We start from the raw sequence: 72089 nt of genomic DNA on the forward strand, positions 1-72089 counted from the left end.
AAATTGCATGTGTGGCTTCCTATTTTTATTGAACAGCACTAATCTAGAAGGTAATAGAGACATATACCTTCAGGACATCAAATTAGGAAGAGGTCTGTTAAATTGTATTTCAAAAGTTTGAATCAGGCAGGGCGAGGTGGCTCATGCCTGTAATTCCAGCACTTTGGGAGGCTAAGGCAGGCAGATCACCTGAGGTCAGGAGTTCAAGATCAGCCTGACCAACACAGAGAAACCCCGTCTCTACCAAAAATACAAAATTAGCCAGATGTGGTGGTGCATGCCTGTAATCCCAGCTACTTGGGAGGCTAAGGCAGGAGAATCGCTTGGACCCAGGAGGCAGAGGTTGCAGTGAGCCAAGATCGTGCCATCGCACTCCAGCCTGGGCAACTAGAGCAAAACTCCATCTCAAAAAAAAAAAAAGGCATGAATCAAAACGGAAAAGACTAATAGATTAATATTTGACCACACTGATATTTTGCTGTCAAAAAGACATAATTAAAAGACTAAAAAGCCACAGAGAAGAAAATACATTTGCAGCACCTACAACTCTCAAAGGACTTATGTCAATAATATATAAACTCCAGCAAATTGATAAAGAAAAGACAACCCAGTAGAAACAAAGGAAAACATTTGGAATGGATGCTTCACAAAAGAGAATTGTTAAATGACCAGTAAACATAAAAAAGTGTTCAGCTTCATTAATAAGTCAGAAAATGTATATTAAAACCATAATGAAATACCCCTCCAAGCCACCAGAATTACTATAATTAAAACAGTCAACAAGATTGTGGAGCAACAAGAATATATATTTATTCTTGTTTTTAGATGTCTCTCTCTATATATAAATGTGCACCCAGAGACATCTAAAAACAATGGTCATGAGAGCATTATTTGGAATAGCCCAGGTTGAAACCACCCAATGTCCATTAGCAGTTGAAGGGCTAAATAAATGGTGGTATATCACAGAAGGGCACAGTACATAGTAATGAAAAAAAAAAACCACAGCTATATATGACAGCATAAATGAATTTCACAAGCAAAGTGTTGAGCAAAAGAAGCTGAATAAAAAAGCATGCAAACTACATAATTCCATTTATATAGGGTAAAAACAAAAACAAACACAAACTCAGCTAAGGGGATCTACAGTGTTAGGAGTCAGGATGGGGGTTCCCTTTGAGGAGGAAAGGGAAGACAGTGTTTTGGAAGGGCCATGGGTGGATTCTGGGGTGCTGTCAATGTTCTGTTTCTTGACTTGTGTGTTACAAATGTATATTTTGGGCTGGGTGCAGTGGCTGACGCCTGTGATCTCAGCACTTTGGGAGGCCGAGGCAGGTGGATCACCTCAGGTTAGGAGTTTGAAACCAGCCTGGCCAGCATGATGAAACCCAGTCTCTACTAAAAATACAAAAAAATTAGCCAGGCATGGTCGCAGGCACCTGTAATCCCAGCTACTCGGGAGGCTGAGGCAGGAGAATCGCTTGAACCCCGGGGGGCAGAGGTTACAGTGAGCCAAGATCACACCACTGCACTCCAGCCTGGGCAACAAGAGCAAAACTCTAGCTCAAAAAAAAAAGTGTATTTTGTGATGAATTCGTGTGATATGTATATTTTTGAGGAGAGCGTCCTTCTGTGATGAACAATAAAAAGGTTTTGTTTTGTTTTTATTTTGTATTATTTCAAAATATTTTTTAAAATTTAATATCTAAATATGCTATTTAAATATTCAAAATTTCTGATGATGGTTTCACTTTTCCATCATGACATTTTTGCGGTTAAATCAATTAATTTCTTTGGGAGGCCAAGGCCGGCAGATCATCTGAGGTCAGGAGTTCGAGACCAGCCTGACCAATATGGTGAAACCCTGACTCTACTAAAAAGACTAAATAGGCCAGGTGCGGTGGCTCACGCCTGTAATCCCAGCACTCTGGGAGGCCGAGGCGGGCGAATCACGAGGTCAGGAGTTCCAGACCATCCTGGTTGACATGGTGAAACCCCATCTCTACTAAAAATACAAAAAAGTTAGCCAGGCATGGTGGTGGGCACCTGTAGTCCCAGCTACTCCGGAGGCTGAGGAAGGAGAATGGTGTGAACCCAGACGCAGTGCTTGCAGTGAGCCGAGATCGCGCCACTGCACTCAAGCCTGGGAGACAGAGCGAGACTCAGTCTCAAAAAATAAAAATAAAAATAAAGACAAAATATTAGCCAGGCATAGTGGCGCATGCCTGTAATCCCAGCTACTTGGGAGGCTGAGACAGGAGAATCACTTGAACTCAGGAAGCGGAGGTTGCAGTAAGCCGACATAGAGCCATTGCACTCCAGCCTGGGCAACAAGAGTGAAACTCCATCTCAAAAAAAAATTCAATTAATGTGATTAAATCAATCAATTTTTGTGGTTGGGTCGGTTCTGTGATTGAGTCATTTTGTGCTTAGATCAAAGGCTGCCAGCCCTGACAGCCTTTAAGAGTGCCAGTAAGTATATACACATGTAATTTTTGTTTTTTTGAGACAGAGTCTTGCTCCATCACCCAGGCTGGAGTGCAGTTGCACAGTCTCGGCTCACTGCAAGCTCCATCTCCTGGGTTCACGCCATTCTCCTGCCTCAGCCTCCTGAGTAGCTGGGACTACAGGTGCCCACCACCACACCCAGCTATTTTTTTTTTTTTGTATTTTTCAGTAGAGACAGGGTTTCACCGTGTTAACCAGGAAGATCTCGATCTCCTGACTTCGTGATCTGCCCACCTCAGCCTCCCAAAGTGCTGGGATTACAGGTGGGACCCACCATGCCCAGCCATATACGTGTAATTTCTTTTATATAATTTCAACTTTTATTTTAGATTCAGACAGTACATGTGCAGGTTTCTTACATATCGTGTGATGCTGAGGTTTGGGGTACAAATGATCCCATCACCCAGATCATGAGCATAGTACCCAATCGTTAGTTTTTCTGCCCTTGCCTTCCCTCTCTCTTCCCTCTGCCCCATCTAGTAGCATCTTGTGTCTGCTATTCCCATCTTTATGTCCATATGTACCCAATGTATGTCCATATATCCCACTTGTAAGTAAGAACATGCAACATCTGGTTTTCTGTTTCTATGTTAATTCTATTAGGATGATGGCCTCTAGCTGCATCCATGTTGCTGCAAAAGACATGTTCTTTTTTATGGCTGTGTAGTATTTTACGGTATATATGTACCACATTTTCTTTATCCAGTCTACCATTGATGGGTATCTAACTTGACTCCATGTCTTTACTATTGTGAATAGTGCTGTGATAAACATATAAGTGCATGTGCCTTTTTGGCAAAATGATTTATTTTCTTTTGGGTCTATACCAAGTAATGGGATTGCTGGGTAAATGGTAGTCCTGGGCAGACTGCTTGAGGCCAGGAGTTTGTGACCAGCCTGGGCAACATGGCAAAACCCCATCTGTACTAAAAATACAAAGAAATTAGCTGGGCATGGTGGCACATGCCTGTAGCTCCAGCTACTTGGGAGGCTGAGATAGGAGAATCACTTGAACCCAAGAGATGGAGGTTTCAGTGAGCTGAGATCACACCACTGCACTCCAGCCTGGGTGACAGAGCAGGACTCTGTCTCAAACAACAACAATAAAAAAGACAATGTGAGAATATTGAAAGCTCAGAGAAAAGAGCAACTCTCACAGACAATGGATCCGGATAACATTAGCAGCTGATTTCTTGGCAGAAAGCTTGAAGGCCAGTAGGCAGTGGATTATATATTTAAAATAATGAAGAAACCTGTCAATTGAGAAATCTATAGCTGGAAAACTTGTCCTCCAAAAATGAGGGAGAAATGAAGACATTTCCAGATTTTTTTCCCCTTGTTCATATTTCCAGAAATCTTTTTTATTTCTTTAGATATATAAAACACTGTTACTTTATATTCTCTCTGACAATTCCAGTATCTGGGTCTACAGAGTCTATCTGTTGCTTCTGCTGGGTCTCACAGTGTATTGTTTCCTTGTGGTATTGGTGAATTTTTAAAACTGGAGATCTCATTCTCTTTTCTTTTCTTTTTTTTTGTAGAGATGGGGTCTCTCACTATGTTGCCCAGGCTGGTCTCAAACTCCTGGCTTCAAGTGCCGGGATTCCAGGCATGAGCCATAACGTCCGACCAAGATGTTCCTTTTCCTTGGAACTTGATCAACATAAAATCCTGAGGCCTGGTGTGGTTGTGTTCCTCTGGGGCAGATTCTCAACCAGGGACATTTCTGCCCCCAAGGACATATTTTGACATCCTAAGACATTTCTGGGTGTCATAACTGTGTGTGCACGCACGTGTATGTACCTGCACATGCAACTGGCACCTCGTGGATAGAGGACAGGGATGCTGCTCACATCCTGCAAGGAGACTGACCCGCCCAGCATCACTAGGGTGGGCTCCAGGCAGGGTCCGCATGTGCCTCTGCCAGCCACCTAGACCCTGCCAGCTGGGGCCTCTTTAAATTCTCTTTAAATTAGCTGGGTGTGGTGGCACATGCCTGTAGCCCCAGCTACTAGGGAGGCTGAGATGAGAGAATCACTTGAACCCAAGAGACGGAGGTTTCAGTAAGCTGAGATCACACCACTGCACTCCAGCCTGGGTGACAGAGCAGGACTCTGTCTCAAAGAAACAACAACAACAAAAAAAGACAATGTGAGAATATTGAAAGCTCAGAGAAAAGAACAACTCTCACAGACAAGGGATCTGGATAACATTTGCAGCTGATTTCTCGGCAGAAAGTGGTCTCCAGGGCCACACACTAGCCTGATTACAAGCGGTAAACTTGGAGGACCTATTTTTTTTTCACCTTGCATGGAATACCAAGGCTGAGATGCAGTTTTTCCGGAGGTGACAGCCTGTCTCACATTTCTACTTCAGCTGTGGGGTCAAGCTCTACGTGGGCGGTCTCCTGAGGAAGTCACCCTGGGACAGACACTGTTCTGTCTTCTGCTTGCAGTCCTATAAAGATGCCAGGATCCCCCAGGGCATGGTAGGCACCCTCAAAGGCAGATGTGGGGAGGCCCTGGTGGGCAGACCCCAGCATGCTGATGAAGTGCTTCTCTCCAGCTGCCACTGGCCCACCCACTGCACTGCACTCCACCTGGTGCTGGGGCTGTGGGGCACCGGCCTTCAGGACCCGCTCCCTTTCCTGCCCAGGAGGTCCAGGCCTGGCATCCTTATGTCCCCTGGAAAGCCCACTCCCATCCTCAGGGTAAGGAGGGCAGCTGCACGCTGGGCTGGCTTGGGCCAGTCCTGGGACACCCCTGCAGGCCGGGTGCAGCAGGGGATGTGGCTCTGTGGGGTTGCTGTAGGCAGGTTAGCATGGAGCTGGGTTCTGGAAGGGTGTTGCCACGCTGCCTACTAGGACCCCTCCTCTGAGACACGGGTGCCTTGTGGGACAGTGCACAAAAGTTCCCTGGACACAAGAGGTCCCTGCGCCCCACACACAATGACCCTGGATCGGGGACCCTGGGCTGCAGAACCCATCCATGATGTTGCTGTGCCCCTGGCTCTGGTGGCACTGGGACCCTCCAGGCTGGGCTGAGCAGGGCCCCCCCACCAGTGTGTTCCAGCGGGAGTGGGCCTGGATTGGAGGGCAGGGATTGACACCCAAGGGGACCTGCCCCAGCCTCCTCCTGTACTGTAGGGGTTCTCGTTTTCCTTGGCTGAGGGAAGTGGCCTCTCCCTGCTGAAACTTGGGGTCGGGCTGGGTGTGAGAGGAAATGGGGGTGAGCAGGACCCCAAACCTTGGGAATCCTGAGTGTGTGTTTGGGGGGGTTGGGGGGGCAGGCCTATGATGTGCCTGGGAGCTGTCTGGGGGCCCTCCTGGGGAGCCAGGCTCACACACTGTTGTGTGGGACTCAACGTGGGGCAGTGTCCTGGCCAGGATGAGGAAAGCCATCACCCCGGGGTCTGCGGGAGATACATGCAGGCTAAGATCTCGCCCACCCGGCTCCCCGATCCACTGCAGCCAGAGTCCCTCAGCCTTGGCCAGGACCTGAAGTCCGAGCGCCATCCCTGGTCTACCCGGCCAGGCGGGCACCCCCCGCTTACAGGTCATCCCCACCCCCTCCATCTGCTTCCGTTAGAGTGACAGCTACCTTGTCCTGGTGCCCTGGTTGAGGGGGGAACCTGCCCTTGGACCCGCATCGGAGCCGCGCAGCGCCTTCTGTTGGCAGTTGTCAGAAGTGCAGCCTGGCGTGAGCAGTGCCTTTCCCTGTAGATGGGACCCAGGGCAGCACAGCTGGAAATGGGGGATGGTAACTTGTGGCGGGGATCCCCACTGTCCACTGACAGCGGCAGTAGTAGCTGCGGACTATGCAGACTCAAGACAGCCCCAGCCCATGTCAGCACCAGGAGCTAAAACGGAGTCAAGGGTTTGGTGTGGGGACCAGCCGGGGGCAGGCCTGGGGAGCCCATTTGGCAAGGGGGGCAGGAAGGCGCCCACTCTGGGACTGTGTCTGGGCCTGCCGGGGGTCTCCAGCCAGAGAGCGTGGGTGTGATGGGGCGCCCAACCTCGAAGGGCTGAGTGCCAGGCCGGCCCTGGGGGCCCGCGCTGCCCACACGGACTAGATGAAGTCCAGAGGCGCCCATGTCCCGCTGGCTCAGGGCGCGGGCCTCAAACAGCTGCTTAATGAGTGCTGACTTCTCCTGCTCCAGCTGCGTGATGCGCTCACTCTTCTCTGTCACCTCCTAGGTGAGGAGTCGGTTCTGCTCATTCAGCATGAGGATGGTCTGCTGCTGCCGGCCCAGGGACGAAGTGGACGTGCGGGCAGGACGGGGTGGGGGGCGGAGGAGGACGTGGACAGGGCCTGGCTGGCACAGGCCGCAGCCAGCAGCTCCCTCAGGCACCGGGCCACCTCCTGTACCTTGGGCAGTAGCCGCCCCAGCGGGCGGGGGCTCCCGCAGCCCCATAGTCGGTGCTGGCGCTCCTGCACTCATTGCAGCTGCTGCTGGTACCAGCCGCGGCCCGGCGCCGTCATCTCCAAAGCCTGCAACAGCACAGCCTTCTCCTGCTCCAGCTTCTTTATCTGCTTCAGCAGGCCGCAGTCCACGCCGCTGGTGATGGTGTGCCTCCGACGTTCCCCTGGGGCACTGGGGGCCCGCCAGGCATCCCCTGAGTCCGCCTCCCTGGCCCTGGGCCCTGCAGGCCACTGCACCTGCGTCCACACTCCGGCTCGGTTCCAGCGCGGTGCTCTGGGACAGCTCCGGCTCCACGGGGCAGGGCGCCGCCTCGGCCCGGGAGCACAGCTGCTCCGGGCTGCGGGCCGCGCCGCTGGGACGGCCAGATGGCCGCGCACGCCCAGGGGCTGGGGCTTCCTCTCCAGGACCGTCCGCGGCTCTTCAGCGGGCGCTAACACCAGGCGCTGCCGCGGCGGCGGCGGCGGCGGCGGCTGGTCCCTGGTCCCGGCCGGGGCGCGTGTGGGGTCCCAGGGGCCGCCATCGGGCTCAGCAGCGTGGTGCGCAAGCCGGCCACGAAGCGCTCGAAGGTCAGGTAGCCGCTGGCCTGGGCCACCTGGCACAAGCCCTCCAGCACCCCGCGTGGCTGCTCCCACGTGTTGGCGCCCTGCCAGCGAGACTGGATCTCGTGCAGGTGCCTGCAGCCGCACCGCCTGTTGTCCAGGATGTGGAACAGGGTGTGCAGGCTCTGCAGCAAGGCGCGCGGCAGCCCCTCAGTGCTGGGCGCGGGCGCAGGCACGGGGGTAGGCACGCGGCCCCGCTCGGCCACGGCGGCCATGGCCACAGGTGCCCGGGCTCGGTCCCCTCCTCCACCCGCGTGTGTTCCCGGGCGGCCCCATGGAGGGGCCGGCCCAGAGCGCTCCCAGATTTTTTAAAGCTGAAAAAAATTCATTTATCTCTAAATTTGCCATACAAGTAGTGTTAAAGTCCTTCAGGTTGAAATAAATGAACTTTAGGCAGTAACTATATAAGTAAATAAGCAAGCTATATGAATATATAAAGCTCTTTGGTAAAGGTGAATACTTAAACAAACATAAAAACAGTATTATTATAATTTTGGTTTGTAACTCCGCTTTTTATTTTCTACAGAATTTAAAAGACAAATGCATAAAATATAATTATAAATCTGGTAGGTGGTATACAATGAATAAAGATAATTTGTTAGGTGGTATACAATGAATAAAGATATAATTTGTTACATCAATAACGTAAAAAGAGTAGAGCTATATAGCAGTAGAATTTTGGTATGTGATAAGTTGATATAAATTCAAATTAGAATGTTATAACTCTAGGATGTTGTATGTAATTCTCATAGTAACCAAAAACGAAATATACATCGAATATAAACAAAAGAAAATGAGAATAGAAACAAAACGTGTCACTACAAAAAAAAAACCTAAAGATAAAAGAAATAAATAATTGAGAAAATAACTGGCAAAAATCAGTAACTTTGACTTATTAAAACTTCCCATGCTACATAAATCTGAAAACTCTATTTCACATAAAACTGGAGCTGAAAGAGACAAATATTTACTTATAAAGTTAAAAGTTACATAGGAAACAAACACTAATTTTTTTTAGAAAAAAATGTGAAAAGAGTAAAAATATGCCTTATACTATCATATAATTTCATGTTTTATAGCTCTGGGAAAATAGAAAATAAAATGTTCTCTTAGCATGAATCCTTCTGTGCCCCAAAAAAGCCCTATGGATTATACCATCATTACCTAAGAAGTCTATTCTCAAATGCAGCAGAGTGATAATTTTTACAAGGTAGATATTATTTTTAGATATGGAATAATATTGGTGATTTCAATTTTAATGACACTAGATTAAGATGAAATAATGAGAAGATAAAGGTCCCTCAGCAACATGACTCACAAACATTTTCAAAAGCAGTAAGAATTTACATTAATTATCTTTTTAAAGTCAATAATCTACATTTTTAATGTATGCATATAGCATAGCTAATGTACTATTGCTGGGTCCATTTATTCAATGAATAATTGCCGCTATGTATCAGACATTGTTCTAGGCCTAGGAATGGATACATAAGTGAACAAAGCAAAGATTCTGGTTCTTGTAGAGTTTCCGTTAAAAGACCATTTAGTAAAATTTTCTTTCCCCCAAGTTTTAAAATCTGTAAGATCATTTAACAACACGTATAAAAGTCATTGTGGGCCGGGCACGGTGGCTCACTCATACCAGGTGTGGTGACTCATAGTGCTCTGTCACCCAGGCTGGAGTGCAGTGGCACAATCTCTGCTCACTGCAACCTCTGCCTTCTGGGTACAAGTGATTCTCCTGCGTCAGCTTTCCAAGTAGCAGCGACTACAGGTGCACACCACCACACCAGACTAATTTTTGTATTATGAGTACAGATGGGGTTTTGCCATGTTGTCCAGGCTGGTCTGGAACTCCTGACCTCAAGTGATCCCCCCACCTCAGCCTCCCAAAGTGCTGGGATTACAGATGTGAGCCACCACACCCAGCCTTATTTTCTACAACTTTGATAACTTTAGCATATACCCCAAATCTGTAAGATATAATATTATCATTCAAATGCAACTCATGGCTTCTCATTGTACTCTGACTTTCTCTAGCTTTTGAATTCTTGATTCTAATACCAGTTTTAAATCTGACACAAAAGCATGGGAGTTCTAATCAAAATCCAACCTTTTATCATAATAAAAACTATCAAGAAATTATTAGTAGAATTTAAGAAGGAAAATAAGCCTATTAACGTAATATTTTATGCCTATGGGTCCCCAACAAAGCCTCCAGCTTCTATTTAAATACGAAATGTAAAAGTCACTACTGGATCCACAAACAGGTCTATGGTAAAGAAATTTCTCCACCTAAACAGCTCCTTTTACATGATGTTACATGTTTCTATTGTTTTTTTCATTTTGGCAAATATTGATTGAATGTCATCTTTGTGTTTGTCTATGTCCTAAGTGCTGGGATACAGAATCTGAAAAGATGGACACAGGACCTGCGTTCAGGGAGTTCACACTTTTTTTTTTTTTGAGACAGAGTCTTGCTCTGTCAACCAGGCTGGAGTGCAGTGGCGCGATCTCTGCTCACTGCAAGCTCCACCTCCTGGGTTCACGTCATTCTCCTGCCTCAGCCTCTCAAGTAGCTGGGATTACAGGTGCCAGCCACCGTGCCTGGCTAATTTTTGTATTTTTAGTAGAGACAGGGTTTCACCATGTTGGTCAGGCTGATCTTGAACTCCTGACCTCAGATGGTCCACCCGCCTCAGCCTCCTAAAGTGCTGGGATTACAGGCATGAGCCATCACACCCCACTAGGTGTTCATGCTTTAATTGGGGAAAATATACAATAAGCAAGTGAATTTTTAAAATGAGAACTACAATCAGAGTTAAATGCTACAAAGACAATCTCACAGGAAGATGGGATGTAGAATATAAGGCTCTCAAACAGAATAATAAGAGAAACTAATATTTCTTACAATCTTTGTCTTTGTATTAGTGCTCAACTGAGTCTGCCGTGCTTCAGAAGCAGCCTTCATTTTATAAAACCTATTATTTCTCCTTCCAGTTTTTTCTCTACCTCAAGCTTCCTTATCTCCTCCTGTTGAATCATTTTGAGATGCTCGAACTTGTCCTGCAGCTGTGAAACCAATGTGCAGTTGTGACACCAAAGCACGATGTGGCTGAACACCCAAAAGAATATGCTTTTTTCTGATTATCGAACACACCCAAATCATCACAGTAGAGCATGATCTTAATAACAATCTGAAAAACTCAGGAGTTAAACACTCAGATATGGAATTCTTCTTTTCTTTCATTTTTCCTTTTTTAAGATGAAGTCTCACTCTGTTGCCCAGGCTGGAGTGCAATGGCATGATCTCAGCTCACTGCAACCTCTATCTCCTGGTTCAAGTGATTCTCCTGCCTCAGCCTCCTGAGTAGCTGGGACTACAGGCATGCACCACCACGCCCAGCTAATTTTTGTATTTTTAGTAGAGACAGGGTTTCACCATGTTGGCCAGTCTGATCTCGAACTCCTGATCTCAGGTGATCCTTCCACTGTGGCCTCCCAAAAACTTTTTTTTTTTAATATAGAGACAAGGTCTCACTATGTTGCCCAGGCTGGTCTCAAACTCCCAAGGTCAAGTGATCCTCCCACCTCAGCTTTCCGAAGTGCTGGGACTAACTGGATGCAGTGGCTCATGCTTGTAATCTCAGCACTTTGGGAGACCAAGGTGGGAGGATACAAATACAAAATTAGCCAGGCGTGGTGATGCATGCCTGTAATCCCAGCTACTTGGGAGGCTGAGGCAGGAGAATCACTTGAACCCAGGAGGCGGAGGTTCTGGTGAGCCAAGATTGCACCACTGCACTACAGCCTGGGCAACAACAGCGAAACTCTATCTTAAAAAAAAAAATTGCGTATCTTGACACAAATGAAGATAAAAAACAACATATCAATAGTTACGAGATACAGCAAAAGCAGTTTAAGTTCACTCTCAATAAATGCCTATATTAAGAAAAAATAAAAAGATCAAATAATGTAATTTCACACCTCAAGGAAAGAGAAAAAGAAAAACCAAGTGCAAAGTCAGTAAAAGCAAGAAAATAGTAAAAATTGGGCTAGCCACGGTGGCTCACACCTGTAATCCCAGCACTTTGGGAGGCCAAGGCGGGCGGATCACCTAAGGTCAGGAGTTCGAGACCAGACTGACCAACATGGAGAAACCCCGTCTCTACTAAAAACACAAAATAAGCCGGGCGTGGTGGTGCATGCCTGTAATCTCAGCTACTTGAGAGGCTGAGGCACGAGAATTGCTTGAACCCGTGAGGCAGAGTTTGCGGTGAGCAGAAATCGTGCCACTGCATTCCAGCCTGGGCAACAAGAGTGAAACGCTGTCTCAAAAAAAAAAAAAAGTAAAAATCATAGCAGAAATAAGTAAGATATACAACAAAAATAAGAGAAACAATAGAAAAAAAAATTAGTGAACTAAATCTGTTTTTAAAAGATAAACAACCCTTAGAAAAACTAAGAAAAAAAGAGAAAACTCAAACAAATAAAATCAGAAATGAAAGGTGATACATTACTGCTGATACCAAAGAAATACAAATGATGAGACTACTATGAAAAATTATAAGCCAATAAAATTTGATAACCTAACAAAGAAATTGGATAAACTTTGTTAATAAATTCCTATAACCACATAATCTACAAAGATTGCATCATGAAGAAACTGAAAATCTGAAAAGACTACTAATAGGTAAGGAGATTTAATCAGTAACAAAAAATGCTACCAAAGAAAAGGTAGTACTAGGTGACTTTTCTGGGGAAGGCTACAAAACATTTAAAATTGAAATAATAGGCCAGGTGCAGTGGCTCATGCTTGTAATCCCAGCAGTTTAGGAGGCTGAAGCAGGCAGATCACTTGAGCTCAGGAGTTCAAGACCAGCCTGGACAACATAGTGAGACCACATCTCTACTAAAAGTACAAAAAAAATCCAGGCAGGGTGGTGCATGCCTGTGGTCCCAGCTACTCAAGAAGCTGAAGTGGGAGGATCACTTGGGCCTGAGAAATGGAGGTTGCAACAAGCTGAGATAGCACCACTTCACTCTAGCCTGGGTGACAGAGTGAAATCTTGTCTTAAATAAATAAATAATATCGAAATAGTACAAAAATACATCCCAAACTCTTCCAAAGAATTGGAGAGTACGCTTCTTCTTTTTCTTCTTATTTTTTTTTTTTTTGAGATGAAATCTCGCTCTGTTTCTAAGGCTGGAGTGCAGTGCAGTGGTGTGATCTCGGCTCACTGCAACTTTCACCTCCTGGGTTCAAGTGATTCTCCTGTCTCAGCCTCCTGAGTAGCTAGGATGACAAGTGTGCACCACCACGCCTGGCTAACTTTTGTATTTTTAGTAGAGATGGGGTTTCATCATGTTGGCCAGGCTGGTCTTGAACTCCTGACCTGATCTGCCTGCCTTGGCCTCCCAAAGTGCTGGGATTACAGGCATGAGCCACCATGTCCGGCCAGGATAATACACTTCTAAATGCATTTGAAGAAGACATTATTACTCTGATACTACAGCCAGAAGAGGACACTATGAGAAAAAAAAATTATAGGCCAACATTTGTGATAAGCAAACTAGCAAATCCTCAACAAAATACTAGCAAACTGAATTAGATCGCACATTAAATACCAGATAGTCCAAGTGGAATTTATTCTTGGAATGCAAGGATGATTCAACTACACAAATCAATAAATGTGACCACATGCAGAAAAACAAAATTAGATCTTTATCTCAAACCATATGCAAATCTCAACTCAAAATGGATGAAAGACTTAACTGCTGTAAGATCGAAAGCTGTACAACTACTTTAAAAAATTAGGGATAAGTTCCTTAACTTGGTCTGAGCAATGATTTTTTGGATACAAACTCCAAAGCATAGACAACATAAGCAAAAACGGACAAATAAAATTATATCAAACTAAAAAGCTCCTGCACAGCCAAAAAAAAAATCAACAGAGTAAAGAAAAGAACCATGAAATGTGAGAAAATATTTGCGAACCATACCTCTGATAAGGGGTTAATGCCCAAAATATACAAGAACTCAAACAATTCGATAGTATGAAAACAACCTCATTCCAAAAATGGGCAATGACCCTGTAATTTTTTTTTCTTTTTTTTTCTTTTTTTTGAGATGGAGTCTCACTCTGTCACCCAAGCTGGAGTGCAGTGGTGTGATCTGGGCTCACCGTAACTTCCACCTCCCCGGTTCAAGCGATTCTCCTGCCTCAGCCTCCTGAATAGCTAGGACTACAGGTTTGTGCCACCATATCTGGCTAATTTTTGTATGTTTAATAGAGACAGGGTTTCACCATGTTGGTCAGGCTGGTCTTGAACTCCTGACCTCAGATGATCTGCCCACCTCCTGACCTCAAATGATCCGCCCACCTCAGCCTCCCAAAGTGTTGGAATTACAGGCATGAGCCACTGCGCCTGGCTGAATCTGAACATTTTTTAAAAGAAGACATAAAGTCCTTGCCCATGCCTATGTCCTGAATGGTAATGCCTAGGTTTTCTTCAAGGGTTTTTATGGTTTTTGGTCTAACGTTTAAGTCTTTAAACCATCTTGAATTGATTTTTGTATAAGGTGTAAGGAAGGGATCCAGTTTCAGCTTTCTACATATGGCTAGCCAGTTTTCCCAGCGCCATTTATTAAGTAGGGAATCCTTTCCCCATTGCTTGTTTTTCTCAGGTTTGTCAAAGATCAGATAGTTGTAGATATGCAGTGTTATTTCTGAGGGCTCTGTTCTGTTCCATTGATCTATATCTCTGTTTTGGTACCAGTACCATGCTGTTTTGGTTACTGTAGCCTTGTAGTATAGTTTGAAGTCAGGTAGTGTGATGCCTCCAGCTTTGTTCTTTTGGCTTAGGATTGACTTGGCAATGCGGGCTCTTTTTTGGTTCCATGTGAATTTTAAAGTACTATTTTCCAATTCTGTGAAGAAAGTCATTGGTAGCTTGGTGGGGATGGCATTGAATCTGTAAATTACCTTGGGCAGTATGGCCATCTTCACGATATTGATTCTTCCTACCCATGAGCATGGAATGTTCTTCCATTTGTTTGTATCCTCTTTTATTTCATTGAGCAGCGGTTTGTAGTTCTCCTTGAAGAGGTCCTTCACATCCCTTGTAAGTTGGATTCCTAGGTATTTTATTCTCTTTGAAGCAATTGTGAATGGGAGTTCACTCATGATTTGGCTCTCTTTTTGTCTGTTGTTGGTGTATAAGAATGCTTGTGATTTTTGTACATTGATTTTGTATCCTGAGACTTTGCTGAAGTTGCTTATCAGCTTAAGGAGATTTTGGGCTGAGACAATGGGGTTTTCTAGATATACGATCATGTCATCTGCAAACACCAAAAGCAATGGCAACAAAAGCCAAATTGACAAATGGGATCTAATTAAACTAAAGAGCTTCTGCACAGCAAAAGAAACTACCATCAGAGTGAACAGGCAACCTACAAAATGGGAGAAAATTTTTGCAACCTACTCATCTGACAAAGGGCTAATATCCAGAATCTACAATGAACTCAAACAAATTTACAAGAAAAAGACAAACAAACCCATCAAAAAGTGGGCAAAGGACATGAACAGACACTTCTCAAAAGAAGACATTTATGCAGCCAAAAAACACATGAGAAAATGCTCACCATCACTGGCCATCAGAGAAATGCAAATCAAAACCACTATGAGATACCATCTCACACCAGTTAGAATGGTGATCATTAAAAACTCAGGAAACAACAGGTGCTGGAGAGGATGTGGAGAAATAGGAACACTTTTACACTGTTGGTGGGACTGTAAACTAGTTCAACCATTGTGGAAGTCAGTGTGGCGATTCCTCAGGGATCTAGAACTAGAAATACCATTTGACCCAGCCATCCCATTAGTGGGTATATACCCAAAGGACTATAAATCATGCTGCTATAAAGACGCATGCACACGTATGTTTATTGTGGCACTATTCACAATAGCAAAGACTTGGAACCAACCCAAATGTCCAACAATGATAGGCTGGATTAAGAAAATGTGGCACATATACACCATGGAATACTATGCAGCCATAAAAAAGATGAGTTCATGTCCTTTGTAGGGACATGGATGAAATTGGAAATCATGATTCTCAGTAGACTATCGCAAGAACAAAAAACCAAACACCGCATATTCTCACACATAGGTGGGAATTGAACAATGAGAACACATGGACACAGGAAGGGGAACATCACACTCTGGGGACTGTTGTGGGGTAGAGGGGGGAGGGATGGCGATGGGAGATATACCTAATGCTAGATGATGAGTTGGTGGGTGCAGCGCACCAGCATGGCACATGTATACATATGTAACTAACCAGCACATTGTGCACATGTACCCTAAAAAAGTATCATAATAATAAATAAATTAATTAATTAATAAGACATAAAAGGCAAATAGGGATATGAAAAAATACTCAACCTCATTAATCATCAGAGAGATGCTAATTTAAACCACAATTAGATGGCACTTCATATCTGTTAGAATGGCTATTACCAAAAAAAGAAAGATAAGTGTTTACAATAATGATTTTATAAAATGTTGATGAAAATGTAAATCAGTACAGCTATTATGAAAAACAATATGGGAATTCATTAAACAATTGAAAATAGAATAACTATATGGTTCAGCAACCCCACTAATAGTTACATATTCAAAGGAAATAAAATCAGTATGTCAAAGAGATATCCACACTTTCATGTTTATTGCAGCATTAATTAACAGTAATCAAGATATGTAATCAATCCTAAGGGACCATATAGTTGAGATATCAAAAAGAAACTAATCCCCAGAAAGAAAGAAAAAAAAGAAGCAGACGTACAGGAATAAGGTTCATAACTAAGGGAAGTGAGGTGGGAGAGAAAGAGAAAATTTAAACGGTTGTTTTGGTTTCTGGTCACTTCCTAGTTTCAGTTTAAGTCTTCATGAGATTCAGCTATGCCTCTTGTTCTTGGATGCCATGACATACCCCTGTATACATCCAGACTTTTCCTTTGTACCTAAGCTAATGGATTTTTTTTTTTTTGAGAAGGAGTCTCACTCTTGCCCAGGCTGGAGTGCAGTGGCGCGATCTTGGCTCACTGCAACCTCCACCTCCCAGTTTCAAGCAATTCTCCCGCCTCAGCCTCCCAAGTAGCTGGAATTAAAAGCATGCATCATGAGGCCTGGCTAATTTATGTATTTTTAGTTGAGGCGAGGTTTCATCATGTTGGCCAGGCTGGTCTCAAACTCCTGACCTTAGGTGATCTGCCTGCCTCCGTCTCCCAAAGTGCTGGAATTATAGGTTTGAGCCAGCACACCCGGCCAAAATTTTTATTACTTATAATTCAACTGTCTTTGAGTGAGACATCTGGCCTATAGTGCCTAACTACCAATTTATTTTTATGAAAAAGGAAGTTCATGTTCCAATTTACCTAACAACACTAAATGTTCTTAAACTAAAGCCACCTACTCTTGAGAGAAAGAAATTATGGTTTCAAAAATGTCTTCACCAAAAATGTATTTGTGGCAATTAAAACTATATTAATAGCCTTCTTTTCTATTTTATTAGAAATGGCATGGAATAAAATAATTTACCAACTTAAAATTTTCTCATTAATCAAGGCCAGCATTAGTCAACATTTGCTTATTTATAAAAGTGAAGACAATTTTCTAGTGCATTAATAGCATTAGACAGTACAAGACTCTTCTCAAAAGTAAATAGCTTGGGTTTGTCACAAATTAAACTTTGTGCATGAAAATTTAAATTATAAATAAAATAAATAAATTTTTATAAAATGATCTTATGGGTTATTTAAATGGAAAATTATCTAAGTTCTCTTGAAAACACACTACAGACTATACTTTTGTAAAGGCTATATTCCAATCTACATGGTAAAAAGTTACTTTTTGAAAGACAGCAAGTATCCTCCAAAAACTAAACTCTTGAGATTAAACCCCCAAATTAATTGGGCACCTAAAAATTAGTGCAAATTATATCCAACTTCAGTACTGACTTCTTTTTTGGCTTCTTTAAATGTTGCTTCTTTCTCCTTGACTCGCTGCATAAATCTCTGTTTCAACTCTTCTCCTTGTCTCTGACATTGATCATAGAACTCTTGTCTTTTGGCTTCAGAGATTTCTTGAAAACTAAAGAGAAATGTTTTCTTAGTCTTATATTAAAATGAGGTAGGAGAATCGCTTGAACCTGGGATGAGGAGGTTGCAGTGAGCCAAAATTGTGCCACTGCACTCCAGCCTGGGAGACTGAGCAAGACTCCATCTCAAAAAAAAATAATGCTAGTATAAACATGTAAAAAATATATATTGTATGTAACGTCCTATATAAGGAAATTTGCCAACATTCTCTCATGTTTAGCAGCACAAAATGGAAATTTCCATATCATAAGATGTAAAAGCCAAGGCATAATACTTAAGATCAGAGTATATAGAGAGTATATGTAAAGAATACTAGAATTTTCCAACACTTGTATGAGTGAATTCTTATCCCCACCACTTTCCAGCATATCATACTTCTTCACATCTTTTGACAATAAAATTCAGGGAAACCTCTAATGTATGAGACAATTTTCAAAAATAGTCTAAAATAAAGCAAAGAGTCTTTCAAAATATTATTCATTTAAGATAGTCAAATTTTTAGTGTCTGCAGAGAACAACAAATGATATAACTGGATTATATACACTACAGAGCCATATTTTTGCAGCACGAGTCCTACTTGTGTTTTTTTTTTTTTTTTTTGAGGCAGAGTCTTGCTTTGTTGCCCAGGCTGGAGTGCAGTGGCATGATCTTGGCTCACTGCAACCTCCGCTGACCAGGTTCAAGTGATTCTCCTGCCTCAGCCTCCAGAGTAACTGGGATTACAGGCGCCCGCCACCATGCCCGGATAATTTTTTTTTGTATTTTTAGTAGGGACAGGGTTTTACCATGTTGGCCAGGCTGATCTTAAACTCCTGACCTCAGGTGATCTGCCTGCCTCGGCCTCCCAAAGTGCTGGGATTACAGGCAGGAGCCACCGCACCCAGCTGTATTCTTCTTCAAGTTAGAGAAGTACACCTGCTCTCAAACTTTTCTCATTTAACTTCCAGGACACTGCACTACAGCTTTTCAGCTGGTTCCTCCATCAAACTCTTCTTAATATCTTTTGTCAAACTTTACTAATATTTTTCTACCTTTTTCTTTATCTTTTTTTTTATTTTGAGATGAAGTCTAGCTCTGTCGCCCAAGCTGGAGTGCAGTGATGCAATCTCGGCTCACTGCAAACTCCACCTCCTGGGTTCAAGTGATTCTCCAGCCTCAGACTCCCGAGTAGCTGGGATTACAGGCACGCACCACCATGCCCAGCTAATTTTTGTATTTTTAGTAGAGACGGGTTTTCACCATGTTAGCTAAGCTGGTCTTGAACTCCTGACCTCAGATGATCCGCACGCCTCGGCCTCCCAAATTGTTGGGGTGACAGGCATGAGCCACTGTGCCCAGCCTATCCTGTCTTTCATATAATAAATATACCTTTCACATAAATACAAAAAATAGAATACTAGGTTTTTTCTTCGATACACATTTCAGCTTATATACATGTTGTATACACATATTTCATCATAAAAATGAGATCTCACATTGTGTTGTTCCTACTAACTATCTCTATCTTCATCAAAAGATGATAAAAACACCTAACATTCAAGATGTTTTCTTTAGGATGGTTCAAGATGGGAGAAGTATAATTATTCTCATGCCCAAATTATTGTACCTTGTGTTTGTAGGGGACTCCTAAATTATCCATTTGGTTGTGCTAGCAATATTTTTACTCACCTAACTGGCTGGTTCCAACATCTGCAAAGCCCATTTTCTGCAGTTTTTGGTACCTATAACATTCATAGTGCTGAGTGTGGGTCTTTTCTTTTAGATTTTCCATATTGGTACAAAGAAGCGTATCTCAGAGCTTAATGAAGTCACAGTGATTTTCATTTTCCACTAGTAAAAAAATAATAATGAATCAACCACACCCATTATCAATCCCTGACAATCATGAATGAATGAAATCATGAAATAATGAATGAATACATGAGTAAAAAACACATTTAAAACAACACACAACTGAACAATTTGATTAATAGCTATAATTCTTTAAACCATGTAAGTGTGGTTGTACTACACATACCAACTATAGGCAGAGATTATTTATAGGTTAGCAAATTTGCTTTAAAGTTATTACCTGAAGAATAAGCAGGAAAGAGTGAAATATTTTATATGCATATATGCTATAGGTTTTTATTAACAATTGTGTTGTATGTTATAAACTACCTCTGGGTATTTTGGAGTGCTAACAGAATATGTAATATAACATCACTAGTGTAAATAATTTTATCAAAGTAAATTCTGCTAGCAAAAAGGCCTTACAATTATACATACTTTAGTTGGAAAGATATTCCATGCAATTAGAAACTAAAAGAGGGAGCACAGAGAACTATACTCCCATCACAGAAGACAGACTTTAAGTCAAAAACTGTAAAATGATATGAAGAAGGTCATATAATGATGAAGAGGTCAGTTCATTAAAAAAAATTGTAAATATATATGGACCCAATATCAGAGCTTCTAAATATATAAGGCAAATATTAACAGACCTGAGGGGGAGATAGACTATATTACAATAATAGTAAGAAACTTACATACCCTACTTTCAGAAATGGATAGATTATCCAGCCAGAAAATCAGTAAAAAAAAAAAATGTCAGATTTAAACTACACTTTAGACCAAACAGACCTAATGGACATATGTGGAATATTTCATCTGACAGCAATGTAATACACATACTTCTCAAACAAACACAAGACATTCTTCAGGACAGATTATATGTTAGGCCACAAAATAAGTCTTAATATATTTTAAAAGACTGAAATAAAAATGTGAGTGCAGATGTCTTTTGACAGATCAATTTCATTCCACTAGGGTACATACCCAGAAGTGGTACTGCTGGATCATACAGTAATACTATTTTTAGTTTTTGAGGAACGTTTATATTATTTCCCAAAATGGCCGTACCAACTTAAATTCCCACCAATGATGTTTGAGAATTCCCTTTTCTCTTGGGAATGTATATAAACTGCTGGTGGGAATATAAATTAGTTCAGCCATTGTGAAAAGTAGTTTGATAATTTCTTTCTTTCTTTTTTTTTTTTTTTTTGAGACAGAGTTTCACTCTTGTCACCCAGGCTGGACTGCAGTGGTACAATCTCAGCTCACTGCAACCTCTGTCCTCCTCTTGCGTTCAAGCAATTCTCCTGCCTCAGCTTCTCGAGTAGCTGGGATTACAGATATCCACCACCATGCCCAGCTAATTTTTGTATTTTTAGTAGAGACGGAGTTTCACCATGTTGACTAGGCTGGTTTCAAACTCCTGATCTCAGGTGACCCGCCCTTTTCAGCCTCCCAAAGTGCTGGGATTACAGGCATGAGCCACCGTGCCCAGCCTGACAATTTCTTAATGAAGTTAAAACAGAACTACCATTTGACCCAGCAATCCCGTTGCTGGGTTTATACCCAAAGGAATATATATTGTTCTACCATAAAGACATAGGCATGTGTATCACAGCACTATTCACAATAACAAAGACATAGAATCAACCTAAATGCCCATCAGTGGTAGACTGGATAGAGAAAACATACATATACACCATGGAATACTGCACAGCCATAAAAAAAAGAACAAGATCGTGTCCTTTGCAGCAACATGAATGAAGCTGAAGCCATTATCCTAAGTGATGTAATGCAGGAACAGAAAACCAAATATCACATACTCTCTTTTATAAGTGGGAGATAAATATTGAGAACACATGAACACAAACAGAGGAACAACAGACACTGAGGCCTCCTTGAGGGTGGGAGGAGAGTGAGGATATAAAAACTCTACTATGTTTTTCCTTTTTTTTTTTTTTTTTTTTTTTAGTATACGTGCTGCCAAAGCGAGCATTTTTTTTTTTGTTTTTGAGATGGAGTCTCGCTCTGTTGCCGAGGCTGGAGTGCAATGGCACAATCTCGGCTCACTGTAACCTTGTAACCTCCGCCTCCCAGGTTCAAGAAATTCTCCTTCCTCAGTCTCTTAAGTAGCTGGGATTACAGGCGCACGCCACCATGCCCGGCTAATTTTTGTATTTTTTAGTAGAGAGGGGGTTTTTCCATGTTGGTTAGCCTCAGGTGATCCACACGCCTCGGCCTGCCAAAGTACTGGGATTACAGACTCGAGCCACTGCGTCCAGCCAGTACTGTGCTTATTATCTGTGTGATGAAGTAATCTGTACACCAAACTCCCATGACATGGAATTTGCCTACATAACAAACTTGCACATGTACCCCTGAACATAAATACAAATTTTTTTAAAAAAGAATTCTCTTTTCTCCATATGCTTGCCAGCACTTGTTATCGTTTGTCTTTTTGATAATAGTCATTCTAACAGACATGAGATGATACTTCATCATGTGTTTAATTCACATTTTCCTGATGATTAGAGATGCTATTTTTTTCATATTTCTTTTGGCCATTTGTGTTTCTTCTTTTGAGAAATGCCTATTCAGATCCTTTGCCCATTTTTCCTTGTGTTGTTTTCTTGCTATTGAGTTGTTAGAGTCACAGCAAAAGTATTGTATATTTTGGACATTAACCCCTTATCAGATGTATAATTTGAAAATATTTTTTTCCAATCTCTGGGTTATATCTTCATGCTATTAATTGTTTCTTTTTGTTTTGTTGCTGGTGCTTTTGAAGTTCTTTTTTCAATTTTATTTTATTTGAGGCAGAGCCTCGCTCTGTCACCCAGGCTGGATGGAGTTCAGCGGCATGATCTCAGCTCACTGCAACCTCTGCCTCTCAGATTCAAGTGATTCTCCTGCCTCAGCCTCCAGAGTAGCTGGGATTACCGGCACCTGCCACCACACCCAGCTAATTTTTGTATTTTTAGTAGACGGGGTTTCACCATGTTGGTCAGGCTGGTCTGAAACTCCTGACCTTAGGTGATCCACCCGCCTCAGCCTCCCAAAGTGCTGAGATTACAGGCGTGAGTCACTGCACCCTGCCAGCTTTTGGAGTTCTATTCAAGAAATAATTGTCATGACCAATGTCATGGAGGTTTTCCCCTATGTTTTGTTCTAATAGCTTTACAACTTTAAGTATTGAGTTTAAGACTTTTATGCATTTTGAGTTGATTTTTGTGCATGCTGTGAGATAAGAGTCCAATTTTATTCTTCTGTGTGTGAATATCCAGTTTTATCAATACTATTTATTGAAGAGACCATACTGTGCCCAGTATATGTTCTTGGCACCTTGGTCAAAAATCAATTGACTATACTTAAGTTTATTTATGGGCATTCTATCCTGTTATGTTGATTAATGTTTCTGTTTTTATGCCAGTGCCATGCTGTTTGGATTACAATTGCTTTACAATATATCTTGAAGTCAAGGAGTACAATACTTTCAGCTGTGCTGTTTTCTGCCAAAATTGTTTTGACTATGCAGGGTTTCTTCTAGTTTTGTATAATTTTAGGATTTTTTTCTACTTCTGTGAAAAATGACTTAGGAATTTTGATAGGAATGGTATTAAATCTGTAGAGCACTTTGTGTAGTATGGACATTTTAACAATATTATTTCTTCTAATCATGAACATGGGGTAACTTTCTATTTATTTGTGTCTTCTCCAATTTTTTTTAAACACAAAACCAGCATGTATTGAAAGCAGGTATCAGCTCTGATTACAACAAATCAGCTTAGAGATACCATTACTCAGAAGAAAAATATATACAAAATATATATGTGTGTGTGTGTGTGTGTGTGTATAATATATACAATATACACAAAAATCTCAGAGAAAGGAGAACAAAAGAAATTAAAAGAATTAAACTTGAAAGGTACTGTATTACTAAAATGGTCTTGTTGTAAAGTAATAACAAATACCACAATGAGCCCTACTTGAGAAAACCATGTGCCCTCAAGCCTGGGGGTGAGGACTCTAGTTCTCAAATTCTTAGAACACAGCACAGGATTCTCTGGGGCAGAGAGGCTGGCTGCAGCATGAGGGCCTCACTGTTGACTCCATTTAACAAAGTCCATGCCCCAGACACAGGCTAAACACAGGGAATGAGGCCACCAGGCAAATCACACCCACCCCTGCCCCCATGAGCCCCATAAAAGAGAAGTGGTTTCTGAAATCTACAGACTTGGCAGGGACCACTGGGCCATAGATAGCTTAGAGAGAATTATTTTGTGATCAGTAGCATAAAAACCCTAGAATCTAAGCCCTACAATTCCCTTATCCAAATTCCCACTGACTAGGGAGGTAGAAGAGTAAGACGTGAAAGCTGTCACCAAACCAGTATTTGGTCTTCTGTAAACAGGGATAAACATAAAACACTGTTTCAGCCAGGCACAGAGGCTCATGCCTGTAATCCTGGCACTACAGAAGGCCGAGACGGGTGGATCACTTAAGGTCAGAAGTTCAAGAACAGCCTGGCCAACATGGTGAAACCTCGTCTCTAGTAAAAATACAAAAATTCACCAGGCATAGTGGCACGTGCCTGTAATCCCAGCTACTCGGGAGGCTGAAGCAGGAGAATTTCTTGAATCTGGGAGACGGAAGTTGCAGTGAGCCAAGATCATGCCATTGCACTCCAGCCTGGGTGACAGAGCAAGACTCTATTTCAAAAAAAACCCAAAGAACAAAAAAACAAACACTGTTTCACAAGTGGGCTTCAAAGAACTACTGGACACAGCAGGTGAAAGATCCCAAAGTCCCATTGAGCACCTCCCACAGGAGGAGGAGGAGGGAAAGGAGGGGGAGAGGGAGGAGAGATGAATGCCAGAGGGAAGATGTGCTTGTTCCCTGCTGAGGTTACTGCTGCCAACTGTCCCGCTCTGCTGATTTGTACAGTTCCCCCTACTTTCTGGAACAGCCCTCTCATGGCCCAAATCTCACTTCTCTGAGCCTAAAACCCCCAGTCTCAAGCATAGAGAGCAGAAATGCCAGATGCAAAGGCTTTCTGGGTAGGGGCGGTGGAGGCAGTCTTCTAGAGAATACGGAGTTCTTGTGCACCACTTCGGTTGCAGGCAGGGCAGGGCAAAGAGGATGCTGAGGTACAGGGGGCAGAAGGCAGCCGCTCAGTGGAGAGGGAAGATTCAGCTGGAGACTGACAGGATGTTTCCATGGCATGGTCCCTGTAAGCAATGGCTGGGGTCAGCTGGGAGGGAGGGCTGAACAGCATAGCTCTACCTAACTGGTGTGGGAAGACCATGTCTCTCCCCTTCCTGAATTCCGCCAGAGGAACATGGCTCCTAGCTTTGGAACTTTACACTCAAACAATAAGCCTGAAGGGAAGAAGTCTTGGCTGGGTGCAGTGGCTCAAGCCTGTAATCCCAGCACTTTGCGAGGCCAAGACAGGGGGATTACCTGAGGTCAGGAGTTCGAGACCAGCCTGGTCAACGTGGTGGAACCCTGTCTCTATTTAAAATACAGAAAATTAGCCAGGCATGGTGGCAGGCACCTGTAATCCCAGCTACTCAGGAGGCTGAGGCAAGAGAATCACTTGAACCAGGGAGGCAGAGGTTGCAGTGAATCAAGATCATGCCATTGCACTCCAGTCTGGGTGATAAGAGCAAAACTCTGTCCCAAGGGAAAAAAAAAAGTCCATCCTATCAACTTTGGCTTCTCATTTATGGGTGTGTGTGCTGCTGCAGATTTGGGCAAGATGGTTGGAGAGCTTCTTAATGTTTCCCAAGGCCTACGGATCTAGCTGGGCAATACTGAGCCTCTGCAAGTCACTGGAAAAAATCACATGCACTCTTTGCCACCCGCTGGCACAGTGAGGAAGATCTCTTTGCTATGGGCAAGAGGGCTGCCATTTCCTGAGATGTTGTAAATCCGCTCTCCTGTGGCAGGAGTGCACAGGCCAGGGATCATGAAGACCCTCAAGTCAAACCTGGGTATCAGGCCTGGAGTTGGTTTCACTATGGACACGTCCAATCAGCCCACAGTTTGGGTAACAGTGTTAGCACAGCTTGACCTTTCTCTTCTGCCTTTTCCTTGTACAGACTGAGTTCTCTTCTTGGATGGAGTTCACCTTTTGACTCTTGCAGTTTGAAGATCCCTGCGTTTATTTTCCTCTTCTTCATTCTCTTCCACTATCATTTCATCTACTTGTATCACCTTTCATGCTTTAGTAGATTTCAGGGGTGTTTGAATAGCTTCTGCGGTTAGTTTGCTTATTTCGGTGATATCCAGGTCAGCTGTTGCTGCCTCTTCTAAGCCTTGTTTGTTGCCTCCAAAGGAGAAGTAGTTAAGACATTCATCTTTGCGCAGTGCCTTTGGGAGCCACAGGATCTGGATGTTGTAGAGGTTATCCACCTCCTTGAAGAGGTTCTGCCTGACTGACTCAATTGGCTTGATTCATATTTCCATTTCATGGTCGAAGTATTTAAGAAAGGAGGCGAGCTTCCACCTCCCTAAGGAGTTGGTCTTGGCTACCCAACTGCTGCCCTTCCTAGGAGCCATGATGCTCGGTGGAGGCTGCGGGGAGCAACAGATAAGGAGCAGGAAGGCAAACTCTTCTTCAATTTTAAATCGAGTTTTACAGCTTTTTTTTTTTTTGAGGTGGAGTCTTGCTCTGTTGCCCAGGCTGGAGTGCAGTGGTGCGATCTCAGCTCACTGCAATATCCACCTCCCAGGTTCAAGTGATTCTCCTGCCTCAGCCTCCCAAGTAGCTGAGATTACAGGCATGCACCACCACATCTGGCTAATTTTTATTTTTTTCTTTTTTAGATGGAGTTTTGCTCTTGTTGCCCAAGCTGGAGAGCAATGGTGCAATCTCGGCTTACCACAAACTCTGCCTCCAGGGTTCAAGCACTTCTCCTGCCTCGGCCTCCCGAGTAGCTAGGATTAAAAGCATGCACCATCACGCCCAGCTAATTTTGTATTTTTAGTAGAGACGGGGTTTCTCCATGTTGATCAGGCTCGTTTCAAACTCCTGACCTCAGGTGATCTGCATGCCTCAGCCTCCCAAAGCGCTGGGATTAGAGGCGTGAGCCACTGCACCCAGCCTAATTTTTCTATTTTTTTAGTGGAGATGGGGTTTCGCCATGTTGGCCAGGCTGGTCTTGAACTCCTGACTTCAGGTGATCTGCCAGCCTCTGCCTCCTAAAGTGCCGGGATTACAGGTGTGAGCCACTGTACCCAGTGTTTTTTTTTTTTTTTTTTTGAGACAGAGTCTTGCTCTGTCACCCAGGCTGGAGTGCAGTGGTGCAATCTCGGCTCACTGCAATGTCCACCTCCCGAGTTCAAGTGATTCTCCTGCCTCAGCCTCATGAATACCTGGGATTACAGGTGCCCACCACCACACGTGGCTAAGTTTTTGTATTTTTAGTAGAGATGGGGTTTTGCCATGTGGGCCAGGCTGGTCTCAAGCTCCTGGCCTCAAGTGATTCACCCGCCTCAGCCTCCCAAAGTGCTGAGATTACAGGTGTGAGCCACCACACCGGGCCAAGATTTACAGTTCTTAGTGCGCAGATATTTTACTTCCTTGGTCAGATTTATTCCTAAGCGTTATATTTTTCATCATTATTCACAATAGCCAAGATATGGAAGCAATCTAAGTGCCCATCAACAAGGTGCAGAATAAAATACTGTAGAGCTTTTAAAAAGAATGAAATCGTGTCATGTGTAAAACATGAATGAAACTGTAGGACACTATGCTAAAAAAAAGTAAACCAGGCACAGAAGGACAAATACTGCATAATCTCACTTATATGTGGTAACTAAAAACGTCACTCTCACAGAAATAGAGAGTAGACAGGTGGTGACTGGAGGAAAGTGGGGAGGCAGAGGGATGGGGAAATGGAAAATACTGATCAAACGGTACAAAATTTTAGTTAGACTAGAGGAGTAAGCTTCAGTGATCTATTGCACTGCATGGTGCCCAAAATTAATAATAAGCTACTGTATATTTCAAAATTGCTAAAATGGGGACTGGAGTGAAGGAAGGTGGCTGAATAGAACCCCTCATCAGTCATCCCCCTACATAAACACCAAATTGAACAATTATCCATGCAAGAAAGCACCTTCATAAGAATGAAAAATCAGGTGAGCAATCACAGTACCTGCTTTTAACATTATATCAAGAAAGGAGGCACTGAAGATTGTAGTAAAGAGTCTTGTGTAGCTTATGCCTGCTGACATTCATCCCCCAGCAGCACCATACTGAACAGAGAGAGAATCTGTGTGCTCTGGGGAGGGAGAGTGAAGTGATCGTGGGACTTTGCATTGGAACTCAGTGATTTCCCTGTCACAGTGGAACACAACACAGGGCAGAATTCTGCTAGGGCCCACAAAGGGAACATTTTTTTTTTTCACCCAGGCTGGAGTGCAGTGGCATGATCTTGGCTCACTGCAACCTCCACTTCCCAGGTTCAAGTGATTCTCCTGCCTCAGCCTCCTGAGTAGCTGGGACTACAGCTACACACCACCATGCCTGGCTAACTTTTGTATTTTTAGTGGAGACAGGGTTTCACCATATTGGTCAGGCTGGTCTTGAACTCCTGACCTCAGGTGATCCGTCTGCCTCAGCCTCCCAAAGTGCTGGGACTACAAGTGTGAGCCACCACTCCTGGCCAAAGGGAGCATTTAACCTAGAACCCACTAAAGAGGAATCCCCCATGCCAGAGATAGATAGGAACTTAAGTTCCAGCTACCTCCACCACATGTTAATTAAAGTGCCCTGGGGTCCTGGATAAATTTGAAAGGCGGTCAGGCCACAGGGTCTGCAGTCCTTGGGCAAGTCCAGGTACTGAGCTTGCTCAGAGCCAGTGGAATGGGAATGCATGTGACCCAGTAAGACACCAGTTTTGGTGGCCAAGAAATGCTTGTATCACACCTCCCCCAATTCCAGGTAGTGCAGCTCAAAGAGAGATGCCTTCCACTTTTGGGAAAGAGAAGGAAGATTAGAAGAGAACTTTGTCTTACAACTTGAGTAGCAGCTCAGCCACAGTAAAACACACACTAAACCGATTCCGGGGCCTACTTCCTGGACATTTCTAGACTCACTCTGGGACAGAAGGGAACTTGCTGCACTGAAGAGATGGACCCAGCCGGGCAGGACTCACCACCTGCTGACTAAAGATCCTTTGGGCCTCAAACAAACATAAGTAGTAGCAAGGCAGTAGTTGCCATGGGCCTTGGGCAGGACCCAGTAATTTGCAGGCTTCATATGTGACCCAGCACAGTCCCAGCCGTGGTGGCCACAGGAGCCACTATGTCACCCCTTCCTCAACTCCAAGCAACCTAGCACAGACAGAGAGACTCCTTCTGTTTGGGAGAAAGTGAGAAAGAGTTTGAGAGATTCTGCCTAATAATCCAGGGAATTCTCCCAGATATTATCCAAGACCACTGAGGCAGTATGAGTCGGCTAGAGTCACAGTGTTACTGGGCTTGGGGTATCCCTAGTAAATTCCCTTTGAATACTTAGAAAACCTTCTCAAGAAGAACAGGCACAATTGAGCCCAGACTGCAAAGATTACAATAAATATATAACTATTCAATGCCCAGATATAGATAAACATTGACAAGCATCAAGACCATCCCAGAAAACATGACCTCACCAAATGAAACAAATAAGGCACTAGTGACCAATCCCAATCACATGTCTCAGGACAGAGATAAGTAACCTTTCAGAGAATTCAAAATAGCTGTTTTGAAAGAGCTCAATGAAATTCAAAATAACACAGAGAAGAAATTCAGAATTATATTAGATAAATTTACCAAAAAGATTAAAATAGTTTTTAAAAATCAAACAGAAATATTGAAACTAAAAAAATTAATTGACATACTGAAGAATGCATCAGGGTCCCTTAACAGCAGAACTGGTCAAGCAGAAGAAAAAATTACTGAGCTTGAAGAAAACTATGTGAAAATACAGTTAGAGGAGACAAAAGAAAAATGAATTTAAAAATAAAGTGTACCTACAGGATCTAAAAATAGTCTCAAAAGGGCAAATTTAAGAGTTATTGGCCTTAAAAAGGAGGCAGAGAGAGAGAGAGATAGGAGTAGAAAGATTATTCGAAGGGATAATATCAGGGAATGTCTCAAACCTAGAGAAAGATATCAATGTTCAAGTACAAGAAAGTTATAGAACACCAAGCAGATCTAACCCATAGAAGATTACCTCAAGGGATGTGATAATCAAACTCCCAAAGGTCAAGGATAAAGAAAGGATCCTAAAAGCAGCAAGAGAAAACAAACAAGTAACATACAATGGAGCCTCAATGTGTCTGGCAGCACACTTTTCAGTGGAAAACTTACAGACCAGGAGAGAATGGCATGACATAAGTAAAATGCTGAAGAAGAAAACCTTTTAGCCAAGAATGGTATATCCAGTAAAAATATCCTATGAACATGAAGGAGAAATGAAGACTTTCCCAGACAAATACAAGTTGAAGGATTTCATTAGCACCAAACCTGTCCTAAAATAAATACTAAAGGGAATTCATATACATATATATATAACACTGATGGGCAATAAAAAACCATTTGAAGGTACAAGACTCACTGGTAATATTAGGTTGGCTCAAGAGGAACTGTGGGTTGGGCATGGTGGCTCATGCTTGTAATCCCAGCACTTTGAGAGGCTGAGGCAGAAGGATCACAAGGTCAGGAGTTCAAGACCAGCCTGGCCAACACAGTGAAACCCCATCTCTACTAGAAATACAAAAATTAGCTGGACGTGGTGGCAGGTACCTGTAATCCTAGCTACTCAGCAGTCTGAGGCAGGAGAATTGCTTGAACCCTAGAGGTGGAGGTTGCAGTGAGCCGAGATTGTGCCATTGACTCTGTCTCAAAAAAAAACCAAAACCCAAAAAACAACAACAACAAAAACAAGACCCAATGATCCGTTGCCTACAAGAACACACTTAAAAAGACACAAATAGACTGAAAATAAAGGGATGGGAAAAGATAATTCCATGCAGATGGAAACAAAAACAGAACACGAAAATGTATACTTATATAAGATAAAATACATTTCAAGACAAAAACTGTAAAAACAGACAAGGAAGGTTCATTACATATGAATAAAGGGATCAATTCAGCAAGAGGCCATAACAACTATAAATATGTACATACCCAACATTGGAGCACTTAGATATATAAAGGAAATATTATTAGAGCTAAAGAAAAAGAAAGATTCCAATACAATAATAGCTGGAGACTTCAACACTCCACTTTCGGCATTGGACAGATCATCCAGACAGAAAATCAGCAAAAAAATCCTGACTTAATCTGCAGTATGGACCAAATGAACCTAAAAGATAGTTACAGGACATTTCATCCAATGGCTACAGAATGCACATTCTTCTCCTCTGCATGTAGCATATTCTCAAGGATAGAGCATATGTTAGGCCACAAAACAAGTCTTAAACAATGCAAAATATGAAATCATCAAGTATTATCCCTGACTACAATGGAATAAAAGTGTAGATCAATAACAAGAGGAACTTTGGAAACTACACAAACACATGGAAATTAAGCAATATGTTCCTGAATGACCAGTGGGTCAATGAGGAAATAAAGAAGGTAATTTTAAAATTTATTGAAACAAATGAAAATGGAAATATAACATACCAAAACCTATGGGACACAGCAAAAGCAGTACCAAGAACAAAGTTTATAGCAATAAGTGCCTACATCAAAAAAGTAGAAAAACATCAAATAAACAATCTAACAATGCATCTTAAAGAACTAGAAAAGCAAGAGCAAACCAAACCCAAAATTAGTATAAGAAATAATAAAAATCAGAGCAGAAAGAAATGAAATTAAAATGAAAAAAATACCAAAGATCAATGAAATGAAAAGTTTATTTTTTGAAAATATAAACAAAATCTGCAAACCTTTAGCCAGACTGAGAAAGAAAAAGAGTAGATCCAAATAAATAAAATCAGAGATGAAAAAGGAGACATAATGGCCAGGTGCAGTGGCTCATGCCTGTAATCCCAGCACTTTGGGAGGCTGAGGCAGGAGGATTGCTTGAGCCAGGAGTTTGAGACCATCCTGGGCAACATAGTGAGTCCCCATCTCTAAAAATAAAAAAAGAGAAAGAAAGAAAAAGGAGACATTACAACTGAGGCTGCAGAAATCCAAAGGCTCATTAGAGGCCACTGTGAGCCACTATATGCCAATAAATTTAAAAACATAGAAGAAATTGATGAATTCCTAGACATATACATACTATCAAGATTGAACCATGAAGAAACTGTAAACCTGAAGGACAAGTAACAAGTAATGAGACCAAAATCATAATAAGAAGTCTCCCAGCAAAGACAAGTCCAGGATCTGATGGCTTCACTGCTGAATTTCAGCAAACATTGAAAGAACCAATACTAATTCTACTCAAACTATTCTAAAACATATAGGAGAAAGAATAAATCAGATCTCATTCAACAAGGCCAGTATTACCCTGATACCAAAACCATAGAAAGACACATCAAAACAAGAAAACTCCAGGCCAATATCTCTGAGGAACATTGATGAAAAACCCCCCAAAAAATACTAGCAAACTGAATTCAACAACACATTAAAAATCCTTCACCACGACCAAGTGGGATTTATCCCAGGGATGCAAGGATGCTTCAGCACACACAAATCAATCAATATGGTACATCATATCAGTATGGTACATTCCTATCAGAATGAAGGACAAAAACCATATGATCATTTCAATTGATGCTGAAAGGGCATTTGATAAAATTCAATATCCCTTCATCATAAAAAAATTCAAAAAACTGTGGATAGAAGCAACATACCTCAACATAATAAAAGCCATGTATGGCAGACTCTCAGCTAGTATCATACTGAATGGGAAAAAACTTAAAGCTTTTCCTCTAAGATCTGGAAAATGACAAGGATGCCCACTTTCACCACTGTTATTCAACTGGAAGTCCTAGCTAGAGCAATAAGACCAGAGAAAGATATAAAGGGGTTCCAAATTGGAAAGGAAGAAGTCAAATTATCCTTGTTTGCAGATGATATGATCTCCTATGCAGAAAAACCTAAAGACTCCACCAAAATAAAACTATTAGAACTGATAAACAAAATTAATAAAGTTACAACGTACAAAATCAACCTACAAAAATCAGTAGCATTATTATATGCCAACAGTGAAAAATCTGAAAAAAAACTAATCCAATTTACAATAGCTATAAATAAAATGAAATACCTAGAAATAAACATGACCAAAGAAATGAAAAATCCCTACAATGAAAACTATAAATACTGATGTAAGAAATTGAAAAGGATGCAAAATAATGAGAACATAGTTCATGTTCATGGATTGGAAGAATCAATAATATTGTTAAAATGTCCATACTACCCAAAGCAATCTATAATAGATTCAATGCAATACCTATCAAAATATCAGTGACATTCTTCAAAGAAAAAGAAAAAACAATCCTAAGATGTATATGGAACCAAAAAAATACTTAAAGCAATTCTGGGCAAAAATAACAACACTGGAGGAATCGCCTTACCTGACTTCAAATTATACTACAAAGCCATAAGTGAAACAGCATGGTACCAGCATAAAAACAGACACACAGACCAATGGAACAGAATAGAGAACCCAGGAATAAATCCATACTGCCACAGAGAACTCATTTTCAACAAAGGTGCCAAGCACATACACTGGGGAAAGGATAAGCTCTTCAATAAATGGTGTTGGGAAAACTGGATATCCATATGCAGAAGAAAGAAACTATTATCTTTCACCACATACAAAAATCAAATCAAAACGGATTAAAGACTTAAATGTAAGACCTCAAACTATGAAACTACTATAAAAAACATTGGGGAAACTCTTCAGGACGTTTATTGAGTAATATCCCACAAGCACAGGCAATCAAAGCAAAAATAGACAAATGGGATCATCTCAAATTAAAAAGCTTCTGCAAAACAAAGGAAACAATCAACAAAGTGAAGAGACAACCTACACAATGAGAAAATACTTACAAACTATTTATCTGACAAGAGATTAATAACCAGAATATATTTAAGTAACTCAAACAACTCAATAGGAAAATATCTAATAATCCAATTTAAAATGGGCAAAAGATCTGAATAGACATTTCTCCAAAGAAGACATAGAAATGTCTTCTTTTGTCTTATTGATAATAGCCATTTTAACATGTGTGAAGTAACTGCTTATTGTGGGTGTTTTAAAATGCCGAACAAGCAAATGAAAAGGTACTCAACATCACTGATTACCAGAGAAAGGCAAATAAAAACTACAATGAGGTATCATCTCACCCCAGTTAAAAAAGCTTTTATCCAAAAGACAGGCAATAACAAATGCTGGTGAAGGTGTGGAGAAAAAGGAATCCTTGTACACTGTTGGCAGGAATGTCAATCAGTACAGTCTTTACGGAAAAAAGTATGGAGTTTCCTCAAAAAAACTAAAAACAGAACTACCACATGATCCAGCAATCCCACTAGTGGGTATATACCCAGAAAAAAGGAAAGTAGTATATTAAACAGATAGCTCCACTCACATGTTTGTTACAGCAGTATTCACAATAGCCAAAATTTGAAAGCAACCTAAGTATCCATCATCAGATGAATGAATAAAGTAAATGTGGTACATATACATGATAGAGTACTGTTCAGCCATAAAAAATAATGAGATCCCGTCATTTGCAACAACATGAATGGAACCGAGGATATTATGTTAAGTGAAATAAGACACGGGAAGGCAAATTTCACATGTTCTCACTCATTTGTGGAGCTAAAAATTAAAACAATTGAACCCATGGGGATAAAGAGAGGAATGTTTATTACCAGAAACTAGGAAAGGACTGGGGAGGGAGAGAAGTGGGGATGGTTGATGGTACAAGTAAATAGTTACATAGAATGAATAAGATCTAGTATTTGATAGCACAGAAGGTGACTACAGTCAACAATAATTTATTGTACATTTTAGAATAACTAAAAGAGTATACTTGGATTGTTTGTGACACAAAGAAAGGATAAATGCTTGAGTTGATGGGTACTCTATTTACCCTGATGTGACTACTACACACTGAATGCCAGTATCAAATATCTCATGTGCCCTATAAATACTTACACCTACTATGTATCCATAAAAATTAAAAATTAAAAAACAAAGGCCTGGTGTGGTGGCTTATGCCTGTAATCCTAGCAGTCTGGGAGGCTGAGGCAGGCAGATCACCTGCAGTCAGGAGTTTGAGACTAGTCTGCCTAACATGCCAAAACCCCATCTCTACTAAAAATACAAAAAAAAAATTACCTGGGTATGGTGGCATGTGCCTGTAATCCCAGCTACTAGGGAGGCTGAGGAAGGAGAATTGCTTGAACCCAGGAGGCAGAGGTTGCAGTGAGCCGAGATCACACCATTGCACTCCAGCCTGGGCAACAAGAGCTAAACTCCATCTCAAAAAAAGAAAAAATTTAGAACACAATAAGCTGTTACTTCACCCATGCTAAAATGACTATTATCAATAAGACAAACAAGTGCTGGTAAGGATGTGGAAAAAAGGGAACCCTTGTACACTGTTGGTGGCAATGTAAATTAGGACAGCCATTATGAAAAACAGTATGGAGCTTCTTCAAAAAATTAAAAATAAAACAACTACCATATGATCCAGCAATCACACTACTGGATATATATACCTCCCCAAACTGAAGTCAGTATGTCAGAGAGATACCTACACTACCATTACTCACAAGAGCCAAGATATGGAAGCAATCTAAGTGTCCATGAATGGATGCATGAAGAAAAAATGTGTGGTATATATATGCAATGGAATACTATTCAGCCTTACAAATCAGGAAATCCTATCATTTGCAGCAACATGGATGGAACTGGAGGACTTTACACTAAGTGAATATGCCAAGCACAGAAAGACAAATAGTAAATGATCTCACTAACATATCAAATTTTTAAAAGTTAAAATTATAGAAACAGAGAGTAGAATGCTGGTTACATGAGTTAGGTAGAGGGTATAGTAGGAGAGATGTTAGTCAAAGGATACAAACTTTTAGTTAGATAAGAACAAGTTAAAGAGATCTATTGCACAACATAGTGACTGTGTTAATAACAATATTTTATACTCTTGAAAATTGCTAAGATAGATGTTAAGCTTTCATCACAAAATAATTGAGATAACACATGTTAATTATATCAATTTAGCCATTCCACAATGTATATGTATTTCAAAACATCATGTTGTACATGATAAGTACATACAATTTTATTTGTCAATTAAGATTAATTAATGAAAAATAATTTGTATGGCTCTCTCCTGTGTTTATCATGTCCAGAAGATTGATAATATATGGTTTATTGTGATTAATACTGTGACCAAATTTTATACATCAACATATAGTACAGATATATATTTTATAACACATACTAATATATAATACAACATAATATATATTAAAACATTAAGTTTATATATTAAAACATTAAGTTAAACAAAAGTTTAACAAATTTTAAAATTTCTAATATGTCATTTTTTGAAAAACATCATTCGGGGCTGGGCATGGTGGCTCATGCCTATAATCCCAGCACTTTTAGAGGCCAAGGCAGGTGGATCACCTGAGGTCGGGAGTTTGAGATCAGCCTAATATGGTGAAACCCTGTCTCTACTAAAAATACAAAAATTAGCCAGGTGTGGTGGCAGGCACATGTAATCCCAGCTACTCAGAAGGCTGAGGCAGGAGAATCACTTGAACCTGGGAGGCGGAGGTTGCGGTGAGCCAAGATCGTGGCACTTGCACTCCAGCCTGGGTGACAAGAGAAAAATCTGTCTCAAAAAACAAACAAAAAAACCAAAAATATCATTTGGAAACCAGTACAAGTAGAAATCTTCCATTCCCCAATAATTAGTACCATAACTATATGAACAAGATAATAAATTACTGCTTACTACACTATTCTAACTCATTATGATGCTAAATAATAATATAAATGTCAAAGGTATAATCTTTAGCCAAAGGTAAATTGTACTTCATTTTAAAAAGTTTATCACTCTTTTTTCTAGTGACCAGTTTAAAATGGTTCCTACATTAGCTAGCAATGAGTTTATGCAACACATCTACACACTAGTATTTTTTGCTTCCATTTTGTTTAAAGTGCTTTCCAGCATTCTCAATGTCATAATTTATACAAAGACAGATAATATGCACGTCGCACATTGGGAGCATCGGGATAAACAAAGAGGTTCTTCCCAGCCTCTGGAGATTTTGGCTTAAAGCAGCGTTCAGCAGACTTCTATGAGAATGAGTCATTGTCACAGTAAGCATTAATTTACATAAAACAGAGTTTGCATTCCTCATTAGTAATTGTTAACTTACAGATTAGCAAGAGTTACCAATATTAGCTCAATTTAAAATGTTACTTTGAGACTACAAATGATACACATATATTTAACTTAATCATTCCAGAGTCTGCCCTCTTTCATATTTACCTTGCAAAACTCCTCAAGGGTAGTAACAGCCTCTGACCATCCTTTTTCCAACTTTCACTTCATCCATACTCCCTACCACAGCAAACGGTAACAGTCCCTAGAAAACAAGAATGATATGAATTGAATTCTCTAGCACCAATAAAGCTTACTATATTACTCTCACTCCTGTTATAAAAATGACAGCGATGACAATATTGTAATAAATTTAATTAGGGATCTACCCTGTGTCTCATTTTAAGACTTGACAGTATGCGCTAATTGGTTTCTGTCAGCATCAGTCTCAGGCTGTGCACACAATTGGAAACTGTCTACTGAGCAGAGCCTAAAGCAAGGTATCCTGCTGTAGGAAACACAAAGAAAAAGGATTTTTAGTAGACATCATTTTTCTCACACTATCTTTACCCTGAACCATCTTCACCCTGAACCATCTTTACCCTGAATGTTGAAGAAATAACATGCAAGTAACTTTTAACTCTGGTATAAAAGTTAAAAGACAAAATATTAAAAATCACTACCACTATTATAATAATTGATGGATACAATATAAAATGTATTAATAAGCAATACTTTATATGTCTCAATAAATTATGTTTATTTTTTGAGACAGAGTCTGACCCTGTCACCCAGGCTGGAGTGCAGTGGCATGAGCTTGGCTCACTGCAACCTCCACCTTCCAGGTTTGAGTGATTCTCCTGCCTCAGCCTCCGGAGTAGCTAGGATTACAGGTGCCCGCCACCACACCTAGCTAATTTTTGTATTGTTTAGTAGAGATCGAGTTTCATCATGTTGGCCAGGCTGGTCTTGAACTCCTGACCTCAGGTGATCCGCCCACCTTGGCCTCCCAAAGTGCTGGGATTACAGGTGTGAGCCACGTGCCCAGCCAAAAGAATTTTTTAAATTTTACAGTACTTAGCATTTAAATTCAGAAATCTATTTAGTGTTTGAGGTATCTTAAAATAAAGGTGGTGTAAATCATAGGAAAAGAGAAATGGAAGAAATGGAATTAGCAGTTAGTTACAGTTACCTGTTACATTCTAGACTCTGTGTGTCAGATCCTGACACACTTCAAGAAAAAAAAACCCTTAATAGAGATGTCATTGATCCCATAGCATAGATAAGTTAACAGTCTCAGGGAAGATGAGTGAATTGTGCAGGATCTTTCGGCTTTTAAGCAGAGAAGCTAGGATGGAAATCTAAATCTATATATATACTTTCAAAATGTATCATCTTTTGGCTGGGCATGGTGTCTCATGCCTATAATCCCAGCACTTTGGGAAGCCAAGGTGGGTGGATCACCTGAGGTCAGGAGTTCAAGACCAGCCTTGCCAACATGATGAAACCCCATCTCTACTAAAAATACAGAAATTAGTTGGGCGTGGTGGTGGGCACCTGTAATCCCAGCTACTCAGGAGGCTGAGGCAGGAGAATTGCTTGAATCCAGGAGGCAGAGGTTGCAGTGAGCTAAGATTGCGCCACTGCACTCCAGCCTGAGCAACAAGAGTGAGACTCCATCTCAAAAAAACAAATCATCTTTCAAATTTTAAGCTAATATTTTAGGCATTTACTAGCATAAAATATTTACACGAATAAAGAGTTTAGTCATCTTTACTACTGCCCTGATTCTAAAACCAGAGACAATACAGCATTCTGCATCCAAGCCCCATCTACTGTTTTTGAGGCTAAGTCCTTGGCAAGTGCATTTGAGAGTTGGAGGCTCCCTTTTACCACTCAAGACCTACTTGTGAAATAGGAGCCCTTCCTTGTATGCAGCAAACAGAGAAGATGGGGGCCCTGACCAACCTTGCCTAGTTCATGAGGCAGTGGCTCATTGTGTGGGGAAGCAATCCAAAGAACCTCAGACTGCTGCTCCTCCACAATGAGCTCTCAGTTACCAGCAGTGCCTGAAGCTTCAGGGTGGGGGGGGTAACCTGCCATTGTTTCCACCCACAATTCCAGAACCCTGTCTCAGAGATTTTGGCTTGGAGGGGAAACAGGCCAAGAAACAGAGAAAACCCATCCAAAAATTTAAATGTAATCCCAAGGGACCTGAATAGCCAAAAAAAAATTGAAAGACCAAAGTTAGAGATCTCACACTTCTAGAATTCAAAACATATTACAAAGGTACAGTAATCAAAATAGTTTGGGAGTAGCATAAAGACAGACATGTAGACCAACGGAATCAAATACAGAGTCCAGGGTTAAACCTCCCTTACCTATTCTTCTGTTGGTGGACATTTGGGTTGCTTCCATCTCTCAGCTACTGTGAATAATAATGTGATTTATATGCTTTACAAATATCTAAGTAAGTCCCTACTTTCGATTCTTTCAGATATATACCCAGAAAGAGGATTGTTAGATCATATGGTAATTTTATTTTCAATTTTGGAGAAACCACCTGTATTAGTCTATTTTCATGCTGCTGATCAAGATATACCTGAGACTGGGAAGAAAAAGAGGTTTCATTGGACTTACAGTTCCACGTGGCTGGGGAGGCCTTAAAAGCATCATGGGAGGTGAATGGCACTTCTTACATGGCAGCGGCAAGAGAAAATTGGAATAAGCAAAAGCAGAAACCCCTGATACATACATCAGATCTCGTGAGACTTATTCACTATCATGAGAATAGCACGGGAAAGACCTGCCCCCCACGTTTTAATTATCTTCCACTGGGTCCCTCCCAAAATACATGGGAATTCTGGGAGATACAATTCAAGTTGAGATTTGGGTGGAGACACAGCCAAACCATATCACCACCATACTGTTTTTCATAGTGGTTCTAGATGAGAAAAACTGTAAAACACTATTGAAAAAATCAGGGACAGGCCTGGTGCGGTGGCTCATGCCTGTAATCCTAGCACTTTGGGAGGCTGAGGCAGGTGGATCACCTGAGGTCTGGAGTTCAAAACCAGCCTGGCCAACATGGCGAAACACCATCTCTACTAAAAATACAAAAAAAAAAAAAAAGGAAACCCTCAGGGACTATCTAAATAAATGGAAAGACATTCCATGTACATGGATAGAAAGACTCAATATTGTCAAGATGACAATTTTCCATAACTTAACCTATGGATTCACCACAATCCCAGTCAAAATTTCACCAAATTATTTTGTGAATAACAAATAATAAATAATATGTAATAACAAACAAATGATAACAAACTAACTCCAAAATTTATATGAAAAGGCAAAAGAACTAGAATAGCCAACACAATACTGAAGAACAACAATTTACTACAAAGCCATAGTAATTAAAACAGCATGGCATGGGCAAAATAACAGACAAACAGATCAATGGAACAGAGTAGAGAGCCCAGAAATATGCCTACACAAATAGAGTCAATTGATATTTGACAAAGAAGCAATGGGAATTCAATGGAGAAAAGATATTATTTTCAACAAATGGTGCTGGAACAGGATATTCACATGCAAAAATAAGAATCTATAAACAGACCTTACGTATTTCACAAAATTAACTCAAATTGGATCATAGACCTAAATGTATAGCATAAAATGATAAAATTCTTACAAGATAATGTAGAGTCCCAATTAGGGAAGGGGAGTCAGGCTTGTGGGAGCAGAGGAAATTAAAAAAAAAAGCAGATAAGCTACAAGTATGCCTTTCTTCATAATCCAGAACACACAGCCCTCCTGCACAAATAACTCACAATCTTCCTGTGTCTAGGTATCAGTAGACCCTTGGCTGATACAAAAAGTTGCAAGTTAAGTCACTGCCACTGATAGTGGCAGGAGGTGGACAAATGCCTAAGCAGATAGGGGCAAGCTCCCAGGGAAATCCCACCTCCAAGCCAAAGACAGTTTAAAGCCTGAAAGCCAAGCTACAAGTCAAATCCATGGACTGGATTGAGAACCTGTCTTCCTGCTTGGTGCACTTTCCTCTGACTGATCCCCACCCTTCAGCTGTTTTACATATACCTATGCTTCCTAATTTTTTTTTTTACATAGTTGTGCCCACGTTTGGGTGGTGCCTTTGTTTTAACCTTTTTGCATACTCACAAACCAATCAGCACGCACTCCCCTATTCTGAGTCCACAAAAGCCCTGGGCTTAGCCGCACAAGGAGAGAAACCACCCCCAGGTCCCCTCTCCACTGAAAGCTGTTCCATCACTCAATAAAATTCTTCTCTGCCTTCCTCATCCTTCAATTGTCAGGGTATCCTCATTCTTCTTGGATGTGGGAAAAAAGCTCATGAATCGCCGATCTCAGGTAGAAGCTATGACACAGGCAGGCTAGGGCATGATAGCCCAGCCGCAGGCTGAGCCACTGTGCAAGCCAGACTGGGCCAAGTGGACGAGGAGCCTCCTGTGTGGCAGGTAGCACGCCCAAGCAAGGCCCAGGTGGGGGTGTCACTGGCCAGACGTCCCTGGCTGAGAATGACTGAGGAATCCTGCATCACAACCTTGGCTTTATCAGCACCACACAAAGCCCTCTTCAGCATACAGCCTAAGAACTATCCTATACAATCTCCAGCAATCCTTTGTTGGTTTGCAGTCAGCTTCTTTCTTGCAAGCTGCCCATTGCCTCCCTAGCAATGTGTGTTTCTACTTTCTTTAATAAATCTACCTTCCCTACCTACAACAAGGTAGATTCTTTCTTTCTTTCTTTCTTTCCTCTTTTTTTTTTTTTTAAGAGAGAATCTCACTCTGTCACCCAGGCTGGAGTGCAGTTGTGCAATCTTGGCTCATTGCAACCTCTGCCTCAACAAGGTAAATTCTTTTATGCCTGTGCCACCAGTCCAGATAGTCATCACTCCCTCACAACAGATAACATAAAAGGAAATATAGGAGACTTTGGGTTTAGCAATGACTTCATCGATATAACACTGAAAACATGATCGATGAATAGAAAGAATAGATGAGTTGGACTTCATTAAAACTAAAACTTCTGGGCTGGGTGTGGTGGCTCATGCCTGTAATCCCAGCACTTTGGGAGGCTGAGGCAGGTGGATCACGAGGTTAGGAGTTCGAGACCAGCCTGGCCAACATAGTGAAACCTCGTCTCTACTAAAAATACAAAAATTAGCCAGGCATGGTGGTGGGCACCTGTAATCCCAGCTACTCAGGAGGCTGAGGCAGAAGAATTGCTTGAACCTGGGAGGGGAGGTTGCAATGAGCCAAGATCACACCATTGCACTCCAGCCTGGGCGACAGAATGAGACTCCATCTCAGAAAAAAACAAAACAAAACACTAAAACTTCTGGTAGTCAAAGACACTGTTAAAGATAACAAGATAAGCCACAGACTGAGAGAAAATCTCTGTAAAACACACACTTGATAAAGGACTGATGTCCAAAATATACAAAGAACTCTTAGAACTCAACAACAAGAAAATGAACAACCCGATTAAAAATGGGCACAAGATCCAAATAGCCACCTCAACAAAAAAGATATTCAGATAACAAATTAAGATGTAAAAAAGATGATCAACATCATACATCCTCAAGGAATTGCAAATTAAAAGAAAAATACATGGTACTACACATTTATTACATTTCCACCCAGTGAATCTAAAATAAAAGTTAAAAATTGTTTTTAGGTTGGGCACAGTGGCTCACACATATAATCCCAGCACTTTGGAAGGCTGAGGCAGGCAGATCACCTGAGGTCAGGAGTTCGAGACCAGCCTGACCAACATGGTGAAAATCTCTACTAAAAGTACAAAAAAAAAAAAAATTAGCCAGCCTTGGTGGTGCAGGCCTGTAATCCCAGATACTTTGGAGGCTAAGGCAGGAGAATCATTTGAACCCGGGAGGTGGAGGTTGCAGTAAGCCAAGATCACGCCACTGCACTCCTGCCTGGGTGACAGAGTGAGACTTCATTTCAAAAAAAAAAAAAAAAAAGAAGACAAAAGAAATTATTCATTTTGCAAACTGAATCTTTGTATACCCTTACCTATATCACAAACAGAATTTTGAGAGCAGCAAGAGAAAAACATCTTGTCCCATATAAGGGAGCCTGCATTAGACTATCAATGGATTTCTCAACAAAAATCTTGCAGGTCAAGAAACAGTGGGATGATTCAATGTACTGGAAGAAAGAGAAAGAAGAAAAGGAATACTTTACCCCAAAAAAACTGTCCTTCAAGAATAAAGGACAGGCTGGGTGTAGTAGCTCATGCCTGTAATCCTAGCACTTTGGGAGGCTGAGGCAGGCAGATCACCTGAAGTCAGGAGTTCAAGACCAGCCTGGCCAACATGGCAAAACCCAGTCTCTACTAAAAATACAAAAATTAGCCGGTGTGATGGTGGGTGCCTGTAATGCCAGCTGCTCAGGAGGCTGAGGGAGGAGAATTGCTTGAACTCAGGAGGGAGAGGCTGCAGTGAGCTGAGGCCCCACCATCACACTCCAGCCTGGGCAGCAAGAGCAAAACTCTGTCTCAAAAAAAAGAATAAAGAACAATGCTCCCATCTGATCATTTCAGCTGTGGCCTGGCACTCTTCTGAGAGCCCAGCCCCCAGGTAATCTGCCCTGGCGCTGCTGTCGTTTCAGCATTCTGAAATTGCCTGAGCATTCTTCCTGCCCCGCCTATGTTTATTGCCAGCTGTGTGGGGGCCAACCTGCCCCTCTCTATCACAGCCAGCACCTGAACCCTGGGTACCTGAGGACACATATGCCAGCCTTTTCCTGATGCAGTCCCTCCAGTACTTATGCATGCCATCCAGAACACTATATAGGGATCTGAGAATCAAGAAAATGGCTAGCCTAGTCCACCACTGGCACCTGATCACTCCCTCTGGAGACTAAGGCTGTGCTGACCCAGCTAGCCAACACTACAACAGCTGAAACCCATCCTCATGTGCTGAAAGGTGAAGCTGCTTCCCCTATGTACACAAAGTAGCAGCATTCGTTCATGAGAGAACAGGCAAGCCACAGGGCTGTCTGTATTGGGCTGAGGGAAGAGGTCCTACCCTGAGGTTGCTCCTAGGAAGAGCCACAAGACAGGCATTTTCAATGGCTCTTGGCTACATTATGACCTGGAGATAGATGACAGTGTCTGTCTGAACAGAGTCATGAGCTCTGGGACAGGGGTATGATAGGGAAACAGATCATTTTCCTACCTACACAGGAGATAGAGCTGGTACAGCTCCTCCCTCCCTACAGAGACCTGTGAGAATTTCACTAGGAGCTTCCCCAGCCACCCCTGTAAAGGCTACTGTTCATGCTCATCATTGAGATGTTGGTGGGTAAGCTTTGTGGTCCAGCTCTGCCCAGCTTTGTCTTCCCCTCTTTGCTGAACAGGCAACTCAGAGTCTAGGCATTACATAGACCAGCCTATCACCTGAAACTACAGAGAGGAAATCACAGTAAACAAAGATCAAACACACACCATCTGCTTCTGCCATAGCTGGCTCTTACTCATAAGTTCCACTTACAGGCATGCAGGTTAAACTGCACAAACCAATAAAAAGTCTACTGACAGAAGGGCACAGGGCTAAAGAAACAAAGCCAAAGCCCACTACCTGAAATATGCTATAGTTACACCCACAAGGGGGAAAAGCCCCATCTAAATTAAAGTAAATTCAATAATAAGAATTGACAACCTCCCCACATGAGAAGAAACCATCATGAGAACTTTGGCATCATGAATAAAAAAAAAAAAAGCAGAATATTTTGACACTACCAAAGGACACACTAGCTCTATGGCAATGGATCCTAACTAACCAAAATGAAAATTCTGAAATGAAAGATAATGAATTCAAAATATGGATTATAAGGAAGCTCAATGAGATCCAAGAGAAAGTTGAAAATCAACACAAAGATATCAGAACAATGCAGAATGTGAGCAAAGTACAGATATCTTTAAATAAAAACAATGGAATTTCTGGAAATGAAAAACACACTGAAAGGCTGGTTTACAGTTGAAAGCTTTAAAAAAAGGCTAGACTAAGCAGAAGACAGACAGAAAATAGGATCCCAGTACCTTCTAGCAGGTAAAGTTTCTTCTGAGAAGTCTGCTGTTAGTCTAATGTGATTTCCTTTACAGAGGATTTGAAAATTCTCTCTTGCTTCCTTCAGAGTATTTTCCTCCTAGTTGCCTTTGGATAGTCTGGTGAAGTTCATCTTGCAAAATATTTCCAGGTATTCTCTGAGCTTCTTGTATCTGGATGTGTACCTTTCTAGCAAGGCCAAGAGAATTTTCCTGATTATTCCCTCAGATATGTTTCCAATCTTTTTCCCTTTTCCTCTTCTCTCTCAGGAACGCCTACAACTCATAAGTTTGGTTGCTTTACATAATTTCCTATTTCTTGAACTCTTATTTAAATTTTCTTTATTTTTTGACTGACTGTGTTAGTTCAAAAAACCTGTTTTGTTTTTCGAAAAGATAAGAAAATTGATATGGTGCCAGGCTGGGCACAGTGGCTCATGCTGTGCCCAATTTTGGGAGGGTGAGACAGGTGAATCGCCTGAGCTCAGGATTTCAAGACCAGCCTGGGCATGATGGTGAAACCCTATCTCTACTAAAATACAAAAGATCAGCTGGGCATGGTGGCAGATGCCTGTAATCCCAGCTACTCAGGAGGCTGAGGCATAAGAATTGCTTGAACCTGGGAGGCAGAAGTTGCAGTGAGCCAAGATCACCCCACTGCACCCCAGCCCGGACAACAAAGCAAAACTCTGTCTCAAAAAAATAAATAAAAGAAAGAAAATTGATATGGTGCTAGCTAGATTAACCAAGAAAAAAGAGAGAAGATTCAAGTAAGCACAAGCACAATCAGAAGTGATATAAGTGACATTACAATGGATACCACAGAAAACAAAAGATCATCAGAGACTAATATGAGTATCTCTATGCATACAAACTAGAAAACCTAGATAAAATGGTTAAATTCGTCCCTCCCTGCTCAGATGTGGCTCAAGCAGGAGGGGCACAGGGCCAGAGATGCCACAGACCTTCGACCCAGAGCAGCTTGAAGGCAGTGAATAATAGCTCTTCAGATCTGCAATAAAAAATGGCCTCTTCTAGAGAATTGTTTGAACTCGGGAGGTGGATGTTGCAATGAGCTGAGATGGCACCACTGCACTCAAGCCTGGGCAACAGAGTGAGACTCCGTCTCAAAACAAACAAACAAACAAACAAACAAACAAAAACAAACAAAAAAGCCCTCTTCATAGCTTAAATTACAAAAGTTAACTAAAATACTTGCATGTTTTTTCTTTACCCCAACTCATTCCTTACATGTAGGCTCAATCTTTTCAGTATTTGCTTTACTCGTTCAGCAAAAGCCAGGAAAAACAACTTTGTGGTAATCAGGATGTTATCCAACTGTATATTGTTTACTTTATTGTAAATACTGGTGAACAGGCTGGGCGCGGTGGCTCACACTTGTAATCCCAGCACTTTGGGAGGCTGAGGTGGGCGGATCACGAGGTCAGGAGCTCGAGACCACGGTGAAACCCCGTCTCTACTAAAAAATACAAACAATTAGCCAGGCGTGGTGGCGGGCGCCTGTAGTCCCAGCTACTCGGAGAGGCTGAGGCAGGAGAATGGCGTGAACCGGGAGACGGAGCTTGCAGTGAGCCGAGATCGAGCCACTGCACTCCAGCCTGGGTGACGGAGCGAGACTCTGTCTCAAAAAAAAAAAAAATACTGGTGGACAGTGGTGAATAATAGTTTTATATTCCTTTAAAAAATAAGAAAATGGTTGAACTAGTTTACAGTCCCACCAACAGTGTAAAAGTGTTCCTATTTCTCCACATCCTCTCCAGCACCTGTTGTTTCCTGAATTTTTAATGATTGCAATTCTAAATGGTGTGAGATGGTATCTCATGTGGTTTTGATTTGCATTTCTGGCCAGTGATGGTGAGCATTTTTTCATGTACAAAAAACCAAACACCGCATATTCTCACTCATAGGTGGGAATTGAACAATGAGAACACATGGACACAGCAGGGGAACATCACACTCTGGGGACTGTTGTGGGGTGGGGGAGGGGGGGGAGGGGGGAGGGATAGCATTGGGAGATATGCCTAATGCTAGATGACGAGTTAGTGGGTGCAGTGCACCAGCATGGCACATGTATACATATGTAACTAACCTGCACATTGTGCACATGTACCCTAAAACTTAAAGTATAATAATAATTAATTAATTAAAAAAATAAGAAAATGGATAAATTCCTGGAAACATAAAACCTCTTAAGACTGAACCAGGAAAAAATAGATACCCAAAATAAACCAATAACAAGCAATAAAATTGACTGAGTAATAACGTAATTTCAAACAAAAAAAAAAAAAACAAGAACAGATGGGTTTACAGCCAAATTTTGCCAGAAGTACAACGAAGAGCTGGTATCAATCTTACTGAAACTGTTCCAAAAATTTATGGAATTTTTGGATTGGAAGAATAAATATCATTACAAAGACCTTACTAACCAAAGCAATCTACAGATGCAACACAATTCCTATCAAATTACCAACATCATTTTTCATAGGACTAGAAAAAGCGATCCTAAATATCATATGAAACCAAAAAAGCATCTAAATAGCCAAAGTAATCCTAAGCAAAAAGAACCAAGTCAGGGGCATCATGTGTCTGACTTCAAATTATACTATAGTGCTAATGCTATACTAAATAAAACAGTATGGCATTGGTACAAAAATAGATAGATTAATGGAACGGAATAGAGAGTTCATTGTTAGGAAGGATACAGCTAAAAAAGGACAAAAAATTGTGAAAGAAAAGAGAATAAAGAAGCAGTAATAAAGCCACATGCCTACAACCAAGTGATCTTTGACAAAGTTGGCAAAAATAAACCATGGGGAAAGGGCATTCTATTCAATCAATGGTGCTGGGAAAATTGGCTACCCATAGGCAAAAGAATGAAACTGAATCCCCATCTCTTATCATACACAAACTTTAACTCAAGATGCATTAACAACTTAAATGAAAGACCAGAAGCTATAAAAATCCTAGAAGAAAATTTAGGAAAACTCTTCTAGATATTGGCCTAGACAAATAATTCATAAATTAGACCTGAAAAGCAAATGCAACAAAACCAAATATACACAAATGGGACTTAAACTAAAGAGCACAGCAAAAGAAATAATCAACAGAGTAAACAGATAACCTACACAATAGGAACAAAATATTTCCATCTGACAAAGGACTAATATCCAGAATCTACAAAGAACACAAACAACTCAACAACAACAAAGAATAAATAACCCCATTAAAAAGACTGCAAAGGATATAAACAGACATTTCTCAAAAGAAGACATACAAGTGGCCACCAAACATATGAAAAATTGCTCAACATCACCAATCATCAGAGAAATGCAAATTAAAACCACAATAAAGGCCGGGCACAGTGACTCATACCTGTAATCCCGGCACTTTGGGAGGCCAAGGTGAGTGGATCACCCGAGGTCAGGAGCTCAAGACCAGCCTGACCAATATGGTTAAACCCCATCTCTACTAAAAATACAAAAATTAGTTGGGCGTGATGGTGGGTGCCTGTAATCCTAGCTACTTGGGAAGCTGAGGCAGGAGAATCCCTTGAACCCAGGAGGTGGAGGTTGCAGTGAGCCAAGATCACACCACTGAACTCCAGCCTGAGTGACAGAGTGAGACTCTGACTCAAACACACACACACACACACACATACACACACACAATAAGATATCATCTTACATAGTCAGAATGGCTATTATTACAAACACAACAGATGTTGGTGTGGATGCAGAGAATAATGAATGCTTATTCACTGCTGGTGGGACTACAAATTTGCACAACCTCTATGAAAAACAATATAGAGATTTCTCAAAGCATAAAAATAGAGCTACCATTTGACACAGTGATTATACTACTAGGCATCTACCTGAAAGAAAATATTATATAAAAAAGTCACTTTCACTCATGTGTATTACATTCCTACTCATAATAGTAAAGTCATGGAATTAACCTAAATGTCCATTAACAGTGGACTGGATTTTTTAAATGTGGTATATATATACCATGGAATACCACACAGCCATAAAAAAAATGAAATCATGCTCTGTGCAGTAACATGGGTGGAGCTGGGGGCCATTATCCTAAGTGAAAATAACTCAGAAACAGAAAATCAAATACCACATGTTCTCACTTATAAGCAGGAGCTAAACAATGAGTACACAAGGACATAAAGATGGAAACAGTAGATAGCGAGACTCCAAAAGGGAGAGATTGGGAGGGGGCTGATGGTCAAAAAATTATCTATTAATAGTGAGATGTGATTACACCACTGCACACCAGCCAGGGCAACAGAGCGAGACTGTATCTCAAAAAAAAAAAAAAAAAAAAAGATCTGTTGGGTAAAATGTTTTACTATCTCAGGGATAGGTACACTAGACACCAAACCTCACCATTATGCAATATATCCATTTGACAAATGTGCACATATACCCTCTGAATCCAAAATAAAAAAACAAAGGAAGTTTATAGTAGCAAACACTTACATCCTTTTTAAAAAGATCTTGCCCACAAGTGGTGGCTCACACCTGTAATCCCAGCATTTTGGGAGGCTGAGGCAGGCGGATTTCCCGAGGTCAGGAGTTTGAGACCAGGCTGGCTAACATGGTGAAATCCCATCTCTACTAAAAATACAAAAAAATTAGCAGGGCGTGGTGGCGCACACCTGTAGTCGCAGCTACTCGGGAGGCTGACAGAGGAGAATCACTCGAACCTGGGAGGCGGAGGTTGCAGTGAGCCAAGATTGCACCACTGCACTCCAGCCTGGTGACAGAGGGAGACTTCATCTCAAAAAAAAAGATCTCAAATAAACAACCTAACTTTACACCTCAAAAAAAAAAAAAAACTTAAACCAAAAATTAGTAGAAGGAAAGAAATAACAAAGATTGAGCATAAATAAATGAAATAGAGAATAAAATTTTTTTTAATCAGCTGGGCACAGTGGCTCACACCTGTAATCCCAGTGGATCTCTTGAAGTCAGGAGTTTGAGACCAGCCTGGTCAACATGGTGAAACCCTGTCTGTACTAAAAATACAAAAATTAGCCAGGCGTGGAGGCATGCTCCTATAATCCCAGCTAGTTGCGAGACTGAGGCAGGAGAATCACTTGAACCCTGGAGATGGATATGCAGTGAGCCGAGATCGTGCCACTGCACTCCAGCCTGGGCAACAGAGTGAGACTCTGTCTCAAAAAAAAAAAATTAATCAATGAAGCTAAGAGTTGATATGGAAAAATAAATCAAAATCAAAGCCATTACCTAGACTAAGAACAAAAAGAATATGTTAATAAAATAAGAAATGAAAGAGAAGACATTACAATTTATTACAGAAGTTTATTTCTTACAGAAATAAACAGAATTATAAGGGACTACTATGAACAATTATACACTAACCAATTTGACAACTTAGAAGAAATGGTGAAATTACTAGAAATATATAACCTACCAACATTGAATGGAGAATAGAGAGCTTAAAGAGACCGATAACAAATAGAGAATCTAAAGAAGTAATTTTCCAAAACTCCAAAACATAGCCTAGGACCAGATTACTTCATGAGTAAATTCTATCAAACTTTAAAAGAAAATTTAATATAAAACATCCTCAAATTCTTTGAAAAAATAGAAAAAGGAGGTAACACCTTCAGAGTCATTCTATGAGGCAAGCATCCCCCTGATATCCAAGAAAGAAAATATACTTCCAAGAAGAAAATTATAAGCCAATATCCTTGAGGAACATGGTGTATGAATTAAATCTAAATAAATCTGCTTACAAAGAATCAATTCTCAAAAGAAGTTTTTCAAAATAAAAAAATTAAAAAATTTTCACACTGGATTCTGGATAAAAACTCATTTATAGCCTCTTTGTCAGATATTGTTACTGAAACTTACATTAACTGAGGAGTTCGCTTGAGCAGCAGTTTCTTCATCTGCTGGGAGCTGATATATCTGGATGCCACTGCTAATCAATTCACTCATTATCTTACTCTTAAAAGTCTGTAAATCATTTTTAGAAATTGTGTCTGCTTTGGCAATCAGCGGTATAATGTTCACCTATTAAGAAAAAAGACAAAATATCAGCATCAAGGATTCCTTGTTCATCCTATAGTTTTTATAGTAAAGCCTTCACAAACTCTGACAACAAATTGTGAAACTAGATAATCACTGGCTGTCATGCCTTTCTTAAAAATTATTTTCCAAAATTATCAATACTTTTGAAGATCCATCTTTTATCTAAATTCAGGTTTACAAGTCTCAACCTTGCTGCTCTTTTAAAAATCCCTTACACCTCTACACATATGGAGTTAGTAAAACGTAAATAGTAGGACAATGTAAATTATTTATTTTCAACTTTCTTATTAAGATGAGTGATTAAAGACAAATTGAATGACATTTCATCAAAATTATGGAAGAGATTTTGTCTTTCTACTTTTTCCATCACTTTTTCCATCAATTAATCTTAATTAATGTCCCATTTTCACACACTCTTGCCCCACCTAGATGTGTTTGCAGATAGATTTGATTTTGTTTTCCAAAGGCCACCTAAAAAGAATTTTTTTTTTTTTTTGAGACAGAGTCTTGCTCTGTCACCCAGGCTGGAGTGCAATGGCATGATCTTGGCTCACTGCAACATCCACCTTCCAGGTTTAAGCAAGTCTCTGCCTCAGCCTCCCGAGTAGCTGAGATTACAGGGGCATGCCACCACACCCTGTTGATTTTTGTATTTTTAGTAGAGATGGGGTTTCTCCATGTTGGCCAGGCTGGTCTCGAACCCCTGACCTCAGGTGATCTGCCCACCTCGGCCTCCCAAAGTGCTGGGATTATGGGTATGAGCCACCGCACCCAGCCTGGTTACCACAGTCTAAAGGCTGTGTGTGTGTGCGTATGTGTGTATGTGTGTGTAAGAGCACTTTGCAAACAAATATACTCATTCTTTTGTAAAAAGATGTAATTTCCACATTGGAAGTTGAATAGTTGCATATTTGAGGTTGAATTTTTACCCACAACGTTTTTTCCTAGTGCTTCAACATGATCACTCCTGTGTTTTGCATTTGCACTTAAATAAACTTTTTAGAAAATAACAATATACAAAATTATAAAATGTTTTATTACTGTTAAAATATCTTATTAAATTATAGCTCCACAAAATCAGTATCTGTAATACAGTACAAATATATAAATATAAATTTTAGGCAGACTGCTTTTGTTTTAGATTGCTCAAAGCATATTTTTCAAAAAATCCATGGACAAGCCAGGCACAGTGGCTCACACCCGTAATCCCAGCACTTTGGCAGCCCGAGGCGGGTGGATCACCTGAGGTCAGGAGTTTGAGACGAGCTTCGCCAACGTGGTGAAGCCCTGTCTCTACTAAAAATGAAAAAATTAGCTGGGCATGGTAGTGGGCACCTGTAGTCCCAGCTACTCAGGAGGCAGGAGAATCACTTAAACCCGGGAGGCGGAGGTTGCAGTGAGCCAAGATCATGCCATTGCACTCCAGCCTGGGCAACAAGAGCAAAACTCCGTCTAAAAAAAAACATTAGCCAGGTGTGTTGGCAGCACCTGTAGCCCCAGCTGCTCAGGTGGCTAGGGTGGGAGGATCACTTGAGCCCAGGAAGTTGAGGCTGCAGTGAGCCGTGATCTGACAAAAAACAAAAACAAAGAAACAAAAACCAAACAAAAACAAAAACTCCATAACCTGACCTCCTCGCTATGAACAAAGCTAGATAGGACATCTCTTTTCTCCCACTGTCCATCACGAAGACTGCCACAGCACTCTGTAAGCTCCCTCATAAAGGCTTTGGACTGATCACCCTGGCGTTTTAGTAGTTCGCCCTGTGGCATTCAGCCCCATCTCCGGACCATTTGGGGTACTCCTTTGTGGGAATTCCCCTGCACCACTTTTGGGGCAGCTCTAGCCAGCCTTGAATTTGACATGATGTAACACAGTGATGGTAAATCATTAACATAAAGAAATGGAAACTTCTGGCTGGGCACGGTGGCTCAGGCCTGTAATCCCAACACTGGGAGGCTGAGGTGGGTGGATCACCTGAGGTCATGAGTTCGAGACCAGCCTGGCCAACAGGGTGGAACCCCATCGCTACTAAAAATACAAAAATTAGCCAGGCATGGTGGTAGGTGCCTGTAATCCTAGCTACTTGGGAGACTGAGGGAGGAGAATCCCTTGAACCCAGGAGGTGGAGGTGGCAATGAGCCAAGATCGTGCCACTGCACTTCAGCCTGGGCCACAGAGTGAGACTTTGTCTTGAAAAAAAAAAAGAGAGAGAGAGAGAGAGAGAAAGAAAGAAATGGAAACTTTCTATGTCAATAATTCCTCAGGTGTTCAGATTTAAGGGGAAAGGCATTCATTGCAAGGAGAACAGACCAACTTGAAAAAGAAGACAAGCAGGGCATGGTGGCTCACACCTGCAATCCCAGCACTTTGGGAGGCTAAGACCAGCAGATTGCTTGAGCCCAGGAGTTCCAGACCCATCTGGACAATATGGCAAGACCCCTCTCTCTACAAAAAATTAAAAATTAGCCAGGCGTGCAGGCACACGCCTGTGGTCCCAGCTACTTGAGGCTGATGTGGGAGAACTCCTTGAGCCTGGACGATCAAGGCTGCCATGAGCCTGGTTCATGTCACTGCACTCCTGCCTGGGCAACAGAGTGAGATCTTGTCTCAAAGAAAGAGAAAAGAAAAAGACAGTAGCCATATACTCTTGCCTATCCCTTTATATAATGGTTTTGTGAAAATTAGAGATTTTATATTCTGGAAAATGGTTTGATGATAACAGATGAACATGAAATTAAGAGTGTGTATCCCAGCTGAGTGTGGTGGCTCATGCCTGTAATCCCAGCACTTTGGGAGGCTGAAGTGGGCAGGTCACCTGAGTTCAGGAGCTCGAGATCAGCATGAACAACATGGAGAAACCCTGTCACTACTAAAAGTAAAAATAAAAAAGTAGCCAGGTGTGGTGGTGCATGCCTGTGTCCCAGCTTCTTGGGAGGCTGAGGCAGGCCAGGCGTGGTGGCACAAGCCTGTAATCCCAGCTACTTGGGAGGCTGAGGCAGGAGAATCACTTGAGCCTGGGAGGTGGAGGTTGCAGTGGGCCGAGATTGTGCCACTGCACTCCAGCCTGATCAACAGAGTGAGACTCCGTCTCGAAAAAAAAAAAAAGTCCTATGCAGTATGAATCCACGTTATATGTATTATACAATATGTAATAAATATTATATATGCATATATAATACAGTACATGGTACATATACTCTATCATTTACATATATGTGTATAAATATTTATATATCTATACAACCACATAAAAGTATAAACATTATATCCTGTCATATAAAGAATAAACATTTATCCACATAAAAGGATAAACATAATACCAAGTAGTATTGAACTATTAATACGTTCCTTAATATACTCAGATACTCTCCTACTCTATGTTCTATATGCCATTTAAGTCTTAAATTTATTTTATACAAAATCATATATGCAAAAGTGTGGATCTAACATGTGTACAATGCAGACAATAAAAATAAATAGGGCCAGGTATAGTGGCTCATGTCTGTAATCCTAGCACTTTGGGAGGCCAAAGCAGGAGGATAACTTTAGGTCAGGAGTTTAAGACTAGCCTGGGCAACATAGGGAGATACCATCTTTATCAAAAATAAAATAAAGGCCAAGGGTGGTGGCTCATGCCTGTAATCCCAGCACTTTGGGAGGCCAAGGCGGGCGGATCACCCGAGGTCGGGAGTTCGAGACCAGCCTGACCAACATGGAGAAACCCCATCTCTACTAAAAATACAAAATTAGCCGGGCGTGGTGGCACATGCCTGTAATCCCAGCTACTAGGGGGGCTGAGGCAGGAGACTTGCTTAAACCCAGAAGGCAGAGGTTGCAGTGAGCCAAGATCGCGCCATTGCACTCCAGCCTGGGCAACAAGAGTGAAACTGCGTCTCAAAAAAATAAAAATAAAAGTAAAGTAAAATAAAATAAAATAAAATAAAAAGTTAGCAGGCCAGGTGCCGTGGCTCAGGCCTGTAATCCCAGAATTTTGGGAGACTGAGGCAGGTGGATCACCTGAGGCAGGAGTTCGAAACCAGCCTGGCCAACATGGCGAAACCCCCTCTCTGCTAAAAATACAAAAATTAGCCAGGCATATTGGCACATGTCTGTAATCCCAGCTACTCAACAGGCTGAGGCAGGAGAATGGCTTGAACCTGGGAGGCAGAGATTGCAGTGAGCCAAGATTATGCCACTGTACTCCAACCTGGGTGACAAGAGTGAAACTCCACCTCACAAAAACAAACAAACGAAAAACATTAGCCAGGCATGGTGACACATGCCTGTGGTACCAGCTGCCATGGGGGCTGAGGTAAGAGGATTGCTTGAGCCTGGGAGGTCAAGGCTGCAGTCAGCTATGATTGTGCATCACTACGCTCCAGCCTGGGTGACGGAGTGAAACACTGTCTAAAAAAAAAAAAAAAAAAAAAAGGAAAGAAAAGAAAAATTAAAATAAAAAGAACTTTCATGTACCCGTTTCTCAGCTTAGGCTAGAACACAAACAAGACCTTTATGCTTTCCTTGATTGCAGGTCACCATACCCGCTTGGAAGTCTCTGCTATACTGAAATTTGCATTAATTCTCTTGCTTATGTTTATTCATTTTCTATGGTGGTTACTAAAACACGTAACATAAGGGCTATCCTCTTAAATTTGTAAGTGTACATTACAATATTTTTAACTATAAGCACAGTGTTGCACAGCAGACCTCTGGAACTTTTCAATCTTGCATAATTGAAACTTTATATTCATTGAACAGCAACTTCATTTTCCTCCACCCGCCCCCCAGCCCCTGGTAACCAGCATTCTATTTTCTACTTCAATGGGTTTGGCAATCTTAGATACCTCAGATTGGTGGAATTAGGCTATGTTTGTTTTTTCTGTGACTGGCTCATTCATTCACTTTGCATAATGTCCTCAAGGTTCATGCACGTCATTGCAAATGACAGGATTTCTCTGTTTTTATAAGGCTAATTAATATTCCATTTATGTATATGCCATATTTTCTCTATCCATTTATCAGTCGTTGGACATTTACATTACTTCCATGTATTGGCTATTACAAATAATGCTTCCAAGGACATGGGAATAAAAATATCTCTTCAGCATCCTGATTTCAATTTTTTGGAATAAATACTCAGAATCTGGGTTGCTGGATCTTATGACATGTTTTTTGAGACAGGATCTCATTCTGTTGGCTGAGTGCAGTTGTGTGATCATGGCTCACTGTGGCCTTGAATGTCTGGGCTCAAGCAATCCTTCTGCCTCAGCCTTCCCGGTAGTTGAGACTACAGGCATGTGCCACCATGCCTGGCTAATTTTTTTTTTTTTTTTTTTTGAGAGATTGGGTCTTGTTCTATTGCCCAGGCTGGTCTGGAACTCCTAGCCTCAAGTATCTTTCTGCCTTGGCCTCCCAAATGCTAAGATTACAGGTGTGAAGCATTGCACCCATCCAAGAATTCTTGGATCATGAAATCAACCTAATTTATTTGAGATGTGTGGCCACTTTTAATACATTGCTGGTATCAATTTGCTATTATTTTGATCAATCTTTTTGCATCTATGCAAGTTCCTCATTTGATTCTTGCATAGTGTTGCATCAAGTTTATGCTAGATTCATAAAATAAATTGTAGAATGCTGCCCTTTTTCCTTGTCCCTAAAATAGTTTGGATATTATTAGAATTATTTCTTTCTTGAATATTTTTAAACTTCGTGAATAAAGCTTTCTCAGCTTAGTGCTATCTTTGTGAAAGTTCTTAAACTGTAATTTTCATTTTGTAAAAAGTTATTGGTTCATTTTGATTTTCTATTATTTCTAAAATATGTACGTTTCAAGTTTTCTCTTAGGTATTTGCTCATTTCACTAAGTTTTAATCCATTACTTTTTTCGAAAAAAGTTTTTACATTTTATTTGTCCTCTTCTTCTGGGACTCTAAGAACACAGATGTTAGAACTTTTGTTATTATTCCATGGGTCTCTGACACTGTCTTAATTTTTTTTAATTATTATTTTTGTTTATTCTCTTCTGTTCAGATTAGATAATTTCTCATTATCTTTATCTCATTATCTTTTTCCACGATAATCAATTTCCACGATAATATCAATTTTTCTTTGTCTTCTTTATCTTGCTCCTGAGCCCCTTCAGTAATTTTTAGAGAATTTTGGTAGTTGCATAAAATTTTGATTCCATTCTTTTAAAATACCTTCTATTTTTTCTGGTGAAACTTTCTCAATTTCATTCTATTTCAACAGTGTTCAATCTTACTTCTTGAAGTATAGTTATAACAGCTGCTCCAAAGTCTTTGATAATCCCACCTTCTGTGTCAAGTTGGTATTCTCTGTTGGTTGTCTTTTTAGCTTTGTGAGATGTTCAGATTTTTCTAATTATAAAAAATTAGAGGCCAGGTGTGTTGGCTCACACCTTTTATCCCAGCACTTTGGGAGACCGAGGCAGGTGGATCACCTGAGGTAAAGAGTTTGAGACCAGCCTGGCCAATGCGGTGAAACCCCATCTCTTCTAAAAATACAAAAAATTAGCAAGGCCTGGTGGTGGAGGCCTGTAATCCCAGCTACTTGAGAGGCTGAAGCAGGAGAATTGCTTGAACCCAGGAGGCAGAGGGTTTAGTCAGCCAAGATTACACCACTGCACTGCAGCCTGGGCAACAAGAGTGACACTCCATCTCAAAAAAAAAAAATTAGAAATTTTAAAAGTTTTCTAATTTTCTAATTCTTAATGTGTTGAGTAATTTTTTATTGTATTCTGGACATCTTACACACTATGCTCTGTGAATCTGAGTCTTGATAAAATGCTATAGAGTTTTTTTTTATTTAACAGGTAGTAACCTTGCTAGAGTCAGGACACAAATTCCTACCGACCTTCTGTTTGCATTGGTTCATTCTAGTGCCAATTCTGTTTACAAGGCCCTTATAAGAGGTATTGAGATGTGTCCCACTGGTGCACCACCTAAGGGCCAGTTTGGGATTATGGGATCTGGGTAGAGTTCTAACCCATCCTTCAGTTCTCAAAAACTACAGTTTAGCATCAGATTTTATATATATATACATATTCTATCTATATATATAATAATAAATATATTCTATCTATATATAATAATATATATATTCAGTTTTCCCCTCCAATTTTAATACTCTCAAATTCTAGTGGTTCATTGAGATCTTTTTCAAATCTTCCTGATTATCTGTACATTCTCTTGTTTATCATTTTAAATCCACTTTTATTATTTTGATATATTCATTTTCATAGCATTGCTCATAATCCTAGTACCTATAGTCTTTGTAGATCTGACTCTATACTTTGTTGTTTCTGTTGGCCGTTGTTCATAGTGACTTGTTTTCTTCAGAGATGTGTTTGTTTATTCCGGGTTCCAAGAGAATATACCTATGTGAGTTTGCTTTAACCTAACATTTTGAGTTGAAGTTTTCCAGGACATATGTGTGGTATGAATTCTGGCCCAACTTTTCATTATATATTTGTCATCAGGGATTCTCAGAGGCTATGTTCTTTTTTCAGTCATTCAACACAGACCTAAGAAAAAAACCAATGAATTTGCCAACATTCATCTCTATAGAACAGGATTTTCATTTAATGTATCCAGTGAGGGTTTCATTGCTCTAGGCCCCCTTCTCTATGACGAGGCTTCTGACCTGTCCTTCTGTTATGTTGGGACTTCAGACTTTGTTTACATTTTTGTGTGTATGTTTCTCTAACACCCTTGATAGACAAACAGTCATCCTCAGGGAAAAAGCCAGCTTCAAAAACTGCTTATCATTCTTGTATCAATCTTTATTATTTTTTTTTAATTTTTTTTTTGAGATGGAGTCTCACTCTGTCACCCAGGCTGGAGTGCGGTGGTGCAACCTCAGCTGACTGCAACCTCCACTTCCCCAGTTCAAGTGATTCTTCTGCCTCAGCCTCCTGAGTAGCTGGGATTACAGGTGCATGCCACCATGTCCAGCTAATTTTTGCATTTTTAGTAGAGATGGGGTTTCATCACGTTGGTCAGGATGGTCATGAACTCCTGACCTCATGATCCACCTGCTTTGGCCTCCCAAAGTGCTGGGATTACAGGCATGAGCCACTGTGCCTGGCATCATTCTTTATTATTGTTTTTCACTTCCAACTTCTATTTAAGCTCAGCATACTTAAAATACGCTTTAGATATGTTGTTGAGCATTTTTAGGTGTTCTATATTAGGAGGTGCTTGTGTGTGTGTGTGTGTGTGTGTGTGTGTGTGCACGTGTGTGTGTGTGTGTGCATGCTTGGTCTGATATATAGCTTTAAGTAAAAGTTTGTTCATAATTTTTTCCTAAATTTACTATAAAATAATGCTAATAAGCACACCAAATATCAGCAGTGGTTTAATTTTGAAAGTACTTATGAGTTATTTTTTCTTTAAGTTCTTTTAAATTTTCAGAAATTTAAAGAGGATCATTTGTTATTTTTATAATTAGAAAAAAGTTATGAAAGAAACATTATCACAAGGAATTACATGGTGTAAAGGCAGCAAAACAGGAAGTTAGCAATAAATAAAAGAATGAGATGAGAGAATTCTTCAAAAGAAGGAAATTGTTGAGCTGATTATAAAACTAGTACTCGAATTCTGTTAAGTACACAATGAAATTTCCAATAAATTACATCACAAAGAAGTATATGTTAATTTTTTTTGTTAAAGGTAATTTGAAGTGTACTTCCCATGCTTGTCCTGAATATAACCTTGACTAAATCTGACTTCATAGAATTTTTGCAAAACTTAAATGAGATAATAGTTGAAAAATGCTAGCTCAGATGAAACACACAGTTTTGAAAATTTTAGTAGCATTATATTATGGCAATAAGACTTAAGTAATGAAATGAAAAAGCTTCTGGTTACTAAGCTGCTGATTGTTTCAGAGTCAAATGGCATATACTTGTGTTTGAAATTCAGGTGCAGACTTTCAATATAAAAGAGTTCACTTTCCTATATTCCAGTAAACAGTATCCTAATCACCATCAATAGCATTTGTCAAGCACATGATATGGGTGTCAGTGTTTGCTAAGAGAGGGAAAGGTTATATAAGGAAGTATTTACCCTTGAATTTCAAATAATTGTTATGGGGATATGAAAACATAGACAATTCCCTTATGCAGCTCAGAATTTATTAGAGGCCAAACAATATAGACACAAGTGAAAAACAGAGTTGAGCTACATAATCTTTAAATATCTTGTAACTAGCCCAGGCGCGGTGGCTCATGCCTGTCATCCCAGCACTTTGGGAGGCCAAGGCAGGCGGATCACAAGGTCAGGAGATCGAGATCATCCTGGCTAACACGGTGAAACCCTGTCTCTACTAAAAATACAAAAAATTAGCCGGGCGTGGTGGCGGGTGCCTGTAATCCCAGCTACTCAGGAAACTGAGGCAGGAGAATCACTTGAACCCGGGAGGTGGAGGTTGCAGTGTGCCGAGATCACGCCACTGCACTCCAGCCTGGGTGACAAAGTGAGACTCCATCTCCACAAAACAAACAAACAAAAAGAATGAGAGAGAAAGCAGTTTCAGGGTTAATATGGCTAGGAAGCAGTCATCAGAGAGCTTAAAGTATTCTGTAGCAGTAGTTCTCAAACTTTATCACCTGTAAGGCTTGTTAAACCACAGATTGCACGGTTTTAGTCTCAGCATTCCTAATCTAGAAGGGAATGGGCAGGGTATAAGAATTTACATTCTAGGGCCGGGCACAGTGGCTCATGCCTGTAATCCCAGCACTTTGGGAGGCTTAGGTGGGTGGATTACTTAAGGTCAGGAGTTTGAGACCAGCCTGGCCAACACAGTGAAACCCCATCTCTACTTAAAATAAAATAAAATAAAAAGCTGGGTGTGGTAGCACGTGCCTGTAATCCCAGCTACTCAGGAAGCTGAGGCATGAGAATTACTTGAACCTGGGAGGGGAGGTTGCAGCGAGCCAAGACTGCACCACTGCTCTCAAACCTGGGTGACAGAGCAAGACTCTGTTAAAAAAAAAATAGGTTTTACATTTTAACAGGTTTCCAAGTGATGCTGATGCTGATATTTCTGGTTCTGGGGCTGCACTTTGAGAACCTCTGCTCTTTAAAAAAAAAAAAAAAAAAAAAGGATGCCCTTTTGTGTAAATGGGACTCTACCCTCACACCCATAGTCCCAGAACCATATCCAGAACGAGCTTATCTAGAACTAACTACCTATTGCAATTTGAAAACAAAGATCCCTACTCTCACTTCAAATAAATTAATCACATGTTATTCTTATTGGGTGATGGGGAGAGTAAGGAAGAGGAAAGAGTCCAGGACATAATTTGGGAGATGGAGTAATAGAGCCCAGGGAAGTCAAGAGACTTGTTCAAGCTCCACAGCTCATGGCCAATAGATAGTCTGTCAAATTTTCACTATATAAAATTGGCACAAAATGTGCCAAATCTGCATTTAGAACATTCGTTTCTGATTGCCATAGAAAAGATAGAACTAAATTCCAAGTAGAAATGATACTTAAGAGATCTAAATGCCAAAGGAACATTGGCGTTTTTTGTTTGTTTGTTTGTTTGTTTTTGAGACGGAGTCTCGGTCTGTCGCCCAGGCTGGAGTGCAGTGGCGCGATCTCGGCTCACTGCAAGCTCCGCCTCCTGGGTTTACGCCATTCTCCTGCCTCAGCCTCCCGAGTAGCTGGGACCACAGGCGCCCGCCACGACGCCCGGCTAATTTTTTGTATTTTTTAGTAGAGACGGAGTTTCACCGTGTTAGCCAGGATGGTCTTGATCTCCTGACCTTGTGATCCGCCCGCCTCGGCCTCCCAAAGTGCTGGGATTACAGGCGTCAGCCACCACGCCTGGCCTTTTTTTTTTTTTCCTTTTTTTTTTTTTACATTATTGTTTTTCTGAAAGCAAGATATACTACTGAGCAATGGAGAAAAAAATTAGAAACAATAAAAGTGTTTATGATAATGGGAGAGAAACCCATTAAGAATTTTATTGGATAAGGATGACAAAATTAACTTTCCCTGTTTTCATTTTAGAATCACTGAACATTTGTGTTTCCATAATAAAAATAGCAATGAAAAGAAAATTGGACACAGCATTACCCTTTTCTCTCTGTGGGGTGGAGGAGGATGATTTGTCCTTCCTTGAAAGATGAGGAAGGCCTACCATGGGTTTAATTAAGGAGGACGTTGTATGCAGAAAAAGAGCAAGGCTTAAAGTACCACCCTGCAACTGAGTTCCCCATGTTGCATAGTAGTTACGCGCTTGGGCTCTGCACTTGGACTCTGCACTTGGACTATGTGATTTTGAATATTGCCATGGGGGCCCTCCATTTCAGAGCCCCTGTACCACCTCATCAACCTTTCTCACGATTGGAATAGCTCTGACTTTCTCTTTGGCTACTCTTTTAAATGAGTTTAAATGGTACGTGTGATTAGATTGTGCCCACCTGGGAAAACCTCCCTTTTGCTTAATTCAAAGTCAACTGTCTAGTGCAATAATTTGGTAGGGTGCCATCACAAAATACCAGAAACTGGGTGGTTTAAACAACAGAAATGTATCATCTCAGCAGTTCTGGAGGCTGAAAGTCTGAAATAGAGGCATCTGGCAGGTTGGAACCTTCTGAGGACTGTGAGGGAGAATCCATTCCATGCCTCTCTCCTAGGTTCTCCCAGCCTTATGCATTGGCTTGTAGACAGCCTTCTCCCTGTGTCTTTACATTGTCTTCCCCTTACTAGTATCCGTCTGTATACAAATTTCTCCCCCTTTTAAAAATCAGGACATAAGTCATAATGGATTAGGGCCCAGCCTAGTGACTTACCCCATCTTCCCATCTTAACTTGAACATCTGTCAAGACCCTATTTCTTTTCTTTTTCTTTCATTTTTTTTTTGAGACAGAGTCTTAATCTGTCACCCAAGCTGGAGCACAATGGTGCCATCATGGCTCACAGCAGAGGTTCCAGGGTTCAAGTGATTCTCCTGCCTCAGCCTCCCAAGTAGCACGGATTACAGGTGTGTGCCACCACACCCAACTAATTTTTGTATTTTTAGTAGAGACAGGATTTTACCACGTTGGTCAGGCTGGTCTCGAACTCCTGACCTGAAGTGATCCACCTGCCTCGGCCTCCCAAAGTGCTGGGATTACAGACATGAGCCATCGTGCCCAACCCATATTTCTAAATAAGGTCACATGCACAGGGACTGGGAGTTAGGAACTCAGCATCCTTTAAAACCCATAAGAATTAGTAACCTGAATTAATCTGCAAAATAAATGAGGAAACAGAGGCCAAAGAGGATAAACCACTATCAGATACACTAGAACCCAGGCACAAGGACTCGTTACTTCAGCCCTTCATCCTCTGCGTGTGTTCACAATCTCCATTTAAATATATATGTTGTATTAAGGACTACAGTAGTAATTTGGAGTTTGGGAAAATTTCATATCCTGCTTTGATGGACTGGAAGATGAGACGTGCTTTATGCAGAGCCTCTTTATCAATAGGTGAGTGGCTATGAAATGGGGGTAGGAACCCATAGGGAAGAAACTAGATGATCTGCTGAAAATGAGAAGAAAAATGAGCTACTGGACCTGCCAGCTGGCACCACTGCTCAAGTGGATTATGAACTGAATATAGAAAATATTGGGAACAAAGAGTTACATGAATGTTCACAGCTGCTCTCCTCATGTGCGTGACCTCTTCCCAAACACATTTTCTGAACAAATCACTCTCATCAGGAAAGTGGTCTCTCTACTAGGAATAACAAACAAGACAGTCTCTACAGCTACTTGGGCAAAGAAAAGCTTTGCCATGGAGGGGTCTGCTCTTACCTATGTTTTGCAGAATGCTCTGCAGAGAAATACTCACTTTGTTCATGACTTGTCTAATTCCTGGAAAACATCAGCACTGTAATTTAGGATTAGAATCTGTTGAAAAGATGTGCTAGCATTAAAAAAAATTAAGAAACAGTGCTGTGAACTTCAGACTTTCTGAGAAAGTCAGAATTATCTGGAATAATTTGGCCCACACATTTCCTCTCAATTGAGAACACAAGGTTTGGAATCAGGCCAGGTGACCTAGGTTATAGCTCTGGCTCTAACTACATGACCTTGTCCAAGTTACTTAATGTTCATAAACCTCCATTTATCTATCAATAAACAGGCCCAATAATACATACATACCTCATAGGGATGCTGTGAAGATGAGATGAAATCCATCATCAAGGAATGTTAGCCAGAATCAGAATCCTCATCACCACTACATTCTCAAAGTCTCTTTTGATCCAAATTGAACATTTTCAGGAATAATTTTTAAAAATAAAATCTATCTTTTCTTTGTAAATTTGCTTTTTACTTTAATGCTTAATGTTTTGGTCAGCTGAATGAACTCTTTCAGCATCCTAAAATTATGTTAATATTCAGGAAAATATTGCTTACTAAATTTTTTTGGATTAGAAAATAGTGCATGAATGCAGTAAATTCTCTTGTCAGGACTGCAAGCTCACTCAATTGAAGGAATAGTGTTTTATTTTTCTTATTTATTTATTTATTTAGACAGAGTCTCTGTAGCCCAGGCTGGAGTGCAGTGGTGTGATCATAGCTCACTGCAGCCCTGAATATCAGGGTTCAAGTAATCCTCCCAGCTCAGCCTCCCAAGTAGCTGGAACCACAGATGTGTGCTACCATGCCTGGCTAATTTTAAATTTTTTTGTAGAGATGGTGTCTTGCTGTGTTGCCCAGGCTGGTCTCAAACTCCTGAACTTAAGTTATCCCCCAACCTTCACCTCCCAAAGTGTTGGAATTACAGGCATGAGCCACCACGCCTAGCCAGGGAAAAGAATGCTAAATGTGAACATCAAGAACCTTGATGTTATTTAACAACCTTGTCACTAGCCAGGGAGATGTCCTCCAGTGCCTTAAATCTTGGCTTCCTTATTCATCAGATTTAGTGACTAACGAGGCATAACTGAGTAAGCAACAAAGGACTCATAAAAGAAAAGGTCTCCATTTGGACAATTGCAAGAATGATAATATTTCTACATTGAAATATGGAATTTAGAAGAAAAAATAACTTATGTAAAAGAAAAACTTTTTTTAGACATCGAGTTCAAGAATGAGTTTAAGAACAGAAATTTCTAGAAATTAGTTGGCAATCTACAACTGGATTTCAGCAGTAAAGACTGAAAATGTCAAAATTAGGATAATCGCTTGGACAGAATATTTGACGTTATTAGAGTGAATGGTAAGTATGATAAATTTATCAATATGAAAAGAACTAGATGGCCATAAATTATCTTTGGGAAGAAGAGTGGGAACTAGAGGAAGAGAGGTCAGGGGAGATTCACAATAGTCTATGCATCATTATAAATGTGCACATGTCCTGTGATCAGGCAGTATTGTGTGAAGATACAAGTGAGTGCATGCAATGAAGAAATACAATTTTTGCTAAAACAACATGCTGACCAAAAATAAAAATAAAAAGAAGGCTAGTTGCAGTGGCTCACATCTGTAATCCCAGCACTTTGGGAGGCCAAGGCGGGTGATCACCTGAAGTCAGGAGTTCAGGACCAGCCTGGCCAACATGGTGAAACCCTGTCTCTGCTAAAAATAAAAAAAAATTAGCTGGGCATTAGTGGCACGTGCCTGTAATCCCAGCTACTAGGGGGGCTGAGGCAGAAGAATCACTTGAACCTGGGAGGCAGAGGTTGCAGTGAGCCGAGATCGTGCCACTGCACTCCAGCCTGGGCAACAGAGCAAGACTCCATCTCAAAAAAAATAAATAAATAAAAGAAGAAGAAAAAGAAAAGAAAGACAAGAGAAAACCGTCTTTGGGCCTAACAAAGCACTGAGTAGGCATGAGGTTGGGGAGCCAATGTCCATTGAATTTAACCCTTAAGAAAATTTTTTGTGGCTTTCAACACTGCTGGTTCATTAGAGGAGCAGACAGGTTACAAACCGTCTTGCTGGGAATCAATAGGAAAGTAAATGATGGGAAAGTAGAGAGAAATTCTATGAGTTTAGGTGTGAAAAGAAGGAAAGACTCCATATGGTAGCCAAAAGGAATGAGGAGGGGAAGGGAAGAGAAATATGGAATCTGTAGGGCTAGAGGGAAGGAAGCATATTATCAGGGCATGGTTGAGGTGAGATCACAGGGCACTCACATAGTCAAGTGGAGTTAAGCTTTGAAATGTTAGCCTAAAATAGTAATAATCTTTAAATATTTACTTATTTGGCAGAATGATTAGCTTAGAAGCAAACTCTTTGTTAAAAGCAACTTCTCCGTTTCTGGAATTCATCCTTATTATTGTAAATAAAGGTAGACTGTAACTAGACTAAGTTATAATGTGTTGGTGTTAAAAGGTGTGATATTACCTTATTAATTTGAATGACTGGTGCTGATTTCCTCCAATTTAAAAATTTTATTTAGCTAGTTCTAAAAATCCCCAGGGAGTCTTGTTTTGCTTGACAGCTGCCTCTGATGCTGGTGCACAGTCACCTCTTTCCAACCTTCTGCATCCAGCCTTTATTTTTTTTATTTTATTTATTTTATTTTATTTTTGACACAGAGTCTCGCTCTGTCGCCCAGGCTGGAGTGCAATGGCGCGATCTCGGCTCACTGCAAGCTCCGCCTCCCGGGTTCGCGACATTCTCCTGCCTCAGCCTCCCGAGTAGCTGGGACTACAGGCACCTGCCACCATGCCCGGCTAATTTTTTGTAATTTTAGTAGAGACGGGGTTTCACTGTCTTAGCCAGGATGGTCTTGATCTGCTGACCTCGTGATCTGCCCACCTCGGCCTCCCAAAGTGCTGGGATTACAGGCGTGAGCCACCGCACCCGGCCAGCATCCAGCCGTTATGAGAAGGGGAGCTAACAAACTAATTAGACTGGTAGTTTAAAAAAATATCTATCTTGGTACATACCCAGGCCAAAAAGTCTTGCATTTACCGAAACAGAACATTTGCGTCTGCCCAACTGTCCAAGACTGTTAACCTCAGGCTTTTATCTCACACTTAAAAACTGGTTTTATTTTGCACTTTGGCATACTGTATAGAAGTTTGACACATTTGCAAGATAAGAACTACATTTGAAATGATGAGATCTACATTGGGAAAATTATGTGTGAACAAATTTGGAGACATAACTGAACAGTTTGTCATTGATGGAAATGTGCAAGCTCTGCCTCCCAACTTCAAGTGATTCTCCTGCCTCAGCCTCCTGAGTAGCTGGGACTACAGGTGTCCACCACCATGCCTGGCTAATTTTTGTATTTTTAGTAGAGATGGGGTTTCTCCATGTTGGCCAGCCTGGTCTCGAACTCCTGGCCTCATGCAATCTGCCCGCGTTGGTGTCCCAGAGTGTTGGGATTACAGCCATGAACCACTGCACCCGCCCCAAAAGGGGTTAATTTATTGTACTGCTTAAAGAAAAAAATTTAAAAATTAAAAATAAAATAAAATAAACTAAAAACATGTATTAATAGTTGGCTTGTGACATATGGTATTTTCTGCCCAGCTCCTGGTAGAATTGTTTTTGCTGAACATGACTATCATGTCAGTAGGGTTTTAGTTATCAGTGCCAGAAAGGAAGTCAAAGATAAGACACAATATTTCTCAATCCACTGGCCACCTGCATCAGAATTACATAAGGTGTTGTTTTAAAAAATGCAGCTTCTGGCCAAGCATGGTGGCTCACGCTTGTAATCCCAGCACTCTGGGAGGCCAAGGTGGGTGGATCACGAGGTCAGGAGTTCGAGACCAGCCTGGCCAATATGGTGAAACCCCATCTCTACTAAAAATACAAAAATTAGCTGGGTGTGGCGGTGGGCGCCTGTAGTCCCAGCTGCTCAGGAGGCTGAGGCAGGAGAATGGGTTGAACTCGGGAGGCAGAGGTTGCAGTGAGCCGAGATGGTGCCACTGCACTCCAGCCTGGGCAACAGAGCAAGACTCCGTCTCAAAAAAAAAAAAAATTGCAGATTCCAAGTTTTCATACTGGATCTACTGAATCTCTGCAGGAGAGTCCTGCTAATTTACTATTTTAATAAGGTCTTAGGTGGTTCTTATGAAAACCGAAGTTTGAGAACTAGATTTTGAAACATACAACTATACTTAGATTCAGTACTGTTCAGAGGGAGCAAAAATTGTCGTATCCTTTATAATGTGCCAATTTTTCATGCAATCTCTTTACCAGAATTTAAAATGTACACATCCTTTGACACAGCCATTCCATTTCTAGGAATTTATCTGACAGAATAATTGAATAAATGTGCAAGGATATATGTTAAAAAAAATCCATCCATTACAAAATTGTCTATTGTAGGAGAAAAGTCTTAATAACTTAAATGCCTATCAAGGAATGTTACATATCAGGTACTGTTCTAAGCACTTCAAAAGCAGTTAAGTCATTTCATCCTCATAACATTATATAGTAATAGAATATAAAATAGATATTAAAATATAATCTTAATAATATTATTATCCCTCATTTTACAGATGACAAAGCTGAGGCACAGAACACTTAAGCACTTGTCCAAAATCATACTGCTGGTATGTGGCACAGCCAGGTCACAAAGCCAGGTTGTCTGGCTCTAGAGTCTGTGGGCTTAATCCTGCACTATTTGCCTCTCTCAACATTCTGCTGCCTTTACATAATCATTATATATATTTTTTAATTTACAAAAACTAAATTTAAAACATGAGCGAGCTAGTATAGGTGGCTTTTTCTTTTTATTTATTTAGTATCCTTTAAGTCCTGGGATACATGTGCAGAACATGCAGGTTTGTTACATAGGTATACATGTGCTGTGGTGGTTTGCTGCACCCATCAAAGCGTCATCTACATTAGGTATTTCTCCTAATGCTATCCCTCCCCTAGCCCTCCACCCTGTGAAAGGCCCCAGTGTGTGATGTTCCCCTCCCCGTGTCCATGTGTTCTCACTGTTCAACTCCCACTTATGAGTGAGAACATTTGGTATTTAGTTTTCTGTTCCTGTGATAGTTTGCTGAGAATGATGGTTTCCAGCTTCATCCACGTCCCTGCAAAGGACATGAACTCACACGTTTTTATGGCTGCATAGTATTCCATGGTGTATATGTGCCACATTTTCTTTATCCAGTGTATCAACGATGGGCATTTGCATTGGTTTCAGGTCTTTGCTATTGTGAACAGTGCCACAATAAACATACGTGTGCATGTGTCTTTATAGTAGAACGATTTATAATCTTTTGGGTATATACACAGTAATGGGATTCGTGGGTCAAATGGTATTTCTGGTTCTAGATCCTTGAGGAATCGCCACAGTGTCTTCCGCAATGGTTGAACTAGTTTACACTCCCACCAACAGTGTAAAAGTGTTCCTATTTCTCCACATCCTCTCCAGCATCTATTGTTTTCTGACTTTTTAATGATCACCACTCTAACTGGTATGAGATGGTATCTTATTGTGGTTTTGATTTGCATTTCTCTAATGACCAGTGATGATGAGCTTTTTTTCACATATTTGTTGGCCGCATAAATGTCTTTTTTTGAGAAGTGTCTGTTTATATCCTTTGCCCACTTTTGAATGGAGTTGTTTTTTTTTTCTTGTAAATTGGTTTAAGTTCTTTGTAGATTCTGGATATTAGCCCTTTGTCAGATGGATAGATTGCAAAAATTTTCTCCCATTCTGTAGGTTGCCTTTCGCTCTGATGATAGTTTCTTTTGCTGTGCAGAAGCTCTTGAGTTTAATTAGATCCCATTTGTTGATTTTGGCTTTTGTTGCCATTGCTTTTGTGTTTTAGTCATGAAGTCTTTGTCCGTGCCTATGTCCTGAATGGTATTGCCTAGGTGTTCTTCTAGGGTTTTTATGGTTATAGGTTTTACATTTAAGTGTTTAATCCATCTTGAGTTAATTTTTGTTTAAGGTGTAAGGAAAGGGTCGAGTTTCAATTTTCTGCATACAGCTAGCCAGTTTTCCCAACACCATTTATTAAATAGGGAATCCTTTTCCCATTGCTTGTTTTTGTCTGCTTTGGCAAATATCAGATAGTTGTAGATGTGTGGCATTATTTCTGAGGCTTCTGTTCTGTTCCATTGATCTATGTATCTGTTTTGGTACCAGTATCATGCTGTTTTGGTTACTATAGCCTTGCAGTATAGTTTGAAGTCAGGTAGCATGATGACTCTAGCTTTGCTCTTTTTGCTTAGGATTGTCTTGGCTATATGGGCTCTTTTTTGGTTCCATATAAAATTTAAAGTAATTTTTTCTAATTCTGTCCAGAAAGTCTATGGTAGCTTGATGGGGATAGCATTGAGTCTACAAATTACTTTGGGCAGTATGGCCATTTTCACGATATTGATTCTTCCTATCCATGAGCATGGGATGTTTTTCCATTTGTTTGTGTCCTCTTTTATTTCATGGAGCAGTGGTTTGTAGTTCTCCTTGAAGAGGTCCTTCACATCCCTCGTAAGTTGTATTCCTAGGTATTTTATTCTCTTAATAGCAATTGTGAATGGGAGTTCACTTATGATTTGGTTCTCTGTTTGTCTATTATTGGTGTCTAGGAATGCTTGTGGTTTTTGCACGTTGATTTTGTATCCTGAGATTTTGCTGAAATTGCTTATCAGCTTAAGGAGATTTTGGGCTGAGGTGATGGGATTTTCTAAATATACAATCATGTCATCTGCAAACAGAGACAGTTTGACTTCCTCTCTTCCTATTTGAATATGCTTTATTTCTTTCTCTTGCCTGATTGCCCTGGTCAGATCTTCCCATACTGTGTCGAATAGGAGTGGTGTGAGAGGGCATCTTTGTCTTCTGCCGGTTTTCAAAGGGAACGCTTCCAGCTTTTGCCCATTCAGTATGATATTGGCTATGGGTTTGTCATAAATAGCTCTTATTATTTTGAGATACATTCCATCAATACCTAGTTTATTGAGAGTTTTTAGCATGAAGCAGTGTTGAATTTTATTGAAGGCCTTTTCTGCATCTATTGAGATAATCATGTGGTTTTTGTCATTGGTTCTGTTTATATGATGGATTATGTTTATTGATTTGTGTATATTGAACCAGCCTTGCATCCCAGGGATGAAGCCGACTTCGTTTCAGAGGGACACCCGCCAGATGCCAGCCAGAGCTCTCCTGTATGAGGTGTCTGTTGACCCCTGCAGGGAGGTGTCTCCCAGTCAGGAGGCATGGGGGTCAGGGACCCACTTGAGGAGGCAGTCTATCCCTTAGCAGAGCTTGAGCACTGTGCTGGGAGATCTGCTGCTCTCTTCAGAGCCAGCAGACAGGAATGTTTAGCTCTGCTGAAGCTGCGCCCATAGTTGCCCCTACCCCCAGGTGCTCTGTCCCAGGGAGATGGGAGTTTTATTTGTAAGCCCCTGACTTGGGCTGCTGCCTTTCTTTCAGAGATGCCCTGCCCAGAGAGGAGGAATCTCTAGAGGCAGCCTGGCTGCAGCAGCTTTGCTGACCTGCAGTGGGCTCTGCCCAGTTCGAACTTCCTGGTGGCTTTGTTTACACTGTGAGCGGAAAACCGCCTACTGAAGCCTCAGCAATGGTAAATGCCCCTCCCCCCACCAAGCTTGAGCATCCCAGGTCAACTTCAGACTGCTGCGCTGGCAGTGAGGATTTCAATCCAGTGGATCTTAGCTTGCTGGGCTCCATGGGGGTAGGATTCTCTGAGCTAGATCACCTGTCTCCCTGGCTTCAGCCCCCTTTCCATGGGAGTGAATGGTTCTGTCTTGCTGGTGTCCCAGGTGCCACTGGGGTATGAAAAAAACTCCTGTAGCTAGCTCAGTGTCTGCCCAAATGGCCGCCCAGTTTTGTGCTTGAAATCTAGGGCCCTGGTGGCATAGGCACCTGAGGGAATCTCCTGGTTTGCGGGTTGTGAAGACTATGGGAAAATCATAGTATCTGGGCCGGAATGCACCGTTCCTCACGGCACAGTCCCTCACTGCTTCCCTTGGCTAGCGGAGGGAGTTCCCTTACCCCTTGTGCTTCCTGGGTGAGGCAACACCCC

The 72089-nt window shown here is 41.1% G+C and overlaps 2 pseudogenes; both read right to left on the reverse strand.

Annotated features, from left to right (window-relative positions):
- Positions 1-6363: 6363 nt before the first annotated feature.
- On the reverse strand, positions 6364-51065 carry LOC101154217 (suppressor APC domain-containing protein 2-like; annotated as a pseudogene).
- LOC101132064 (borealin-like) lies at positions 25242-26083 on the reverse strand (annotated as a pseudogene).
- Positions 51066-72089: the final 21024 nt, after the last annotated feature.

Source organism: Gorilla gorilla, chromosome 6, assembly GCF_029281585.2.
Source record: "Gorilla gorilla gorilla isolate KB3781 chromosome 6, NHGRI_mGorGor1-v2.1_pri, whole genome shotgun sequence".
NCBI classification, from domain to species: Eukaryota; Metazoa; Chordata; class Mammalia; order Primates; family Hominidae; genus Gorilla; species Gorilla gorilla.